Source organism: Pseudophryne corroboree, chromosome 2, assembly GCF_028390025.1.
Source record: "Pseudophryne corroboree isolate aPseCor3 chromosome 2, aPseCor3.hap2, whole genome shotgun sequence".
NCBI classification, from domain to species: Eukaryota; Metazoa; Chordata; class Amphibia; order Anura; family Myobatrachidae; genus Pseudophryne; species Pseudophryne corroboree.
The window spans coordinates 720,942,200-721,014,288 of NC_086445.1; positions in this window are offsets into that span (position 1 = coordinate 720,942,200).

Genomic DNA, 72,089 nt, shown 5'->3' on the forward strand with positions numbered 1-72,089 from the left:
GACTGTGACTGATATGACGGGTTGGTTTGGACCCCCCCCAAAAAAGAAGCAATTAATCTCTCCTTGCACAAACTGGCTCTACAGAGGCAAGATGTCCACCTCATCATCACCCTCCGATATATCACCGTGTACATCCCCCTCCTCACAGATTATCAATTCGTCCCCACTGGAATCCACCATCCCAGCTCCCTGTGTACTTTGTGGAGGCAATTGCTGCTGGTCAATGTCTCCGCGGAGGAATTGATTATAATTCATTTTAATGAACATCATCTTCTCCACATTTTCTGGATGTAACCTCGTACGCCGATTGCTGACAAGGTGAGCGGCGGCACTAAACACTCTTTCGGAGTACACACTTGTGGGAGGGCAACTTAGGTAGAATAAAGCCAGTTTGTGCAATGGCCTCCAAATTGCCTCTTTTTCCTGCCAGTATAAGTATGGACTGTGTGACGTGCCTACTTGGATGCGGTCACTCATATAATCCTCCACCATTCTTTCAATGGTGAGAGAATCATATGCAGTGACAGTAGACGACATGTCCGTAATCGTTGTCAGGTCCTTCAGTCCGGACCAGATGTCAGCATCAGCAGTCGCTCCAGACTGCCCTGCATCACCGCCAGCGGGTGGGCTCGGAATTCTGAGCCTTTTCCTCGCACCCCCAGTTGCGGGAGAATGTGAAGGAGGAGATGTTGACAGGTCGCGTTCCGCTTGACTTGACAATTTTCTCACCAGCAGGTCTTTCAACCCCAGCAGACTTGTGTCTGCCGGAAAGAGAGATCCAAGGTAGGCTTTAAATCTAGGATCGAGCACGGTGGCCAAAATGTAGTGCTCTGATTTCAACAGATTGACCACCCGTGAATCCTTGTTAAGCGAATTAAGGGCTCCATCCACAAGTCCCACATGCCTAGCGGAATCGCTCCGTGTTAGCTCCTCCTTCAATGTCTCCAGCTTCTTCTGCAAAAGCCTGATGAGGGGAATGACCTGACTCAGGCTGGCAGTGTCTGAACTGACTTCACGTGTGGCAAGTTCAAAGGGCATCAGAACCTTGCACAACGTTGAAATCATTCTCCACTGCGCTTGAGACAGGTGCATTCCACCTCCTATATCGTGCTCAATTGTATAGGCTTGAATGGCCTTTTGCTGCTCCTCCAACCTCTGAAGCATATAGAGGGTTGAATTCCACCTCGTTACCACTTCTTGCTTCAGATGATGGCAGGGCAGGTTCAGTAGTTTTTGGTGGTGCTCCAGTCTTCTGTACGTGGTGCCTGTACGCCGAAAGTGTCCCGCAATTTTTCTGGCCACCGACAGCATCTCTTGCACGCCCCTGTCGTTTTTTAAATAATTCTGCACCACCAAATTCAAGGTATGTGCAAAACATGGGACGTGCTGGAATTTGCCCATATTTAATGCACACACAATATTGCTGGCGTTGTCCGATGCCACAAATCCACAGGAGAGTCCAATTGGGGTAAGCCATTCCGCGATGATCTTCCTCAGTTGCCGTAAGAGGTTTTCAGCTGTGTGCGTATTCTGGAAACCGGTGATACAAAGCGTAGCCTGCCTAGGAAAGAGTTGGCGTTTGCGAGATGCTGCTACTGGTGCCGCCGCTGCTGTTCTTGTGGCGGGAGTCCATACATCTACCCAGTGGGCTGTCACAGTCATATAGTCCTGACCCTGCCCTGCTCCACTTGTCCACATGTCCGTGGTTAAGTGGACATTGGGTACAACTGCATTTTTTAGGACACTGGTGAGTCTTTTTCTGAGGTCCGTGTACATTCTCGGTATCGCCTGCCTAGAGAAGTGGAACCTAGATGGTATTTGGTAACGGGGGCACACTGCCTCAATAAATTGTCTAGTTCCCTGTGAACTAACGGCGGATACCGGACGCACGTCTAACACCAACATAGTTGTCAAGGCCTCAGTTATCCGCTTTGCAGCAGGATGACTGCTGTGATATTTCATCTTCCTCGCAAAGGACTGTTGAACAGTCAATTGCTTACTGGAAGTAGTACAAGTGGGCTTACGACTTCCCCTCTGGGATGACCATCGACTCCCAGCAGCAACAACAGCAGCGCCAGCAGCAGTAGGCGTTACACGCAAGGATGCATCGGAGGAATCCCAGGCAGGAGAGGACTCGTCAGAATTGCCAGTGACATTGCCTGCAGGACTATTGGCATTCCTGGGGAAGGAGGAAATTGACACTGAGGGAGTTGGTGAGGTGGTTTGCGTGAGCTTGGTTACAAGAGGAAGGGATTTACTGGTCAGTGGACTGCTTCCGCTGTCACCCAAAGTTTTTGAACTTGTCACTGACTTATTATGAATGCGCTGCAGGTGACGTATAAGGGAGGATGTTCCGAGGTGGTTAACGTCCTTACCCCTACTTATTACAGCTTGACAAAGGGAACACACGGCTTGACACCTGTTGTCCGCATTTCTGTTGAAATAGTTCCACACCGAAGAGCTGATTTTTTTGGTATTTTCACCAGGCATGTCAACGGCCATATTCCTCCCACGGACAACAGGTGTCTCCCCGGGTGCCTGACTTAAACAAACCACCTCACCATCAGAATCCTCCTGGTCAATTTCCTCCCCAGCGCCAGCAACACCCATATCCTCCTCATCCTGGTGTACTTCAACACTGACATCTTCAATCTGACTATCAGGAACTGGACTGCGGGTGCTCCTTCCAGCACTTGCAGGGGGCGTGCAAATGGTGGAAGGCGCATGCTCTTCACGTCCAGTGTTGGGAAGGTCAGGCATCGCAACCGACACAATTGGACTCTCCTTGTGGATTTGGGATTTCGAAGAACGCACAGTTCTTTGCGGTGCTACTGCTTTTGCCAGCTTGAGTCTTTTCATTTTTCTAGCGAGAGGCTGAGTGCCTCCATCCTCATGTGAAGCTGAACCACTAGCCATGAACATAGGCCAGGGCCTCAGCCGTTCCTTGCCACTCCGTGTGGTAAATGGCATATTGGCAAGTTTACGCTTCTCCTCCGACAATTTTATTTTAGGTTTTGGAGTCCTTTTTTTACTGATATTGTGGTGTTTTGGATTTGACATGCTCTGTACTATGACATTGGGCATCGGCCTTGGCAGACGACGTTGCTGGCATTTCATCGTCTCGGCCATGACTAGTGGCAGCAGCTTCAGCACGAGGTGGAAGTGGATCTTGATCTTTCCCTAATTTTGGAACCTCAACATTTTTGTTCTCCATATTTTAATAGGCACAACTAAAAGGCACCTCAGGTAAACAATGGAGATGGATGGATACTAGTATACAATTATGGACGGACTGCCGAGTGCCGACACAGAGGTAGCTACAGCCGTGAACTACCGTACTGTGTCTGCTGCTAATATAGACTGGTTGATAAAGAGATGTCGTAGTATGTATGTATGAAGAAGAAAGAAAAAAAAACCACGGTTAGGTGGTATACAATTATGGACGGACTGCCGAGTGCCGACACAGAGGTAGCCACAGCCGTGAACTACCGTACTGTACTGTGTCTGCTGCTAATATAGACTGGTTGATAAAGAGATGTCGTAGTATGTATGTATGAAGAAGAAAGAAAAAAAAACCACGGGTAGGTGGTATACAATTATGGACGGACTGCCGAGTGCCGACACAGAGGTAGCAACAGCCGTGAACTACCGTACTGTACTGTGTCTGCTTCTAATATAGACTGGTTGATAAAGAGATGTCGTAGTATGTATGTATAAAGAAGAGAGAAAAAAAAACCACGGTTAGGTGGTATACAATTATGGACGGACTGCCGAGTGCCGACACAGAGGTAGCCACAGCCGTGAACTACCGTACTGTACTGTGTCTGCTGCTAATATAGACTGGTTGATAAAGAGATGTCGTAGTATGTATGTATGAAGAAGAAAGAAAAAAAAACCACGGTTAGGTGGTATACAATTATGGACGGACTGCCGAGTGCCGACACAGAGGTAGCCACAGCCGTGAACTACCGTACTGTACTGTGTCTGCTGCTAATATAGACTGGTTGATAAAGAGATGTCGTAGTATGTATGTATAAAGAAGAAAGAAAAAAAAACCACGGTTAGGTGGTATACAATTATGGACGGACTGCCGAGTGCCGACACAGAGGTAGCCACAGCCGTGAACTACCGTACTGTACTGTGTCTGCTGCTAATATAGACTGGTTGATAAAGAGATGTAGTAGTATGTATGTATAAAGAAGAAAGAAAAAAAAAACACGGGTAGGTGGTATACAATTATGGATGGACTGCCGAGTGCCGACACAGAGGTAGCTACAGCCGTGAACTACCGTACTGTGTCTGCTGCGACTGGATGATAAATAATGATATAAAAAATATATATATATCACTACTGCAGCCGGACAGGTATATATATTATATAATGACGGACCTGCTGGACACTGTCTGTCAGCAGAATGAGTTTTTTATAGAATAAAAAAAAAAACACCACACAAGTGAAGTCACACGATGAGTGTTTAACTTTTTCAGGCAATCACAATATAGTATACTACTAACTATACTGGTGGTCAGTGTGGTCAGGTCACTGGTCAGTCACACTGGCAGTGGCACTCCTGCAGCAAAAGTGTGCACTGTTTAATTTTAATATAATATGTACTCCTGGCTCCTGCTATAACCTATAACTGGCACTGCAGTGCTCCCCAGTCTCCCCCACAATTATAAGCTGTGTGAGCTGAGCACAGTCAGATATATAATATATACATAGATGATGCAGCACACTGGGCTGAGCAGTGCACACAGATATGGTATGTGACTGTCTTGTACTCCTGGCTCCTGCTATAACCTATAACTGGCACTGCAGTGCTCCCCAGTCTCCCCCACAATTATAAGCTGTGTGAGCTGAGCACAGTCAGATATATAATATATACATAGATGATGCAGGCATGCAGCACACTGGGCTGAGCAGTGCACACAGATATGGTATGTGACTGAGTCACTGTGTGTACCGTTTTTTTCAGGCAGAGAACGGATATATTAAATAAAACAACTGCACTGCTGGTGGTCACTGTGGTCAGTCACTAAACTCTGCACTCTCTTCTACAGTATCAGCCTCAGGTCAATCTCTCTCTCTCTCTCCTAATCTAAATGGAGAGGACGCCAGCCACGTCCTCTCCCTATCAATCTCAATGCACGTGTGAAAATGGCGGCGACGCGCGGCTCCTTATATAGAATCCGAGTCTCGCGAGAATCCGACAGCGTCATGATGACGTTCGGGCGCGCTCGGGTTAACCGAGCAAGGCGGGAAGAACCGAGTCGCTCGGACCCGTGAAAAAAAACATGAAGTTCGTGCGGGTTCGGATTCAGAGAAACCGAACCCGCTCATCTCTAATATATAATGGTAGATGCTCAATTAGCTTAGTGATATCATTCAGGTGCTCGAAAGGGAGAGGTATTTCTGAGCAAGAAAAAAAGGCATTTGGTTTCCCCCAGCACCCTGAATGATAACAGTAACCAGATATAAATCCCACATAATAATAAAATTCAGAGATCTTCGTTGCACATATTTGCGCAAATGTGTGGTTAAGCCCCAAAGCCGCATTAAGTCATCTCTGTATATTTGGGGTCCCTAGCGCTATATCTAGGTGCAGGGTGTGGCACCCCAAAACACCAGCATAAGCCAGAAAGCCCAGTGTAGCATACCAGTGAAAAAACTATAGTGTTAATAAATTAGTATTTAGGAAGCCGAAGCTATAGAGAGGGTGATTTAAAAAAGAAATGTAATTAAAATAGAGAAATAGTGTTAGAAAATTAATAAGTGAAAAGTGTTAATAGAATGTAAAGGTATGCCACACTAAAGCCATTCAGCTCAGCCAGTCCAGAGGCACCACACCTCACACCTCCATTACCCCAATCTGGGTCTAAGATTAACCAGCAAGGAGCCACATGATAATGGCTCCTTACTACAATATGTCTAAGCTAAGAGCTACCTACCTTGGAGCAACCCCATAATGCTCCATGTGGCATGTCAGGGCCTGCACCTCCTCCTAATGCAGGAACCTTTCTGCCTCTCACAACAGACATATATAATGGTAGATGCTCAATTAGCTTAGTGTATATCATTCAGGTGCTCGAAAGGGAGGGGTATTTCTGAGCACTGTTATCATTCAGGGTGCTGGGAGAAACCAAATGCCTTTTTTAAAGTTGCAAATATGTCAGTTGCATGAAAATATAATTTTAGATAGTGAATTGACCATAAAGAGAGGACAGTAGTGAAATATTTAAATTATCTTTAGTGAGACTAGTGGTTTCTAATTCCTTTACTGGTGATAGTATAATTATTTTATTATATTTTTAACAGAAACTGGTTAAAGGTAATAAACTGCGCAAGCTGAAGCTGCTGCCTCTTTCATACATATAGGACTGCACAAACCTAACACATGCTCAAATAAAAATGCAATCAGGAAAATATATGAAAGTTCATTTCAATTGAAAGTCTGTACAATTTATACAGTTACTTTTGTAAAAAGTGATAGAAGATTCCACAATTTTACATTAATACTTTTCCTTATAATGTGCAGTAACATAATACTGTAGAGAAAAGAAATTAAAAGTGGAGTCTGCTTGGAAAAGCTTATAGTTGACATTTTTCATGGTATTGAAAGGATTGGAGTCTTAAAAACCATAATTTACTATAGTTTTGAATGTCATTTAAAATCCTACTGTTCAACACAATCATTGTGTTTAAACTAGTGATGAGCACCGGAAATTTTTCGGGTTTTGTGTTTTGGTTTTGGGTTCGGTTCCGCCGCCGTGTTTTGGGTTCGAACGCGTTTTGGCAAAACCTCACCGAATTTTTTTTGTCGGATTCGGGTGTGTTTTGGATTCGGGTGTTTTTTTCAAAAACCCTAAAAAACAGCTTAAATCATAGAATTTGGGGGTCATTTTGATCCCAAAGTATTATTAACCTCAATAACCATAATTTCCACTCATTTTCAGTCTATTCTGAACACCTCACACCTCACAATATTATTTTTAGTCCTAAAATTTGCACCGAGGTCGCTGGATGGCTAAGCTAAGCGACCCAAGTGGCCGACACAAACACCTGGCCCATCTAGGAGTGGCACTGCAGTGTCACGCAGGATGGCCCTTCCAAAAAACACTCCCCAAACAGCACATGACGCAAAGAAAAAAAGAGGCGCAATGAGGTAGCTGTGTGAGTAAGCTAAGCAACCCTAGTGGCCGACACAAACACCTGGCCCATCTAGGAGTGGCACTGCAGTGTCATGCAGGATGGCCCTTCCAAAAAACACTCCCCAAACAGCACATGACGCAAAGAAAAAAAGAGGCGCAATGAGGTAGCTGTGTGAGTAAGCTAAGCGACCCTAGTGGCCGACACAAACACCTGGCCCATCTAGGAGTGGCACCGCAGTGTCACGCAGGATAGCCCTTCCAAAAAACACTCCCCAAACAGCAGCACATGACGCAAAGAAGAAAAAAAAGAGGCGCAATGAGGTAGCTGTATGACTAAGATAAGCGACCCTAGTGGCCGACACAAACACCTGGCCCATCTAGGAGTGGCACTGCAGTGTCACGCAGGATGGCCCTTCCAAAAAACACCCCCCAAACAGCACATGACGCAAAGAAAAAAAGAGGCGCAATGAGGTAGCTGTGTGAGTAAGCTAAGCGAACCTAGTGGCCGACACAAACACCTGGCCCATCTAGGAGTGGCACTGCAGTGTCACGCAGGATGGCCCTTCCAAAAAACACTCCCCAAACAGCACATGACGCAAAGAAAAAAAGAGGCGCAATGAGGTAGCTGTGTGAGTAAGCTAAGCGACCCTAGTGGCCGACACAAACACCTGGCCCATCTAGGAGTGGCACTGCAGTGTCACGCAGGATGGCCCTTCCAAAAAACACTCCCCAAACAGCAGCACATGACGCAAAGAAGAAAAAAAAGAGGCGCAATGAGGTAGCTGTGTGACTAAGATAAGCGACCCTAGTGGCCGACAAAAACACCTGGCCCATCTAGGAGTGGCACTGCAGTGTCACGCAGGATGGCCCTTCCAAAAAACACCCCCCAAACAGCACATGACGCAAAGAAAAAAAGAGGCGCAATGAGGTAGCTGTGTGAGTAAGCTAAGCGACCCTAGTGGCCGACACAAACACCTGGCCCATCTAGGAGTGGCACTGCAGTGTCACGCAGGATGGCCCTTCCAAAAAACACTCCCCAAACAGCACATGACGCAAAGAAAAAAAGAGGCGCAATGAGGTAGCTGTGTGAGTAAGCTAAGCGACCCTAGTGGCCGACACAAACACCTGGCCCATCTAGGAGTGGCACGGCAGTGTCACGCAGGATGGCCCTTCCAAAAAACACTCCCCAAACAGCACATGACGCAAAGAAAAAAAGAGGCGCAATGAGGTAGCTGTGTGAGTAAGCTAAGCGACCCTAGTGGCCGACACAAACACCTGGCCCATCTAGGAGTGGCACTGCAGTGTCACGCAGGATGGCCCTTCCAAAAAACACTCCCCAAACAGCACATGACGCAAAGAAAAAAAGAGGCGCAATGAGGTAGCTGTGTGAGTAAGCTAAGCGACCCTAGTGGCCGACACAAACACCTGGCCCATCTAGGAGTGGCACGGCAGTGTCACGCAGGATGGCCCTTCCAAAAAACACTCCCCAAACAGCACATGACGCAAAGAAAAAAAGAGGCGCAATGAGGTAGCTGTGTGAGTAAGCTAAGCGACCCTAGTGGCCGACACAAACACCTGGCCCATCTAGGAGTGGCACTGCAGTGTCACGCAGGATGGCCCTACCAAAAAACACTCCCCAAACAGCAGCACATGACGCAAAGAAGAAAAAAAAGAGGTGCAATGAGGTAGCTGTGTGACTAAGATAAGCGACCCTAGTGGCCGACACAAACACCTGGCCCATCTAGGAGTGGCACTGCAGTGTCACGCAGGATGTCCCTTCCAAAAAACACCCCCCAAACAGCACATGACGCAAAGAAAAAAAGAGGCGCAATGAGGTAGCTGTGTGAGTAAGCTAAGCGACCCTAGTGGCCGACACAAACACCTGGCCCATCTAGGAGTGGCACTGCAGTGTCACGCAGGATGGCCCTTCCAAAAAATACTCCCCAAACAGCACATGACGCAAAGAAAAAAAGAGGCGCAATGAGGTAGCTGTGTGAGTAAGCTAAGCGACCCTAGTGGCCGACACAAACACCTGGCCCATCTAGGAGTGGCACTACAGTGTCACGCAGGATGGCCCTTCCAAAAAACACCCCCCAAACAGCACATGACCAAAAGAAAAAAAGAGGCGCAATGAGGTAGCTGTGTGAGTAAGCTAAGCGACCCTAGTGGCCGACACAAACACCTGGCCTATCTAGGAGTGGCACTGCAGTGTCACGCAGGATGGCCCTTCCAAAAAACACTCCCCACACAGCACATGACGCAAAGAAAAAAAGAGGCGCAATGAGGTAGCTGTGTGAGTAAGCTAAGCGACCCTAGTGGCCGACACAAACACCTGGCCCATCTAGGAGTGGCACTGCAGTGTCACGCAGGATGGCCCTTCCAAAAAACACTCCCCAAACAGCAGCACATGACGCAAAGAAGAAAAAAAAGAGGCGCAATGAGGTAGCTGTGTGACTAAGATAAGCGACCCTAGTGGCCGACACAAACACCTGGCCCATCTAGGAGTGGCACTGCAGTGTCACGCAGGATGGCCCTTCCAAAAAACACCCCCCAAACAGCACATGACCCAAAGAAAAAAAGAGGCGCAATGAGGTAGCTGTGTGAGTAAGCTAAGCGACCCTAGTGGCCGACACAAACACCTGGCCCATCTAGGAGTGGCACTGCAGTGTCACGCAGGATGGCCCTTCCAAAAAACACTCCCCAAACAGCACATGACGCAAAGTAAAATGAAAGAAAAAAGAGGTGCAAGATGGAATTGTCCTTGGGCCCTCCCACCCACCCTTATGTTGTAAAAACAGGACATGCACACTTTAACCAACCCATCATTTCAGTGACAGGGTCTGCCACACGACTGTGACTGAAATGACGGGTTGGTTTGGACCCCCACCAAAAAAGAAGCAATTAATCTCTCCTTGCACAAACTGGCTCTACAGAGTCAAGATGTCCACCTCATCATCATCCTCCGATATATCACCGTGTTCATCCCCCTCCTCACAGATTATCAATTCGTCCCCACTGGAATCCACCATCTCAGCTCCCTGTGTACTTTGTGGAGGCAATTGCTGCTGGTCAATGTCTCCACGGAGGAATTGATTATAATTCATTTTAATGAACATCATCTTCTCCACATTTTCTGGATGTAACCTCGTACGCCGATTGCTGACAAGGTGAGCGGCGGCACTAAACACTCTTTCGGAGTACACACTTGTGGGAGGGCAACTTAGGTAGAATAAAGCCAGTTTGTGCAAGGGCCTCCAAATTGCCTCTTTTTCCTGCCAGTATAAGTACGGACTGTCTGACGTGCCTAATTGGATGCGGTCACTCATATAATCCTCCACCATTCTTTCAATGGGGAGAGAATCATATGCAGTGACAGTAGACGACATGTCCGTAATCATTGTCAGGTCCTTCAGTCCGGACCAGATGTCAGCATCAGCAGTCGCTCCAGACTGCCCTGCATCACCGCCAGCAGGTGGGCTCGGAATTCTGAGCCTTTTCCTCGCACCCCCAGTTGCGGGAGAATGTGAAGGAGGAGATGTTGACAGGTCGCGTTCCGCTTGACTTGACAATTTTCTCACCAGCAGTTCTTTGAACCTCTGCAGACTTGTGTCTGCCGGAAAGAGAGATCCAAGGTAGGTTTTAAATCTAGGATCGAGCACGTGGCCAAAATGTAGTGCTCTGATTTCAACAGATTGACCACCCGTGAATCCTTGTTAAGCGAATTAAGGGCTCCATCCACAAGTCCCACATGCCTAGCGAAATCGCTCTGTGTTAGCTCCTCCTTCAATGTCTCCAGCTTCTTCTGCAAAAGCTTGATGAGGGGAATGACCTGACTCAGGCTGGCAGTGTCTGAACTGACTTCACGTGTGGCGAGTTCAAAAGGTTGCAGAACCTTGCACAACGTTGAAATCATTCTCCACTGCGCTTGAGACAGGTGCATTCCACCTCCTATATTGTGGTCAGTCGTATAGGCTTGAATGGCCTTTTGCTGCTCCTCCAACCTCTGAAGCATATAGAGGGTTGAATTCCACCTCGTTACCACTTCTTGCTTCAGATGATGGCAGGGCAGGTTCAGGCGTTTTTGGCGGTGCTCCAGTCTTCTGTACGTGGTGCCTGTACGCCGAAAGTGTCCCGCAATTCTTCTGGCCACCGACAGCATCTCTTGCACGCCCCTCTCGTTTTTTAAATAATTCTGCACCACCAAATTCAAGGTATGTGCAAAACATGGGACGTGCTGGAATTTGCCCATATTTAATGCACACACAATATTGCTGGCGTTGTCCGATGCCACAAATCCACAGGAGAGTCCAATTGGGGTAAGCCATTCTGCGATGATCTTCCTCAGTTGCCGTAAGAGGTTTTTAGCTGTGTGCGTATTCTGGAAAGCGGTGACACAAAGCGTAGCCTGCCTAGGAAAGAGTTGGCATTTGCGAGATGCTGCTACTGGTGCCGCCGCTGCTGTTCTTGCGGCGGGAGTCCATACATCTACCCAGTGGGCTGTCACAGTCATATAGTCTTGAGCCTGCCCTGCTCCACTTGTCCACATGTCCGTGGTTAAGTGGACATTGGGTACAACTGCATTTTTTAGGACACTGGTGAGTCTTTTTCTGAGGTCTGTGTACATTTTCGGTATCGCCTGCCTAGAGAAATGGAACCTAGATGGTATTTGGTACCGGGGACACAGTACCTCCAACAAGTCTCTAGTTGCCTCTGCAGTAATGATGGATACCGGAACCACGTTTCTCACCGCCCAGGATGCCAAGGCCTCAGTTATCCGCTTTGCAGCAGCATGACTGCTGTGATATTTCATCTTCCTCGCAAAGGACTGTTGGACAGTCAATTGCTTGGTGGAAGTAGTAAAAGTGGTCTTACGAGTACGACTTCCCCTCTGGGATGACCATCGACTCCCAGCAGCAACAACAGCAGCGCCAGCAGCAGTAGGCGTTACACGCAAGGATGCATCGGAGGAATCCCAGGCAGGAGAGGACTCGTCAGAATTGCCAGTGACATGGCCTGCAGGACTATTGGCATTCCTGGGGAAGGAGGAAATTGACACTGAGGGAGTTGGTGGGGTGGTTTGCGTGAGCTTGGTTACAAGAGGAAGGGATTTACTGGTCAGTGGACTGCTTCCGCTGTCGCCCAAAGTTTTTGAACTTGTCACTGACTTATGATGAATGCGCTGCAGGTGACGTATAAGGGAGGATGTTCCGAGGTGGTTAACGTCCTTACCCCTACTTATTACAGCTTGACAAAGGCAACACACGGCTTGACAAATGTTGTCCGTATTTCTGTGGAAATACTTCCACACCGAAGAGCTGATTTTTTTGGTATTTTCACCAGGCATGTCAATGGCCCTATTCCTCCCACGGACAACAGGTGTCTCCCCGGGTGCCTGACTTAAACAAACCACCTCACCATCAGAATCCTCCTGGTCAATTTCCTCCCCAGCGCCAGCAACACCCATATCCTCCTCATCCTGGTGTACTTCAACACTGACATCTTCAATCTGACTATCAGGAACTGGACTGCGGGTGCTCCTTCCAGCACTTGCAGGGGGCGTGCAAATGGTGGAAGGCGCATGCTCTTCACGTCCAGTGTTGGGAAGGTCAGGCATCGCAACCGACACAATTGGACTCTCCTTGTGGATTTGTGATTTCGAAGAACGCACAGTTCTTTGCTGTGCTTTTGCCAGCTTGAGTCTTTTCATTTTTCTAGCGAGAGGCTGAGTGCTTCCATCCTCATGTGAAGCTGAACCACTAGCCATGAACATAGGCCAGGGCCTCAGCCGTTCCTTGCCACTCCGTGTGGTAAATGGCATATTGGCAAGTTTACGCTTCTCCTCCGACAATTTTATTTTAGATTTTTGAGTCCTTTTTTTACTGATATTTGGTGTTTTGGATTTTACATGCTCTGTACTATGACATTGGGCATCGGCCTTGGCAGACAACGTTGCTGGCATTTCATCGTCTCGGCCATGACTAGTGGCAGCAGCTTCAGCACGAGGTGGAAGTCGATCTTGATCTTTCCCTATTTTTGGAACCTCAACATTTTTGTTCTCCATATTTTAATAGGCACAACTAAAAGGCACCTCAGGTAAACAATGGAGATGGATGGATACTAGTATACTTATGGATGGACGAGCGACTGCCGACACAGAGGTAGCTACAGCCGTGGACTACCGTACTGCGTCTGCTGCTAATATAGACTGGATGATAATGAGATATAAAATATATATATATCACTACTGCAGCCGGACAGGTATATATTATATAATGACGGACCTGCTGGACACTGTCAGCTCAGCACTGCAGACTCCTAAAGTAAGCTACTAGTATCAAGAAGATAGAAAAAAAAAAAACACCACGGGTAGGTGGTATACAATTATGGATGGACGAGCGACTGCCGACACAGAGGTAGCTACAGCCGTGGACTACCGTACTGCGTCTGCTGCTAATATAGACTGGATGATAATGAGATATAAAATATATATATATATCACTACTGCAGCCGGACAGGTATATATTATATAATGACGGACCTGCTGGACACTGTCAGCTCAGCACTGCAGACTCCTAAAGTAAGCTACTAGTATCAAGAAGATAGAAAAAAAAAACACCACGGGTAGGTGGTATACAATTATGGATGGACGAGCGACTGCCGACACAGAGGTAGCTACAGCCGTGGACTACCGTACTGCATCTGCTGCAGTGCTAATATAGACTGGATGATAATGATATAAAAAATATATATATATCACTACTGCAGCCGGACAGGTATATATTATATAATGACGGACCTGCTGGACACTGTCAGCAGAATGCGTTTATAGAATAAAAACACCACACGACGAGTGTTTAACTTTTTCAGGCAGACAATCACAATATACTGGTGGTCAGTGGTCACTGGTCAGTCACACTGGCAGTGGCACTCTGGCAGCAAAAGTGTGCACTGTTAAAATATGTACTCCTGATATAACTGCTCCCCAGTCTCCCCCACAATTAAGCTGTGTGAGCAGTGAGCACTCAGCACAGTCAGATATACAGTATTACATAGATGATGCAGCACACTGAGGGCACACTGAGGCTGAGCACAGATATGGTATGTGACCGTGTCACACTGTGTATCGTTTTTTTTCAGGCAGAGAACGGATTAATTAAACTGGTGGTCACTGGTCACACTATCAGCAGCAAGTAGTACTCCTCCTAATAATATGCTCCCCAAAATTTGTGTCTCTCTCTAGTACTCTAGTCTAAACGGAGAGGACGCCAGCCACGTCCTCTCCCTATCAATCTCAATGCACGTGTGAAAATGGCGGCGACGCGCGGCTCATTATATAGAATCCGAGTCTCGCGATAGAATCCGAGCCTTGCGAGAATCTGACAGCGGGATGATGACGTTCGGGCGTGCTCGGGTTAACCGAGCAAGGCGGGAAGATCCGAGTCTGCCTCGGACCCGTGTAAAAAGCGTGAAGTTCGGGGGGTTTCGGTTTCCGAGAAACCGAACCCGCTCATCACTAGTTTAAACCACTATAATGCATCAGAACCAAAAAAAAAACAAACAAGTTTCCATTATGTGATCTTCAGTATGCAGGATTCCTTAGCTTAAAATGTGTGAGGAAGAAATACGTAACCAGGCCCAGACCATTCAAACTGCAGGCTGCATGGCCATCCAGGCAATATCGCATATTCATTAGATTATACTGATGTGTACCCAGGATCTGATATGTTGGCTACATTGCGTATTGTGTACCCCAAATTAAGGCTGTGTCATGATTATGTATGGAATCAATCACATTTCGTATCAATTTATGTGTTTATCATATGGGTGCCCTGTAATTAACTGGCCTGTGACCTTTATGTGAGTTAGTATGTGTTGATTCATTTGCAGAGGTAATTGTTTGGCTCAAGAAGATGTATGGTTGCAGTCCTGTAAACTATGAGCAAGCCAGCATGTACAAAGGAAAGATATCCCTTTTGAAGATCTAATGCCAAAATTGTGTGTTTGAGACATCTGCCAGGAAAATCCCAATATCTCTATCCTGATATAGGGCCTAATTCAGACCTGATCGCAGCAGCAAAATCTTTCTCTAATGGGCAAAACCATGTGCACTGCAGGTGGGATAGATATACAGTAACATGTGCAGAGAGAGTTAGACTTGTTGACCGACACTGAGAGCAAACATACTGTCGCTGTCCTAGCACTGGCCACCAAAGTGCTGTTATGACATACCATTTCATACCACAACACTTCAAGCACTGATTTTTGTGATGCCTGTTACGGGTATAGAGGGTCATTCCAAGTTGATTGCTATCTGCCGTTGTACGCAGCGCAGTGATCAGGCTAAAAATCGGTATTTCTGCGCATGCGTATGCCCCGCAATACGCCGGCGCCTCATACAGGTACAATGAGCATCGTGGGTTTGCACAAAGTCTAACGAACATTCCTGTTGAACGGCCGAACGCAGGAAGATTGACATGAAGTGGGCGTTTCTGGGTTGCAACTGACCGATTTCAGGGAGTGCTTGGAAAAACGCAGGCATGGCAGAAAAATGCAGGCGTGGCTGGGCTTTCGCTGGCCGGGTGTGTGACGTCAAAAGCCGTCCCTCCGTCATTAGAATCAACACACATAGAGTAACTACAGGGCTGGTATTGTTTTGCACAAAAAGATTTTGCAAGCGCTCTGCTGCACAAGCGTTCGCACTTCTACAAAGAGAAAATACACTCCCCAGTCGGTAGTGACAATGCGTTTGCACGGCTGCTAAAAACTGCTAGCGAGCGATCAACTCGGAATAACCCCCATTGTTCTCATAAATGCTGTAAAATGAAGATAAATATTAATGCATTTGTAATTCATTGTATTTAAATATGGTAGTTTGAACATCTCTATGCAATCATATGAGAAAGTGAGAAAAAGACAGATTATGATTACTAATCTAGAGTCATTAAAAAACAGTTACGCAAAAAAATAATAATCTGTTTTAAGTTTAATCATGCTCAGTCATGTATAAAATAGATAGATGCATGTGAATATAATTAATTATTACATGTTCTATAATTGTCTCATAATGTTCTATTTTTATTATTAAATGTAATAAATTCATACTTACAGGTACTGACAGATAAGGAATAATAAGGGAAACAACCTAGTCTATGAGAGATGATATATATATATATATATTTAAAGCAACACTACACAAAGGTCAACTTATTTATTACTGAATTAATGATGTTGTACTGCATACTTACTGTAATTTTATATTTTATATTAGAAACTTAAGCTGCAAAGGTGTTGACAGTTGGTAATAACTAAGATTGCAAAATGGAATCTAAGGGACTTTGGAAGATAGGGTAAGACAATTATTTAATTTGTTGAGGAGTAAAGAACATCCTCTTATAACTGTTTTACCATAACAAAAATTAATGAGATTCTATACACACAGAAACTTTTACATGTCTGATTAAAGATTATGCTTACATGAGCTTAAACCATGCAAGATAATTACTTAGCAAAATATTGTCTAACTGAAAATATTCAGGTTTGTTCTAACTACAAAATACTGGAATTTATAACTATTAAAATCAAATCCTCACTGTATTCAGTTTTTGCCCAATGCAAAATGGTTGTCACTACCTGATGTTTTTAGGTGTATTAAAAGTTTATATATTGTGTCTCAAATATTGGTGGAACAGTCATAACAATTGAGGAACAACAATTCTATGTACAAAATGCATTAGTGCACACCAAATATAAAAAGTAACTAGTATACTATAATAGCAAATATAAAGGCTATACATATAAGACTTGTAAAACATTGAAAGGTGACAAAAATCACAAGTGAATATATTTTGTCAATTGAAATGTCATATTCATATCATATAAGGTGGTAGTTAATGAAGACAGCAATTCATCCATGTGCACTGCGGGGGTGGTGGTGGTGTTGGGGGGGGGGTGGGGGGGGCAGATATAACATGTGCAGAGAGAGTTCAATTTGGGTGGGTTATATTGTTTCTGTGCAGGGTAAATACTGGCTGCTTTATTTTTACACTGCAATTTAGATTTCAGTTTGAACACACCCCACCCAAATCTAACTCTGTCAGCACGTTATGTCTACCCCCACTGCAGTGCACATGGTTTTTCCCATTTGAGAACAAATTTGCTGCTGCTATCAGGTCTGAATTAGGCCCAGTGTCTGTTAGCAAAGTATCATTGCAGTTATTGATGGTCTCGTAATCCTGAGATTGTTTTTAGATGGCAAGCATAGAGTGTGGCGGTCTCATAGGACCTCTATTACTATTGCATCAATCAAAGACACAATAGATCCATTATCTATAAGTCACCTGATTTCATTTTTTTTTACATTTTAAACCTGTCATGTATCTAATATAAAAAAGATTTTTGTCACTTATTTTTAATGCCATATACTGTATGTATAGTTTTTTTTTTGTTTCTTTGTTAAAAGTATACCAATTTCATTGTGTCTGCATTAATGCATATTTTATAAAACAAAAAATGTTTTTATTGCTTAGTATTGTTATTCCATTGTTATATTTGTTCACTCAGCTTTCAGTTAGTGTGTGACACCCTTCGTAGAACAGCTGCTGTCTCAGCCCTTATGGTAGCGCCACCCAAATGGTAATTTCTCTTTTTTTATTGGCAGTGCAATGTTTCCCAAAGTACAAACATGCAGTCTATCATGTTGAAAGTCTGAGCTGCTACGTAGCATACAAGATAGTTTTGTCAACATATCACTCAATTTTAAAGCTATACACTTTCAGATGATGTGTTTAAATATGTGTGGGCATTGAGAGTACAAGATATAAACAGGAGTATCTGGTTTTGTTCAGAGGTCTACAGAGGATCTACTGTTGCCTACTTAGATTTTAAGACTGCAGCCTCATTTGACCTACCACCCCATTAACCAGGGGCATAACATGAACTTTGGGGGGCCCAAAGCAACATATTAAAGGGGGCCCTAATTATTCTTGAGAGACACCTCTCTGTAGTAGTTATTATATTTAGTCCCCATAATACAGTACGGATGGTGTAATGGTTAACATTACTGCCTTACAGCACTGAGGTCATGGGTTCGATTCCCACCATGGTCCTAACTGTGCAGAGTTTGTATATTCTCCCCTTACTTGCGGTGGGTTTCCTTCGGGTACTCCGGTTTCCTCCCACAATCCAAAAATATACTGGTAGGTTAATTGGCTCCCAACAATATTAACCTTAGTGTGAATGTGTATGTGAGTACATGTGGTAGGGAATATAGATTGTAAGCTCCACTGGGGTAGGGACTGATGTGAATGGGCAAAATATTATCTGTAAAGCGCTGCGGAATATATGTGCGCTATATAAATAACTGGTAATAATGATAATAATAATAATAATAATAATAATAATAATAATAATTATAGGAACCTAGTTCATTTTCTGAATCATAGTTGTGCTCTAGTTAATATTATGACCCATAGTAATGTCCAAGTTGACATTATGTTACATCGTAGGGCTGCCAGTACACATTATGCCACACAATGGACCTAATTCTGAGTTGATCGCAGCAGCAAATTTGTTAGCAGTTGGGCAAAACCATGTGCACTGCAAGAGGTGCAAATATAACATGTGCAGAGAGAGAGTTAGATTTGGGTGGGGTGTATTCAAACTGAAATCTAAATTGCAGTGTAAAAATAAAGCAGCCAGTATTTACCCTGCACAGAAACAAAATAACCCACCCAAATCTAACTCACTCTGCAAATGTTATATCTGCCCCCCTTACGGTGCACATGGTTTTGCCCAATTGCTAACAAACTTGCTGCTGCGATCAACTCAGAATTACCTATCCTCAATTCACATTATGGCATACAGCAGTGGTTCCCAAACTTTTTTGAATTGTGGCGCCCTAGAGTATTAGAATTGCTTTCATGGCACCCCTATGCCAAAAGTTTGTTATTGAGAAATTTAGAAATAAATATTAAATTAAGTATATTGTGTTTATATGTCATCCTTAGGTTCAATTGTGTGGCGAGGGAAACGATTTGCTTCGGTTTGATCACATATTTTATGGTTTTTCAAATTTCATTGACCATAAATAATTGAATTTGTCCTCAACCTCCAACCAAGGGCGCCCCTGCAAGTGTCTCAAGACACCCCAGGGTGCCACGGCAAACAGTTTTTTTGAACCACTGGCATACAGTGTTCTCAGTTCATATTATGACACATTGCAGTGCCCCAGTCCAAATTATGCCACATTACAGTGCCTCCTTTTTATATTGTGCCATATTACAGTGCCCCTGTTCTCATTATTTAACATTACAGTGCCCTTCACATTAAGCTGGGTCCACACTACATGATGTGTGTACCCAGTGACATCACGGGCAATGGTACCCCAGTAAAGGGGTCGGCATATGCATACATACTTGCCGATGCCGGCAGTGACAGAGCAATGGCAGGGGCCATGCTGCATTCAGCACGATGGCCCTCACTAGCAATGTCTTCCATCGGCCCTGCATCGTTAGCAACATATCATGTATCATCAGCAACATAGCTGGTACCCACTAGACGCTGTACCGCAGGATCGGACAACATATCGTCTAGTGTGTGTACCCAGCTTTACAATAAGCAGATCAGATTACAACATTTTACGGTGCCCTTCAGTACATATTGTGTGCCCCCTTACCATTATAGCATTCACTACACACTCCTCTCAATTAAAATGTAAGGTAAGACAATTCAAGGCTAGGCAATGGATCATAACCAATTGCTTAGCAGGCAGATCTAGGAAATTGGTATGCAACTTTATAATCTTGGTCCAGGTGCCCCTGAGCCTCTGGGCACCATAGCAGTGGCATCCCTTATACCCACTATAGTTATGCCCATGTCATTAACTTTAAAAAAAGGGGGCTCCCAAATTATGTTCTGCACATCTGAATGTAACAACTCCAAATGTACTGTACTCTCTGTGAATAGGTGATTACTTAGCTGAGTTACTTACTCCCTTTTATACAGTGGAGCATTGTCTCTAACAGCAGCTAAGAGCATTTGCTACATTTTACTGTACATGTAGACACCATCCAGCTGAACTATTTATGTTTCTAATATACAGTATGTTGTTTCTACTCATTGTGGAAATGAAAAGTTTCTTACTGTATAAGATTATGGAGTATATGCAATTGCGGTCGGATTGCCGCGAAAGTCGAAAAATGGGGCATTTTCGACAAAAAACATGTCGAATTGGATTCGACAATGCAATACAGTACTTTTCGTCAAAATACCTGCCGTTTCAGATTCGACTTTTTGCAAATCGACATTTTCAAAATTTGACATGTCTGCAATGGTCAAAATGCGGCTTTTCGACAAAAGTATATTCAATTGAAGATGTTTGATTCGACAACAGTGCTTTTCGACAGTAATTTCGTCAACTTCATTCCGCCTCACTTTGCTGGCGGAATCTAATAAAAAAATGTAAAAACATGTTTTTTTTATTGCTAATAGCATATCTATTTTTATTAGAAGGGATTATGTACTTGGATTGTCTATCGTTGACTCACAAGTATTTTTAATAGATTTTTAAAAAGAATATTTTTTTCTTCACTCTGCTGAGGGGAATGTACCCATGCTTCGACACTTTTACCCAGGATACACTTCTGCAAAACCACTCCAGTATTGGACTAGTTTACCCCACTCCACCATGGATGTCCTACTTGTGATGTGGACCTGAACCACCGCCATGTTAGAGTCACTCTTTCAGGTGAGATGTATTGGCCAAAACTCCATCTTGTCTGAGTAACCTGTGTATATGCGCAGTGTTGCTGGGACCTTTTGTTCTTTCCCAGGGTGGAGGAAACACTCTCAAATTACCTCCTTATTCTCTTCCGCAGGTCTTGTGGAGTATCCTTCCCGATTTGCAGGAACCAGCCTGGATTTTAAGGGACCGGACAGTTCCCCTGCTGTACCATGGGCGACCTACTTGGGATGTGGACCTGAACCTCCGCCATGTTGCAGACCCCCCCCCCCCTCAGGTGAGATGTATTGCCCAAAACTCCCTCTTGTCTAAAAGTAACCCAGGCATGTCCCAAATGCGGCCCTCCGGCATTTGCAAAACTGCATATCCAATCATGCCCTGACACAGCAATGCTTACGCTGTGTCAGGGCATGCTTGGATGTGTAGTTTCTCAAGTGCCGGAGGGTTGCATTTGGGACAAAGGCCAATGTAACCTGCTTGTGTTCAAGTGTTGCTTGTACCTTCTTTGGATGACACCATACTATTCTCTTCCACAGGTCTTGCGGAGTATCCTTCAAGGTGCAGGAACCAGCGTGGATGAAGGGACCGGACAGTTCCCCTGCTGTACCATGGGTGACCTACTTGGGATGTGGACCTGAACCTCCGCCATGTTGCAGACACCCCCCCTCAGGTGAGATGTATTGCCCAAAACTCCCTCTTGTCTTAAAGTAACCCAGGCATGTCCCAACTGCGGCCCTCCGGCATTTGCAAAACTGCATATCCAATCATGCCCTGACACAGCAATGCTTACGCTGTGTCAGGGCATGCTTGGAAGTGTAGTTTCTCAAGTGCCGGAGGGTTGCATTTGGGACAAAGGCCAATGTAACCTGCTTGTGTTCAAGTGTTGCTTGTACCTTGTCTTTGGATGACACCATACTATTCTCTTCCACAGGTCTTGCGGAGTATCCTTCCCAAGGTGCAGGAACCAGCGTGGATGTCAAGGGACAAGACAGTTCCCCTGCTGTACCATGTGCAACCTACCACAATACCACTGCATCTCTGAAATGCCCTATTTTACATTTTATTAACTAATAATTTAAAGAAAAACCACACAAAACTTCTCAATTTAAAAATGTATTGAAGAATTAAAAATATTTTTTTTAATTAAAAAAATAAAATGTAATAAAAACAAAAAAGTAGTGTATGTTCTTCTTTACATTCTTTTCTTGTTTAGAGATCTGTGAAATAAAAAAAAATCCATATTAAGTAAAGACACTATTGATGTCATGTTCATTTCTTTCCCAAGAACATTTGTGGAGCCATACAGCCCAGCATGACCCATTGCTGGACTGTGTTGTTCCCCAAGTGCAGGCAGTCCAAAGTGGCAGAGAGGTGTCAGTGGTCAGCACTTTGACACGCCTGCACTTGGGGAACCACACAGCCCAGCTTGACCCATTGCTGGACTGTGTTGTTCCCCAAGTGCAGGCGGTCCAAAGTGGCAGAGTGGTGTCAGCGGTCAGCACTTTGACACGCCTGCACTTGGGGAACCACACAGCCCAGCATGACCCATTGCTGGACTGTGTTGTTCCCCAAGTGCAGGCGGTCCAAAGTGGCAGAGTGGTGTCAGCGGTCAGTACTTTGACACGCCTGCACTTGGGGAACCACACAGCCCAGCATGACCCATTGCTGGACTGTGTTGTTCCCCAAGTGCTGGTGGTCCAAAAGTGGCAGAGTGGTGTCAGCGGTCAGCACTTTGACACGCCTGCACTTGGGGAACCACATAGCCCAGCATGACCCATTGCTGGACTGTGTTGTTCCCCAAGTGCAGGCGGTCCAAAGTGGCAGAGTGGTGTCAGCGGTCAGCACTTTGACACGCCTGCACTTGGGGAACCACACAGCCCAGCATGACCAATTGCTGGACTGTGTTGTTCCCCAAGTGCAGGCGGTCCAAAGTGGCAGAGTGGTTTCAGCGGTCAGCAGTTTGACACGCCTGCGCTTGGGGAACCACACAGCCCAGCATGACCCATTGCTGGACTGTGTTGTTCCCCAAGTGCAGGCGGTCCAAAGTGGCAGAGTGTTGTCAGCGGTCAGCACTTTGACACGCCTGCACTTGCGGAACTACACAGCCCAACATGACCCATTGCTGGACTGTGTTGTTCCCCAAGTGCAGGCGGTCCAAAGTGGCAGAGTGGTGTCAGCGGTCAGCACTTTGACACGCCTGCACTTGGGGAACCACACAGCCCAGCATGACCCATTGCTGGACTGTGTTGTTCCCCAAGTGCAGGCGGTCCAAAGTGGCAGAGTGGTGTCAGCGGTCAGCACTTTGACACGCCTGCACTTGGGGAACCACACAGCCCAGCATGACCCATTGCTGGACTGTGTTGTTCCCCAAGTGCACGCGGTCCAAAGTGGCAGAGTGGTGTCAGCGGTCAGCACTTTGACACGCCTGCACTTGGGGAACCACATAGCCCAGCATGACCCATTGCTGGACTGTGTTGTTCCCCAAGTGCAGGCGATCCAAAGTTTCTTGAATATATACATTGAAACATGGCTTTACACACCTTGGTACGCACAACACGAACTACGCCGTCCACTTCAATTTTCCACCCAATCCTATGAAGAAGCCAAAAATAAACACTAGTGAATAGTAAATTCACACAACAGTGAAAGCCTATTTTACACCAATACAAAAAGGAGTTGTTTAAAAAAAAAAAAAAAAAGTGGTATCAGAATAGCTCTTTGGCCCATCATACATGTAACCACAAGGAGCTTTCATCAGTTACCACACCGTGCCCGCGCATGTATGCCTAGACATTAAGCTCCTTGGTAGTATCCGGTCGGGGGTGGGGGAGCCCAACACACATATAAGACAATATTTAAAAAAAATAAACTAATGGGAGGGGGAGAAAGGGAAACATGAAAAACATGAGTAAATAATAAAACAATACGACCGGGCTTATGGTGGTTGTTGGCCATCCGGATCCTCTTCTTCCTCTTGATGTGGCATCGATGCCCTGGGCGGCTGTGGGGTGTGTTGAATTGGCCTCGGTGGCCGTGCTGGTGTAGACGTGGCAGCCGGTGGTGGAGGCATCTGGTGACCGTCCATACCAGGATCGTGGTGGTGCAAGTGCAGGAGGCGTCAGTGTGGCTTGTGGTGGCAGATGTGGTGGTTCACCAGCGTGTTGTTGAGCTGGCTCTGGGAGCTTATCATAGATCATCTATAGCGTTGTTGCGATGATCTGTTGGCTGGATGCGGAATGTCGATGGCTCTCCGACATGTCAATGCTGTCTGCCAGGCATGATGTGTTATCCACCAGCCGGTTGATGGATGTGGCCTGAACGTGAAGGATGTCCATAGTCTCCCTGTGATCTTCTCATCTGGTCTTTTGCGTTTCTGCCGTGCTGTCGGCAAGAGCCTTTTGCATGTCAACCAAACCGTTTGCCATCTTATCCATTGTCTTCTCAATGGCGTCCAGTCTGGTTCCAATGACATCCCGAAAACTATCCTGGCTGACATTCATCTCTGCTGCCGGGTGTTTACCCTCTGAATATTTGAGGGATCCTGCCCTTGCTGCACGTCTGCCACCAATTGCATTTGTGAAGCTGAAAAGAAAATTAGAAATGAGTATACACATTCATACATTTGTTTAAAGGTTCACAATTTGATAAATACTCACACAGGGATGTAGAAACAGCGGACTGCTGCACTTCCACCTCGTCGTCTGACGAATCCTGTAGGAGATCCGGCCTGCAGAAGGGACCAATCCCCGACGCAAGTCCGCTGCTGGTCCGTGGCACCTCTGTTTGCAAAAGAAAAAAAAAAAGTTAATAAACTATACAAAAATGGCGACCCCCCCCACCCCACCCAAAAAAAAATAAAAACCTTCTCCATCTGGTGGTGCCGCTGCTCCAGGAGCTTCACTTGTCCTCAATTCTGGAGACTTTTCAAGGGTATGGCTGGATACGTCTGCACGGCTGTCTTCAAACCCAAGAAAAGTCTCGTCCGTTAACCCTGTAGACTCAAGCAGTTCGGGTGATGGGTCCACAAGGGTAGTGTCTTGTTGAGGCTCTTCGGTCACAGTCCCAGAGCTCCTGGAGAGATGACGAGCTGGTGATGGCCTGCGCGCAGGAGATTTAGTTTGGCGCCCAGCTGGTGGTGTGGTCACCCACGGTGTCTGGCGTGCAGGTGACGTTCTGCGTGCTGATGTCTGGCGCGCAGGCGATGGTCTGCATGCTGATGATGTCTGGCGCGCAGGTGACTTTCTGCGCGCTGACGATGTGTGGCACGCAGGTGATGATCTGCGCGCTGCTGATGCTTGCTGCGCAGGTGATGGTTCGCACGCTGCTGCCGATGCCTGCTGCGCAGGTGATGGTCCGTGCGCTGGCGATGTCCTGCGCGCAGGTGATGTCCTCTGGGCAGGCGTGTCTGGGGAAAAAGAACAAACACATTAGCAAATAAAAAAAATAAAAAAAAAGATTAGTGCAGCTCATCTGAATGTATTCTTACCATCAGGACTCCTTTTGGACTGCTTGTCTCCCGCCGTCTTCCGTCTTCTGGGCGGTTCTTCCTCCTCGGGAAAGCCAGCAGGACGGCTAGAGTCCACACCTCCGCGAACTCCTTGGACCATGACAGGGTTCATGCGCCTTTTAATAACGTTCTCCCTGGGTAGCCACTTCAGATTGAGAGCCGGACCACCTCCCGTAGCTGTCTCATGTCGGCGCTGAATTCCCATCTTCTTCTTGGTCTGTCTGCGGCAATCACTGTACCGCTTTATGCAGTTTCTGGTGCTCCGGGAGTTTCCAGATACTGCAGTGACTTGTCTCGCAATGGCATCCCAGATGTTTCGCTTGGTCTTAGCTGCTGTGGTCTCTGCAGGTGTTGTCAGTATTTACCTGTCTAGGCCTTTTCTTTTTCTTTTGCTTCTGTCTTTGGTCCCTTGACGACCGCGGCTGGTCACTGCATGCCTGGTCGGTCGTATCCTCCTCCTGGGTCGGCTCCCACTCCTCATTGCTGTGCAGGGAAAATGCTTCTGAGGGGTGGGGGGAAGGGGTGGATCGGGGCCTCTTGTCCCTGGACATCTCTGTTGTAAAAAGAAAAAATATATATATTTTTACAAATTTCACACATGCAACCACACGTCATGCTGCTGGGACCCCAGTGCTCAAGCAGGACCAAACACAACCCAAAAAAAAATTGAAAAATTGAAAAAAACCTCAGCCAAACAAGCCAAAACTCCCGTAGAAGCATCCCTGCATATGCTGGAGGTCAACCAGTGCTAAAAAAGGAGCGAAAAAACATGTTTTGGAAACAAACTACAGCACGTCGGCCACATGGCAGATACCGACACAGTCAAAGTCAGCCCAAACAAGGCCAAAATTACCTCCAGCATGTGCAGGGATGCACCAGTACTAAAATAGGAGCAAAAAAACATGTTTTGGGAACAAACTACGACACATGTCGGCCACATGGCAGAAACCGACACACTCTAAAATCACCCCAAAACAAGCCAAAAAGCATCCCTGCACATGCTGGAGGTCAACCAGTGCTAAAGTAGGAGCAAAAAAACATGTTTTGGAAACAATCTACACCACATGTCGGCCACATGGCAGATACCGACACAGTCAAAGTCAGCCCAAACAAGCCCAAAATTACCTCCAGCATGTGCAGGGATGCACCAGTGCTGAAATAGGAGCAAAAAAATATGTTTTGGGAACAAACAACGACACATGTCGGCCACATGGCAGATACCGACACACTCTAAAATCACCCCAAAACAAGCCAAAAAGCATCCCTGCACATGCTGGAGGTCAACCAATGCTAAAGTAGGAGCAAAAAACATGTTTTGGAAACAAACAACATCACATGTCGACCACATGGCTGATACAAACACGATGAAAATCACCCCAAACAAGCCAAAAAGTACCTCCAGCATGTTCAGGGATGCACCAGTGCTAAAATAGGATCCAGAAAACATGTTTTGAAAACAAACGACATCACCTGTCGACCACATGGTGGATACCGACACGGTGAAAAATCACCCCAAACAAGACAAAAATCATTCCTGCACATGCTGGAGGTACACCAGTGCTAAAATAGGAGCAAAAAAACATGTTTTGGAAACAAACAACATTACATGTCGACCACATGGCTTATACAAACACGATGAAAATCACCCCAAACAAGCCAAAAAGTACCTCCAGCATGTTCAGGGATGCACCAGTGCTAAAATAGGATCCAAAAAAAAATGTTTTGGAAACAAACAACATCACTTGTCGACCACATGGTGGATACCGGCACGGTCTAAAATCACCCCAAAACAAGCCAAAAATCATTCCTGCACATGCTGGAGGTACACCAATGCAAAAGCATGACCCAAAAAACATTTTATGAAAAAAAAAACGTGAAAAACTACCCCCAAACACAAAACAAAAAAAACAAAAAAACATGCAGCAATACAAGCAGGAGCTATATACACATACCTGCACACATATACATACTAGGGATGTGCACTTTAAATTTTTCGGGTTTTGTGTTTTGGTTTTGGGTTCGGTTCCGCGGCCGTGTTTTGGGTTCGACCGCGTTTTGGCAAAACCTCACCAAATTTTTTTTGTCGGATTCGGGTGTGTTTTGGATTCGGGTGTTTTTTTCAAAAAACCCTAAAAAACAGCTTAAATCATAGAATTTGGGGGTCATTTTGATCCCAAAGTATTATTAACCTCAAAAACCATAATTTACACTCATTTTCAGTCTATTCTGAATACCTCACACCTCACAATATTATTTTTAGTCCTAAAATTTGCACCAAGGTCGCTGGATGACTAAGCTAAGCGACCCTAGTGGCCGACACAAACACCTGGCCCATCTACGAGTGGCACTGCAGTGTCACACAGGATGGCCCTTCCAAAAAACACTCCCCAAACAGCACATGACGCAAAGAAGAAAAAAAGAGGCGCAATGAGGTAGCTGTGTGAGTAAGATAAGCGACCCTAGTGGCCGACACAAACACCTGGCCCATCTAGGAGTGGCACTGCAGTGTCACGCAGGATGGCCCTTCCAAAAAACACTCCCCAAACAGCACATGACGCAAAGAAGAAAAAAAGAGGCGCAATGAGGTAGCTGTGTGAGTAAGCTAAGCGACCCTAGTGGCCGACACAAACACCTGGCCCATCTAGGAGTGGCACTGCAGTGTCACGCAGGATGGCCCTTCCAAAAAACACTCCCCAAACAGCACATGACGCAAATAAAAATGAAAGAAAAAAGAGGTGCAAGATGGAATTGTCCTTGGGCCCTCCCACCCACCCTTATGTTGTATAAACAGGACATGCACACTTTAACCAACCCATCATTTCAGTGACAGGGTCTGCCACACGACTGTGACTGAAATGACGGGTTGGTTTGGACCCCCACCGAAAAAGAAGCAATTAATCTCTCCTTGCACAAACTGGCTCTACAGAGGCAAGATGTCCACCTCATCATCATCCTCCGATATATCACCGTGTACATCCCGCTCCTCACAGATTATCAATTCGTCCCCACTGGAATCCACCATCTCAGCTCCCTGTGTACTTTGTGGAGGCAATTGCTGCTGGTCAATGTCTCCACGGAGGAATTGATTATAATTCATTTTAATGAACATCATCTTCTCCACATTTTCTGGAAGTAACCTCGTACGCAGATTGCTGACAAGGTGAGCGGCGGCACTAAACACTCTTTCGGAGTACACACTTGTGGGAGGGCAACTTAGGTAGAATAAAGCCAGTTTGTGCAAGGGCCTCCAAATTGCCTCTTTTTCCTGCCAGTATAAGTACGGACTGTCTGACGTGCCTACTTGGATGCGGTCACTCATATAATCCTCCACCATTCTTTCAATGGTGAGAGAATCATATGCAGTGACAGTAGACGACATGTCCGTAATCGTTGGCAGGTCCTTCAGTCCGGACCAGATGTCAGCATCAGCAGTCGCTCCAGACTGCCCTGCATCACCGCCAGCGGGTGGGCTCGGAATTCTGAGCCTTTTCCTCGCACCCCCAGTTGCGGGAGAATGTGAAGGAGGAGATGTAGACAGGTCGCGTTCCGCTTGACTTGACAATTTTGTCACCAGCAGGTCTTTGAACCCCAGCAGACTTGTGTCTGCCGGAAAGAGAGATCCAAGGTAGGTTTTAAATCTAGGATCGAGCACGGTGGCCAAAATGTAGTGCTCTGATTTCAACAGATTGACCACCCGTGAATCCTTGTTAAGCGAATTAAGGGCTCCATCCACAAGTCCCACATGCCTAGCGGAATCGCTCCCTTTTAGCTCCTCCTTCAATGCCTCCAGCTTCTTCTGCAAAAGCCTGATGAGGGGAATGACCTGACTCAGGCTGGCAGTGTCTGAACTGACTTCACGTGTGGCAAGTTCAAAAGGTTGCAGAACCTTGCACAACGTTGAAATCATTCTCCACTGCGCTTGAGACAGGTACATTCCACCTCCTATATCGTGCTCAATTGTATAGGCTTGAATGGCCTTTTGCTGCTCCTCCAACCTCTGAAGCATATAGAGGGTTGAATTCCACCTCGTTACCACTTCTTGCTTCAGATGATGGCAGGGCAGGTTCAGGCGTTTTTGGTGGTGCTCCAGTCTTCTGTACGTGGTGCCTGTACGCCGAAAGTGTCCTGCAAGTCTTCTGGCCACCGACAGCATCTCTTGCACGCCCCTGTCGTTTTTTAAAAAATTCTGCACCACCAAATTCAAGGTATGTGCAAAACATGGGACGTGCTGGAATTTGCCCATATTTAATGCACACACAATATTGCTGGCGTTGTCCGATGCCACAAATCCACAGGAGAGTCCAATTGGGGTAAGCCATTCCGCGATGATCTTCCTCAGTTGCCGTAAGAGGTTTTCAGCTGTGTGCGTATTCTGGAAACCGGTGATAAAAAGCGTAGCCTGCCTAGGAAAGAGTTGGCGTTTGCGAGATGCTGCTACTGGTGCCGCCGCTGCTGTTCTTGCGGCGGGAGTCCATACATCTACCCAGTGGGCTGTCACAGTCATATAGTCCTGACCCTGCCCTGCTCCACTTGTCCACATGTCCGTGGTTAAGTGGACATTGGGTACAACTGCATTTTTTAGGACACTGGTGAGTCTTTTTCTGACGTCCGTGTACATTCTCGGTATCGCCTGCCTAGAGAAGTGGAACCTAGATGGTATTTGGTAACGGGGGCACACTGCCTCAAGAAATTGTCTAGTTCCCTGTGAACCAACGGCGGATACCGGACGCACGTCTAACACCAACATAGTTGTCAAGGCCTCAGTTATCCGCTTTGCAACAGGATGACTGCTGTGATATTTCATCTTCCTCGCAAAGGACTGTTGGACAGTCACTTGCTTGGTGGAAGTAGTAAAAGTGGGCTTACGACTTCCCCTCTGGGATGACCATCGACTCCCAGCAGCAACAACAGCAGCGCCAGCAGCAGTAGGCGTTACACGCAAGGATGCATCGGAGGAATCCCAGGCAGGAGAGGACTCGTCAGAATTGCCAGTGACATGGCATGCAGGGCTATTGGCATTCCTGGGGAAGGAGGAAATTGACACTGAGGGAGTTGGTGGGGTGGTTTGCGTGAGCTTGGTTACAAGAGGAAGGGATTTACTGGTCAGTGGACTGCTTCCGCTGTCGCCCAAAGTTTTTGAACTTGTCACTGACTTATTATGAATGCGCTGCAGGTGACGTATAAGGTAGGATGTTCCGAGGTGGTTAACGTCCTTACCCCTACTTATTACAGCTTGACAAAGGCAACACACGGCTTGACAAATGTTGTCCGCATTTCTGGTGAAATACTTCCACACCGAAGAGCTGATTTTTTTGGTATTTTCACCAGGCATGTCAACGGCCCTATTCCTCCCACGGACAACAGGTGTCTCCCCGGGTGCCTGACTTAAACAAACCACCTCACCATCAGAATCCTCCTTGTCAATTTCCTCCCCAGCGCCAGCAACACCCATATCCTCCTCATCCTGGTGTACTTCAACACTGACATCTTCAATCTGACTATCAGGAACTGGACTGCGGGTGCTCCTTCCAGCACTTGCAGGGGGCGTGCAAATGATGGAAGGCGCATGCTCTTCACGTCCAGTGTTGGGAAGGTCAGGCATCGCAACCGACACAATTGGACTCTCCTTGTGGATTTGGGATTTCGAAGAACGCACAGTTCTTTGCGGTACTTTTGCCAGCTTGAGTCTTTTCAGTTTTCTAGCGAGAGGCTGAGTGCTTCCATCCTCATGTGAAGCTGAACCACTAGCCATGAACATAGGCCAGGGCCTCAGCCGTTCCTTGCCACTCCGTGTGGTAAATGGCATATTGGCAAGTTTACGCTTCTCCTCCGACAATTTTATTTTAGATTTTGGAGTCCTTTTTTTACTGATATTTGGTGTTTTGGATTTTACATGCTCTGTACTATGACATTGGGCATCGGCCTTGGCAGACGACGTTGCTGGCATTTCATCGTCTCGGCCATGACTAGTGGCAGCAGCTTCAGCACGAGGTGGAAGTGGATCTTGATCTTTCCCTAATTTTGGAACCTCAACATTTTTGTTCTCCATATTTTAATAGGCACAACTAAAAGGCACCTCAGGTAAACAATGGAGATGGATGGATACTAGTATACTTATGGATGGACGAGCGACTGCCGACACAGAGGTAGCTACAGCCGTGGACTACCGTACTGTGTCTGCTGCTAATATAGACTGGATGATAATGAGATTAAATCAATATATATTATATCACACTAGTACTGCAGCCGGACAGGTAGATATATTTATTATGTAATGACTGATGACGGACCTGCTGGACACTGTCAGCTCAGCAGCACCGCAGACTGCTACTGTAAGCTACTATAGTAGTATGTATAAAGAAGAAAGAAAAAAAAAAAAAAACCACGGGTAGGTGGTATACAATTATGGATGGACGAGCGACTGCCGACACAGAGGTAGCTACAGCCGTGGACTACCGTACTGTGTCTGCTGCTAATATAGACTGGATGATAATGAGATGAAATCAATATATATATATAATATCACTAGTACTGCAGCCGGACAGGTATATATATTTATTATGTAATGACTGATGACGGACCTGCTGGACACTGTAAGCTCAGCAGCACCGCAGACTGCTACAGTAAGCTACTATAGTAGTATGTATAAAGAAGAAAGAAGAAAAAAAAAACACGGGTAGGTGGTATACAATTATGGATGGACGAGCGACTGCCGACACAGAGGTAGCTACAGCCGTGGACTACCGTACTGTGTCTGCTGCTAATATAGACTGGATGATAATGAGATTAAATCAATATATATATATATATATAATATCACTAGTACTGCAGCTGGACAGGTATATATATTTATTATGTAATGACTGATGACGGACCTGCTGGACACTGTCAGCTCAGCATCACCGCAGACTGCTACAGTAAGCTACTATAGTAGTATGTATAAAGAAGAAAGAAAAAAAAAAACCACGGTAGGTGGTATACAATTATGGATGGACGAGCGACTGCCGACACAGAGGTAGCTACAGCCGTGGACTACCGTACTGTGTCTGCTGCTAATATAGACTGGATAATAATGAGATGAAATCAATAAATATATATATAATATCACTAGTACTGCAGCCGGACAGGTATATATATTTATTATGTAATGACTGATGACGGACCTGCAGGACACTGTCAGCTCAGCAGCACCGCAGACTGCTACAGTAAGCTACTATAGTAGTATGTATAAAGAAGAAAGAAAAAAAAAAAAACCACGGGTAGGTGGTATACAATTATGGATGGACGAGCGACTGCCGACACAGAGGTAGCTACAGCCGTGGACTACCGTACTGTGTCTGCTGCTAATATAGACTGGATGATAATGAGATGAAATCAATATATATATATATAATATCACTAGTACTGCAGCCGGACAGGTATATATATTTATTATGTAATGACTGATGACGGACCTGCTGGACACTGTCAGCTCAGCAGCACCGCAGACTGCTACAGTAAGCTACTATAGTAGTATGTATAAAGAAGAAAGAAAAAAAAAAAACCACGGGTAGGTGGTATACAATTATGGATGGACGAGCGACTGCCGACACAGAGGTAGCTACAGCCGTGGACTACCGTACTGTGTCTGCTGCTAATATAGACTGGATGATAATGAGATGAAATCAATATATATATATATATAATATCACTAGTACTGCAGCCGGACAGGTATATATATTTATTATGTAATGACTGATGACGGACCTGCTGGACACAGTCAGCTCAGCAGCACCGCAGACTGCTACAGTAAGCTACTATAGTAGTATGTATAAAGAAGAAAGAAAGAAAAAAAACACGGGTAGGTGGTATACAATATTATATATATATTACATACAATTATATATATATATATATATATATATATATATTAAACTGGTGGTGATTATTAAACTGGTGGTCAGGTCACTGGTCACACTATCAGCAACTTGCAAGTAGTACTCCTAAGCAGACAATCACAATATATATTATACTGGTGGTCAGTGTGGTCACAATGGCAGTGTGGCACTCTGGCAGCAAAAGTGTGCACTGTACGTTATATGTACTCCTGAGTCCTGCTCTCAGACTCTAACTGCTCCCCACTGTCAGTGTCTCCCCCACAAGTCAGATAATATACAGTCACACTATCTATCACTTCAGCAAGTAACTAGTACTCCTCCTAATGCTCCCCAAAATTACTACTGTGTCTCTCTCTACTGTCTCACTCTCTTCTCTATAAACGGAGAGGACGCCAGCCACGTCCTCTCCCTATGAATCTCAATGCATGTGTGAAAATGGCGGCGACGCGCGGCTCCTTATATAGAATCCGAGTCTCGCGATAGAATCCGAGCCTCGCGAGAATCCGACAGCGGGATGATGACGTTCGGGCGCGCTCGGGTTAACCGAGCAAGGCGTGAAGATCCGAGTCGCTCGGCCCCGTGTAAAAAAACATGAAGTTCGGGCGGGTTCGGATTCCGAGGAACCGAACCCGCTCATCCCTAATACATACCCCAAACACCCCAAAACAACGCCACATGTACACCTCATGGCACCCCCCCACTACACAAACACATACATGCAACTCCAGACCACATGTGGCACTTACCTACAAATGTAGAAATCGCTCCAAAAACGACTCTCCTCCGGGGTAACAGGTCTCCTGTCCGTCCTGGATTAAAGCCTGCTGGGTGTCCAAACGATACCACAGCAAACAACCAATTTGCTAGCTCTGCAGCACCTCCACCTCACTCTGCAGGTTCACAAAATGGCTGCTGAGCACGCAGCAAACAAGCCCTATAAAGGGCTCCAAACGGCGGGAAGTCGAATCCAGGACGCCCACTACTCGACGATTGGTCCGTTATTCGACAAGGGGAGTGTCGAATGCGTTTTGTATTGAATATGTCGAATTCATGGTCCCGGGTGGAGGGTTTCGGCTGTCGAGTACAGTCGAATCCTAAAACGGACGAAAAAAGACGCAATTCGGCAAGAATTGCATATACCCCTATATAGCAAGCTGCATGTAATAAAATAGGCAGATTCTGGTCTCACTTCCATAGGATGCATACATAATCTGTTTTATGCACTTGATTTAGGTAAAATGCATTTAACTGAATTAGCCACTATATGTTATTCATTCAGATTTTACAACATCTACTTGTGAGCAATTTTTTTGTAAACTGTTCCACATAATATTCATTTCTCTAACGTCCTAGTGGATGCTGGGGACTCCGTAAGGACCATGGGGAATAGACGGGCTCCGCAGGAGACATGGGCACTTTAAGAAATAATTTAGATTCTGGTGTGCTCTGGCTCCTCCCTCTATGTCCTTCCTCCAGACCTCAGTTTGAATCTGTGCCCAGACGAGCTAGGTGCTGTTTAGTGAGCTCTCCTGAGCTTGCTATAAGAAAGTATTTTGTTAGGTTTTTTATTTTCAGGGAGCTCTGCTGGCAACAGACTCCCTGCATCGTGGGACTGAGGGGAGAGAAGCAGCCCTACTCTCTGCAGAAAGGTCCTGCTTCTTAGGCTACTGGACACCATTAGCTCAAGAGGGATCGTACACAGGATCTCACCCTCGTCGTCCGATCCCGGAGCCGCGCCGCTGTCCCCCTCGCAGAGCCGGAAGACAGAAGCCGGGTGAAAGAAGCAAGAAGACTTCGAAATCAGCGGCAGAAGACTCCAGTCTTCACTGAGGTAGCGCACAGCACTGCAGATGTGCGCCATTGCTCCCACACTACACCCACATACTCCGGTCACTGTAAGGGTGCAGGGCGCAGGGGGGGGGGGCGCCCTGGGCAGCAATTAGAGACCTCTTTGGCAAAAGTTTGCATATATACAGTTGGGCACTGTATATATGTATGAGCCCCCGCCAAAAATTGTACATGAAAGCGGGACAGAAGCCCGCCGTCGAGGGGGCAGGGCTTCTTCCTCAGCACTCACCAGCGCCATGTTTTTTCTCCACAGCACCGCTGAGAGGAAGCTTCCCAGCCTCTCCCCTGCAGTTACACGGTAGTAGAGGGTAAAAAGAGAGGGGGGGCACATAATTAGGCACAAAATCAATATAAACAGCAGCTACTGGGTTAACATTAAGTTACTGTGTTATTCCTGGGTTAATAGCGCTGGGGTGTGTGCTGGCAAACTCTCTCTCTGGGGTAAATTTACTAACATTCGTAATTTTCGGGAAAAGGTCAAAGTTCAATCACGAATGACATCGAAAGTGTAAAACTGCAACTTTTTGAATTGATTACGACTAATTTACTAAGCTGTCGTATTCGGGTTTTTCTTTTGTTCCGATGTCGATGTCATTCGTGGTTTTTTTTCTATTTTTGCGGCAGTGATTAGCAAAACACTGCCGACTTTTTTACAATGAATCTCGGCCGGATCTGTGTGATCCGTGCTGGGGTTCATTTATTTTGTTTTTTTTAAATTAAACACTGTAAAATATTTAAAAAAAAATTGCGTGGGGTCCCCCCTCCTAAGCATAACCAGCCTCGGGCTCTTTGAGCCGATCCTGGTTGCAGAAATATGGGGAAAAAATTGACAGGGGTTCCCCCATATTTAAGCAACCAGCATCGTGCTCTGCGCCTGGTCCTGGTTCCAAAAATACGGGGGACAAAAAGAGTAGGGGTCCCCCGTATTTTTAAAACCAGCACCGGGCTCCACTAGCTGGACAGATAATGCAACAGCCGGGGGTCACTTTTATCTAGTGCCCTGCGGCCGTGGCATCAAAAATCCAACTAGTCACCCCTGGCCGGGGTACCCTGGGGGAGTGGGGACCCCTTCAATCAAGGGGTCCCCCCCCCAGCCACCCAAGGGCCAGGGGTGAAGCCCGAGGCTGCCCCCCCCCATCCAATGGGCTGCGGATGGGGGGGCTGATAGCCTTTGTTGTAAAAGAAAATATATTGTTTTTAGTAGCAGTACTACAAGTCCCAGCAAGCCTCCCCCGCATGCTGGTACTTGGAGAACCACAAGTACCAGCATGCGGCGGAAAAACGGGCCCGCTGGTACCTGTAGTACTACTACTAAAAAAATACCCAAAAAAACACAAGACACACACACCGTGAAAGTATAATTTTATTACATACATACACACATACATACATACATACTTACCTTATGTTCCCACGCAGGTCGGTCCTCTTCTCCAGTAGAATCCAAGGGGTACCTGTTGAAGAAATTATACTCACGAGATCCAGGGGTCCAGGCTCCTCGGGGAATCCAGGTGTAATCCACGTACTTGAAAAAAATAACAAAACGCTGACCCGAGCCACGCACTAAAAGGGGACCCATGTTTGCACATGGATCCCCTTTTCCCGACTGCCAGAAAACCCACTCTGACTTCTGTCTAAGTGGGTTTCCTCAGCCAATCAGGGAGTGCCACATTGTAGCACTCTCCTGATCGGCTGTGTGCTCCTGTACTGAATGACAGGCAGCACACGGCAGTGTTACAATGTAGCGCCTATGCGCTCCATTGTAACCAATGCTGGGAACTTTCTGCCCTGCGGTTGACCTAAAGTGACGTCACCGCTGAGCAGAAAGTTCCCAGCATTGGTTACAATGGAGCGCATAGGCGCTACATTGTAACACTGCCGTGTGCCGCCTGTCACTCAGTACAGGAGCACACAGCCGATCAGGAGAGTGCTACAACGTGGCACTCCCTGATTGGCTGAAGAAACCCACTTAGACATCAGTCAGAGTGGGTTTCTGGCAGTCGGGAAAAGGGGATCCACGTGCAAACATGGGTCCCCTTTTAGTGCGTGGCTCGGGTGTCCGTTTTGTTATTTTTTTCAAGTACGTGGATTACACCTGGATTCCCCGAGGACCCTGGACCCCTGGATCTCGTGAGTATAATTTCTTCAACAGGTACCCCTTGGATTCTACTGGAGAAGAGGACCGACCTGCGTGGGAACATAAGGTAAGTATGTATGTATGTATGTATGTGTGTATGTATGTAATAAAATTATACTTTCACGGTGTGTGTGTCTTTTGTTTTTTTGGGTATTTTTTTAGTAGTAGTACTACAGGTACCAGCGGGCCCGTTTTTCCGCCGCATGCTGGTACTTGTGGTTCTCCAAGTACCAGCATGCGGGGGAGGCTTGCTGGGACTTGTAGTACTGCTACTAAAAACAATATCTTTTCTTTTACAACAAAGGCTATCAGCCCCCCCATCCGCAGCCCATTGGATGGGGGGGGACAGCCTCGGGCTTCACCCCTGGCCCTTGGGTGGCTGGGGGGGGGGACCCCTTGATTGAAGGGGTCCCCACTCCCCCAGGGTACCCCGGCCAGGGGTGACTAGTTGGATTTTTGATGCCACGGCCGCAGGGCACTATATAAAAGTGACCCCCGGCTGTGGCATTATCTGTCCAGCTAGTGGAGCCCGGTGCTGGTTTAAAAATACGGGGGACCCCTACTCTTTTTGTCCCCCGTATTTTTGGAACCAGGACCAGGCGCAGAGCCCGATGCTGGTTGCTTAAATATGGGGGAACCCCTGTCAATTTTTTCACCATATTTCTGCAACCAGGATCGGCTCAAAGAGCCCGAGGCTGGTTATGCTTAGGAGGGGGGACCCCACGCAATTTTTTTTGAAAAAATAAGCACTTTCCCACCCCTTCCCACTGATATACATGCACGGATCTCATGGATCCGTGCATGCCTATCCAATCACGAATAAAAAAAAAAGGTCTGTTTTTTTTTAGCACTTTTTTACGAGTTGTGATTTTTCACGGCAGTGTTTGTTTTTTTTTTGCTTTGCACTTCTTAGTAAATGACCGAGATTCATACTTAAACAGCCGCGTTTTGACCGATGGTGTATTCATTCGTGATTTTTTTCCTAGGACTTCAAAATATTACGAATGCCCTCATCACTGCCGTGATTATTGCTTAGTAAATTACCGAGATGACACTTTGATGAAAAAACGGCATCTCGGTCAAAATCGGGAGCTTAGTAAATTTACCCCTCTGTCTCTCCAAAGGGCCTTATGGGGGAATTGTCTTCAGATGAGTATTCCCTGAGTGTGTGGTGTGTCGGTACGTGTCTGTCGACATGTCTGAGGTAAAAGGCTCTCCTAAGGAGGAGATGGAGCAAATATGTGTGTGAGAGGGTGTCTCCGTCGACAACGCCGACACCTGTTTGGATATGTGTAATTAAGTGCTAAGGTGAATTTATTGCACAAAAGATTAGAGAACAGACAGGAAATCTACCCATGCCTGCCCCTATGTCGCAGAGACCTTCAGAGTCTCTCAATGATCACTATCCAAAATAATAGACACTGATATCGACACGGAGTCTGACTCCAGTGTCGACTTCGATAATGCAAAGTTACAGCCAAAATGGCAGAAAAGTATTCAATATATGATTATTGTAATAAAAGATGATTTGCATATCACTGATGACTCATCTGTCCCTGACACAAGGGTACACATGTTTAAGGGGAAGAAAGCTGAGGTAAATTTCCCTCCTCTCATGATGAAAAAGAGCGGGAATCTCCAGACAAGAGACTGCAGTTTCCCACAAAGAATTCTCAGGGAGTATCCTTTCCCCACTACGGCCAGGATACGATGGGAATCTTACCCTAGGGTGTCACGTTTGCCCAAAAGGTAGCCCTGACGTAACAGCTATCTCAGGGATCCTGCAGATAGCGTGCACATTCTGGTACACTACTCAGACCGGCGATTGTGTCGGCATGGGTTTATAGCGCTGTGGCAGCGTGGACAGGTACCTTATCAGCAGAGATTGAGACCCTAGTATGTATATATATATATATATATATATATATGTATATATAGAGATATATATATTAAAGATGCTGTCTTAAGAGATATATATATATATATAAAACATGCCCAAAGAGACATGAGTCTACTGGGTCCTAGAGTCAAAGCTATGTCGATTTCTGCTTGACGTGTCCTGTAGAATATGCAATGGACAGATGATGCTGACTTAAGAGGCATATGGAAGGCTGAGGATTGTGTGGAGAAGGGTTCTCGGACCTGGTCTCCACAGCTATAGCTGGTAATTCTGATATTTTGCCTTATATTCCTGCACAGCTTAGGAAAGCACGACATTATCAAATGCAGCCTTTCGAACAAAGAAACAAGAAAGTCCGAGGTGCGTCCTTTCTTGCCAGAGGCGGGGGCAGAGGAAAGAAGCTGCACAACACAGCTAGTTCCCAGGAACAGAAGTCCTCCCCGGCCTCTACAAAATCCACTGCATGTCGCTGGGGCTCCACAGGCGGAGCTAGGCCCGGTGGGGGCACGCCTTCGTAAGTTCAGCCACAAGTGGGTTCACACCCTGTTAGATCCCTGGGCAATAGATATTGTGTCTCAGGGATACAAGCTGGACTTTGAGGAGATGCCCCCTCACCGACGGCCCTGCCGACTTCCCCCCACGAGAGGGAAACAGTGTTAACTGCAATTCACAAATTGTATCTTCAACAGGTGGTGGTCAAGGTTCCCCTCCTTCAACAAGGAGGGGGTTATTATTCGACCATTTTGTAGTCCCGAAACCAGACGGTTCGGTCAGACCCATATTGAATTTAAAATCCCTGAACATATACCTGAAAAGGTTCAAGTTCAAGATGGATTCGCTAAGAGCGGTCATTGCAAGCCTGAAAGGGGGAGATTTTATGGTGACTCTGGACATAAAGGATGCATACCTTCATGTCCCCATTTACCCACCTCATCAGGCGTACCTCAGAATTGTGGTACGGGATTGTCATTACCAATTTCAGACGTTGCCGTTTGGTCTCTCCACGGCCCCGAGAATATTCAACAAGGTAATAGCGGAAATGATGGTGCTCCTGCAGAAGCAAGGTGTCACTATTATCACGTACTTGGACGATCTCCTCATAAAAGTGAGATCAAGAGAGCAGTTGCTGAACAGCGTATCACTTTCTCTGGAAGTGTAACGGCAACACGGCTGGATTCTATATATTCCAAAGTCGCAGTTGGTTCCTACAGCTCATCTGCCTCTCCTAGGCATGATCCTAGACACAGACCAGAAAAGGGTTTATCTCCCGATAGAGAGAGCTCAGGAGCTCATGACACTGGTCAGGAATCTATTAAAACCAAAACAGGTGTCAGTGAATCACTGCACTCGAGTCCTGGGAAGGATGGTAGCATCATACGAGGCCATTCCCTTCGGCAGGTTCCATACGAGGACCTTCCAATGGGACTTACTGGACAAGTGGTCCAGATCACATCTGCAGATGCATCGGTTAATCACCCTATCCCCCAGGGCCAGGGTGTCTCTCCTGTGGTGGCTGCAGAGTGCTCACCTTCTCGAAGGTCGCAGATTTGGCATTCAGGACTGGGTCCTGGTGACCATGGATGCAAGCCTCCGAGGGTGGGGGGCAGTCACACAGGGAAGAAATTTCCAAGGGCTGTGGTCAAGTCAGGAGACTTGCCTTCACATCAACATCCTGGAACTAAGGGCCATATACAACGCCCTACGTCAAGCGGAGTCCCTGCTTCGTGACCAACCGGTACTGATTCAGTCAGACAACATCACCGCAGTGGCTCATGTAAACCGCCAAGGCGGCACAAGGAGCAGGGTGGCGATGGTAGAAGCCACCAGAATTCTTCACTGGGCAGAGAATCACGTAAGCGCACTGTCAGCAGTGTTCATTCCGGGAGTGGACAACTGGGAAGCAGACTTTCTCAGCAGGCATGACCTCAACCCAGGAGAGTGGGGACTTCATCAAGAAGTCTTCACGCAGATTGCAAGTCGGTGGGAACTGCCACAGGTGGACATGATGGCATCCCACCTCAACAAAAAGCTGCAGAGATATTGCGCCAGGTCAAGAGACCCTCAGGCGATAGCTGTGGACGCACTGGTGACACCGTGGGTGTTCCAGTCGGTCTATGTATTTCCTCCTCTTCCTCTCATACCCAAGGTGCTGAGAATCATAAGAAAAAGAGGAGTGAGAACAATACTCATTGTTCCGGATTGGCCAAGAAGGACTTGGTATCCAGATCTGCAAGAAATGCTCACAGAGGACCCGTGGCCTCTGCCTCTAAGACAGGACTTGTGCAACAGGGGCCCTGTCTGTTCCAAGACTTACCGCGGCTGCGTTTGACGGCATGGCGGTTGAACGCCGAATCCTAGTAGAAAAAGGCATTCCGGATGAGGTCATTCCTACGCTGATAGAGGCTAGGAAGGATGTGACGGCTCAACATTATCACCGTATATGGCAGAAATATGTGGCTTGGTGTGAGGCCAGGAATGCCCCTACGGAGGAATTCCAGCTGGGCCATTTCCTTCACTTCCTACAGTCGGGAGTGACTTTGGGCCTTAAATTGGGTTCCATTAAGGTTCAGATTTCGGCCTTATCCATTTTCTTTCAAAAAGAACTGGATTCTCTGCCTGAAGTTCAGACGTTTGTAAAGGGAGTGCTGCATATTTTTGTGCCTCCAGTGGCACCTTGGGATCTTAACGTGGTGTTGAGATTCCTGAAATCAAAATGGTTTGAACTACTCAAAACGGTGGAAGTAAAATATCTCACGTGGAAGGTGGTCATGCTATTAGCCTTGGCTTCGGCTAGGCGTGTGTCAGAATTGGCGGCTTTGTCACATAAAAGCCCTTATCTGGTTTTCCATGCGGATAGAGCAGAATTGCGGACCCGCCCAAAATTTCTGCCGAAAGTGATTTCATCCTCTCATATAAACCAACCTATTGGGGTGCCTGTGGCTACTACTGACTTGGAGGATTTTGAGTCACTGGATGTGGTTGGGGCTTTGAAGGTTTATGTAGCCAGAACGGCTAAGGTCAGGAAAACAGAATCTTTGTTTATCTTGTATGCTTCCAACAAGCTTGGGGCGCCTGCTTCAAAGCAAACTGTTGCTCGCTGGATCTGTAACACGATTCAGCAGGCTCATTCTGCGGCTGGGTTGCCGCTGCCTAAATCAGTTAAGGCCCATTCCACAAGGAAGGTGGGCTCTTCTTGGGTGGCTACCCGAGGGGTCTCGGCATTACAGCTTTGCCGAGCGGCTACTTGGTCAGGTTCAAACACCTTTGCAAAGTTCTACAAGTTTGATACCCTGGCTGAGGAGGACCTTGTGTTTGCTCCTTTGGTGCTGCAGTGTCATCCGCACTCTCCCGCCCGTTTGGGAGCTTTGGTATAATCCCCATGGTCCTTACGGAGTCCCCAGCATCCACTAGGATGTTAGAGAAAATAAGATTTTACTTACTGGTAAATCTATTTCTCGTAGTCCGTAGTGGATGCTGGGCGCCCGTCCCAAGTGCGGACTTCTTCTGCAATGCTTGTATATAGTTATTGCTTAAATAAGAGTTATGTTATAGTTGCATCAGAGTATATCTGATGCTCTGTGATTGTTCATACTGTTAACTGGGTAAAGTTATCACAAGTGATACGGTGTGATTGGTGTGGCTGGTATGAGTCTTACCCTGGATTCCCAAAATCCTTTCCTTGTACTGTCAGCTCTTCCGGGCACAGTTTCTCTAACTGAGGTCTGGAGGAGGGACATAGAGGGAGGAGCCAGAGTACACCAGAATCTAAATTCTTTCTTAAAGTGCCCATGTCTCCTGCGGAGCCCGTCTATTCCCCATGGTCCTTACGGAGTTCCCAGCATCCACTAAGGACTACGAGAAATAGATTTACCGGTAAGTAAAATCTTATTTTTATTCCACAAAAACTGTACATGTTTATCCAGTGGAATTTGACCTTAAGTTTTCTACATGGAATCACAAATTTCAATATTACTTTTGTCTAACAATTGCAGTCCTCCTAGCCACACAACAGAGCAAACTTAATTTACCATTATCATCACATCTACATATGTTTATATACCATATATGGTTTATTATTGATGCCAGCTTCATGTATACCATAAATATTAATTATACAGATTAAATCAAGATGCCACTCTCATGGGTAGCTCTACTAAAGATTCTAAAAATGAAAAGTGGAGCTATAGCTCATAGCAACCAATAAAATTTTAGCTATCATTCCTCAATTGCTGTTTAGAAAATGACAGAATTTGATTGGATGTTATGTACAACTGTCTATTTTAGAAGCTTTAGTAAATCTATCCCTTAATCTGTAACACATACTTTAGGGCTACTAAAGTTCCTTTAATGCTTTTCAAAATTGAGGAATTGATATCAATAATTAATATCCACTCCTGCAATATCTGGTAGACTCTCTCCAAGACTAAATTTTTGGGGAGTTCTTATCAAATCACACCCAGTTCCACAGTAAAGAGAGCAGTCTAAGAGCTTCATTACACATTTCATGGCAATCAGATTATTGGGGCCCAGTCCCTCAAAAACTTTAACATTCAGCAGGAGGGGTCTGATTTGCAATTATTGTTGCCACCATGCTACCACAACTCCCTACATGCAGCAACGATTGTTGCCACCATGCTCCCATGACTTCCTACTTGCCGCAATGATTGTTGCTACCATGCTCCCACAACTCCCTACTTGCCACAATGACTGTTGCCATCATGCTCCAACAACTTCCTATATGTCGCAATGATTGTTGTCACCATGCTCCCACAACTACCTACATGCCGCAACGATTGTTGCCACTATGCTCCCACAACTCCCTACTTGCCACAATGATTGCTGTCACCATGCTCCCACAACTCACTACTTGACCTTCCACCACACTCTTCCAGAGGAGAGGATAAAAAATTAGATACTGAAAATAAGAAACATTCACTTTATATTCTGGTGATAGGTCTACTAAAATGCACACGATCTCAGATCATGAGAAAATATAAAGTTATATTATTTAAATGGATAGACTGTACTGTATGAGGTTTAAATAAATAGTTTTCTTCCATCCCAGTAGATAGAGCCTAATGGCAAGACACTGTAATACTCTCTAGATCAATCACCATGAAAATGAATATTTAAATGGATGCAAGAGGAATGGTGTAGAAATCTCCAGGACTCTGGAAGGATATTGTAGGTTGATTTTCTTAGAATAGCCTGCACTCATTTATTTATAAACTGCTTTAAATTCACTTAGCGTCCACGCGAACCTCATGAATCCTATAGTTTTGCAGTAAAAACATATACATATTATTGGTAGGTACTTTACTATGGTAATAATTATGACACATACCGTACGGTAAAGTGTACAACGCTGAGTTGTTTTGTGAATAATCTGTTGAGATCTTATTTAAGGGTCAGGTGTGTTCTGGGAAAATAGAAATGCAGTAGGCTAAAGATAGAAATGTTTCCAATGGCATACAATAGGGTCATCAATTTCTCATAACTGACATTTTTCGTTGCAAAACAAAAATAATTCCATCAGACCCTGTCGTTTTCAATGCAAAGACAAGGCTGAAAATATAGCTTGTCAGACAAGAAAATTGCAATGTTTTTCATAAGCAAGTAGAAATAAAAAAAATAATGATAAATACAGTATATATTGATGAATGGGTTACAAAGTGCAGACTGGACTTTTGAAAAAAAACTAGAGATGAGCAGTTTGGATTTTAGGAAATCCGAACCTGCCTGAACTTCCGAATATATCTGCACTGTGTGCAGACTCCATACAAGTGGCTGTGCTGTGTCCATACAAGTGATTGTGCTATTTCCAGACTCCAGACCAGTGGCTGTGTTATGTCCATAGAAATGGTGGTGCTGTGTCCATCTAGAGGGGCTGTGCTGTGCTGTGTCGATCCAGAAGTGACTGTGCTGTATCATTTAAGTGGCTGTGCTGTGTCGATCCACAAGCTGTGTCCTGTCCCCAGTCTAATTCTGTCACACAGTGGTGCTGCACTGACTCTGCAGTCCATACCCCACCCACTGCATTCACATACTTAGTGCCAGTTGTGAAAAAGGTAAAAAAAAAGTAAAAAATAGTAAAAAACTAAAAAAATAATATTTTTTTTGACTATTTTAATAAGCTGTACAGCAGTGTGTTTAATCACTTAAATATAAAAGTGGTTTGTCTCCATGCAGTGTGAGCCAAACTGCGAGTAAAACAAATTATAAAAAATATATTGTTAACGTCTATTGTTTGTATTGTTCTGTACCCCTGTGTGTATATTACATATAAAGCACTTTGAATTACTGCAGTGTAAGATGAGCTGTGAAGTAAAAATCAAATATATTGTTCTATTGTTTGTACTAGTTACAAGCCGCCGTTGCCCATGACTTCCCCGCACCGTCTGGTCATTGCTAAGCGAACAGACAATAGCGAGGCTTCCGCTCTCCTGGGCACCACTCCCTTGGTAACCAGAGACTCCACTATCTTTCTGCCCGCTGGCTCCCTAGCAACCAGGGATGCTGGCGGAAGGGGCATCGCTGGTGATTTGTGATCGTACAGCAGGACATCTGCACAGAGTTATTCATTAAGGGAGGCTTGGCTGTGCTCAGGTGGTGATTGGCTCATGCTTCCTTGATTGCCTGTGTCTGCCTCTCATTCATTGCTGGTCATAATTCTGGTTGCATTGGTAGCTTTTGTAACTCAGTTCAGTCTCAGCTCTGACAGGGCTTTCCTTGTCCAGCCGTGGGTCATCCCCGTTAATCATTGTGCTTGTGCATGCTGTTAAGTTTTTATTCCTAGTTGCCCTAAAACAAAATGTTCGTTACGGACGTAAAGTGAAACAATGGCCGATTCGGCCGCACGCTACGTATTAGCCGGCACAATGGATGCACATAGGATGCCACGTGTGGTTCAGTATGCTAAAACCCAATAGAAAGTGAATGCAACACCAATTGTAGTTGTTAATGTTGTGGTCCAATGCATTAAAAGTTTGTTTACTAATTCAAGCAAAGGTAAAACAATACAATGAAAGCTAAAGCCAATACATACATACGCAAGCACTCCTGGATCCAAACCTCAGTCGTCTAGCAAGATGACCTCTGAGAAAGGTGACTGAAACCTGGGCCAGGTGCGTGTCCTTTTATACAATGTTCCAAAAACAGTACAATGGGGAATGTAAGATCTTCTTCCATTGGTCCAGGGTCAGGGCATATTCAGTACACCGTGGTTCGTTGGTCAGTTTGAACAATGGGCGATGCCTAATCTTGGGATGTGATTCCAGTTGTTTACCTCTGGGCTCCCGCCTAAAGACCAGTTCCATCCAACCACAGTATCATACAGGAAAATATATGAATCTGGTATCGCTAATAACTTGTTGTCACAATATGTGACAATATCCTCACAGCCACTGGATTTCTACTTATGTGACCTGAACAATTTGATCCCACACACGGTGTCCTTATGCAGTCCCATCCCTGTACTACACATATGGCATGATAGCTAATGAAACAATACCTTTATATTTATATATATATACAGTTGACCAGCTGTGTAGAGACTATGTGTAACTCATTGTGTAGGAGACAGGTCAGTACTGTGCAAGCCAAAAAAGCCAGAATACATAATATATGTGACATATCACTATTCATTCAAATATCAATGTCTGGTCTGTATTATATTGAATACAACTTTTGGTTGCCTGGCTTAGATCACTTAAGATGCACAAAAGATTCTGGTATGTGCAGGAGCGTGTTAAAAATGCAGAGTTAGAACACACATTAAGGTATCTGCATATCCTTAGCAATTGTATTGTATCTGGCTTCTTGTTTGTTATACTGCAGTTCAGAGACAGCACAGGATCACCTAAGTCACCACCAAGTCCCAATTGTTCATGCTAACAATGGAGGCACACAATGGTATTTACACATCCAATCAGTCAAAGGTCTATCTTCCATGAGTAAAGGAAGACCACATTTTATGACACAATGCCTGTTTGGACAGAACAATCTGATATGTTTTAGGACACTATTCAATTTGTATTTCTGGTCGTTGTCTTTCGCCAGGTCATAATTTGAACACATTTGAGAGTATATTATCTGTAAGTAAGAAATATTTGCTATGTGTTACAGTATGATATTTATTAACAAATGCGTCTTCTACCGTAATGTGCACAGTAACTCGCTGTTACGGTCATTCGCGCCCTACTGTATTTACCTATAACATGCGTATTTTATGGATGCGACGTAGACGCGTCCATTAGTAGATGCCATAGTGTATTCTAAATATCGAAATATGCAATTTGACTTTGACAGACCACCCTTTGATAGTAACCAAAACTATCACATAAATTTCATAATTCATATTTCAGAACATTTTAGTAAGTACTTTAGAAGAAGAAGAAGAAATTGTAGATAGGAATATATCTATTATTGTATGACCTAGTGGGTTAGGTAAAGCGTATATGTATGGATGTGTGTTTGAGTGGAATGTATCATCATGCCATAATAAGTCCTAGTTCTAAAAAAAGCTTCAAGGTCTGCAAAGTATTCATTTAGTCCTTCTCATCCTGTATTAAGGGTCTGTAGATGTTCAAGCAAACATACCTAGCTTTTTACAAAAGGGCATTTATAGCTGCCCTCATCTTGTTTAGATTAATAATAAATGGGGAAGCACATTTACCTGATGATACATTTGGGGAGATGTATGTGTATGCCATTATGTATGGATGATGTCCCTGCATCGGCTATGTGTATTATTAACTGGAGATTACAGAAAAGAGGGTAAGACAACCTGTATATACACTCAGCGGGTATGTAAGGCCCATGGGTAAGATGTGGTTGTGCATCCAACCTATAAAGTATGTTTAGGAAGTCCAAATCCAGACGTTGTTGATACGACAATCAATGGCGCAGAGAGGGGGAAGAAAACAGTGCATGCAAATATTGGTATTTACATGGTATCCCATTTCTGATCACCGTTTCCACTTCAGGGTTATAGACTAGGTCTTCTTCCTCAGTACTGCTTCTCCTTAAGCTCATTACACTCTCATGCCTACTTTTTCTCTGTTTTATAACCCGAACACCTTTAATCACTGAACCGATAATAATGATGACACCACAGAGACACAGGAGCAGCTTCCCTATGCTGGATATAATTTCCTGAGCCCATTTCTTTCATTTATGTATAACAAGTCTCTGGCTTTATAATTTTCATACAATAGTCTTCTACCACTTTGCCGACCATTATCTTTCTATACCCTGTTGTATACCTATACCTGTAGTGTTTTCCACTACTGATGATCCCTCTTACTGTTTCTGTATGGAGAGGCTCCCTATTAGCTCAATGTGAGTAGGTCATTGTTTGATTGTTCCATATTATCTCCCAATTTCCTGGTTTCTGGGATTTGGTGAAATCTAAACATATCAGGGATTTATCTACATGGTATTGGTGGAGTCTTAGGCTAGGGGACTTAGTTAAATTATATTTTTTATCCACCATTCTCCCTCTCATCAATTCAAGTACCTCAGATAACTTTAGTGGGTATGGGACTAAGCCTACATTATTTTGTCCTTGAGGTACCTGTGAGCACACCAAACATTCTGTTTGGTTTAAGACCTTACCCACTAGTGAGTGGTAATCACTCAAGGGATGTCTGTCAAATTCTGCCTTATTGCTAGACTGACATCTTTGGATGCACTCATCTTCAATTATAGGGTCAGAATACTTACAAATGCAGTATTCCTCAGAAAATAACCCCTCACATTGTCTCCAAACTCCGTACTCTCCGTACCCCTTACTCACTTCTGCTTTGAGCAAAGTATCAGACTGTGCCTGGGATTCTATCAAGTCATCACCATTTCCTGAAAAGCCTGTCCCAGGCCCCCACTCAATTCTTTCCGAACCGTCACAGAAATAAACAGTCCTGAGAAAAATAAAGGCAAAAAGGAAGAAAATGGGAAAAGAAAAACATTGATTTCTAATGATCTTCCATCTCTCAACCAAAAATCCTGTGTGACCACTTAATACGCTTGGGGGGGGGGGATGTCCGTTGTTATCGCTTCTCAGTTCTCCCGGAATAGGTTCTCTAGTGATATCTCCTCCGTTTCACTTCTTTCCAAAGCTTCTTCCGGGTTATTGGCTTTCTTGCAATGCAAAAAATGGACCCAAGTCTCTCTCTCTCTGCTACCTTCAATGAAGTGGTGCTGGTCAACAAAACTTGGTACGGTCCCTCCCAACAGTCTATCAAACAACCTGAACGTAAAAAATTTTGCATCATCACATAGTCCCCTGGTTCAATATCATGGCATTTTAAATTTGGCCTATCTGGAATCGACAGTTTTAAGGTTTTTCCTGTTCTCTCAAGTGCTTATTCATTTCTATGAGGTATTGAACTGTCACCTCATTGTTGCATTTCAAATCATCCTGAGGGTCTATCATCACATGAGGTTGCCTTTCAAAAAGAATTTCAAAGGGTAATACATTGAGAGGAGCCCTGGGAGTGGTCCTGATGCTATACAACACTAGTGGCAGCACCTCTCGTCACAGTAATCCAGTTTCAGTCATCACTTTGCTCAATTTGTTCTTGATAGTACTATTCAGTCTCTCCACCTTTGCACTGGCTATCAATCCCCAGGAGTTTGCACTTGACCTGAAAGACCTCCCCGTGAAGTGGGTACCCATATAATGTTTAATAATCCTAGGGATACCATGTCTACATACATATTCTTGCACTATCTTCTTGGCAGTGAAGACAGCGGTGTTAGAGGCAGCTGGGAATGCCTCTACCCAATTGGAAAACATATCAATACAAACTAGCATATTTCAAATTTCTACAGGGTGGTAGCTGTATAAAGTCAATTTGTATTACCTGAAAAGGACCGTCTGTAGGAGGGATATGGGATGGCTCGGTTGGTGCTGCCTTACCAATGTTCTTCCTCAGGCAAGTAAGACATGAAATGGCATTCCTGCTCACCTGAAAAGAAATTCCTGGTGCACTCCAGTAGGCTCTCACTAGTCTGCACATTCCTTCCTTGCCCAGGTGAGTCAGACCGTGTGCTGCTTCAGCTAGGCTAGGGAGATATGCTTTGGGAGCCACTGACTTACCTTGTCCATCTCTATGGATGACTCTTGACCATATACCTTCACCTTCCAGACCGCCTTTTCCCGTGTGGAACACAAATTTTGCATTTCAATTAATTTCTGGGTGTTTGAAGGCGGTTCCAGGTATACTGTACATCTCTAAAGGAGAAGGCAAACAGATACTGGCTGTCAGGGTGATGTGGGACAGAAAAGAAAGCAGAACAGATGTCAATTTACAGTAAAGTGGGTTGAATGAGGAGGAATTTGCATTAGGATGACAGCTGGATTAGGCTCTATGGGGAATTGGCTCTCTACTACTTTGTTTACCCCTCTTAAATCCTGCACTAGCCTGAAGCCCCTCCCCCCACACTTTTCTTTACTGGAAATATGGTACTATTGGCTGTGCTGAAAGTTCTGATTAGAATTCCCTGTTGGAGTAGCCTTCAATTACAGGATACACCCCTAATTCCACTTCTGGCTTCAGGGGGTACTGTGGTATTCTTGGAGCTGTCCTACCGTCTTTTAATTGGATTACTACTGGTGCTACATTCACCATTAATCCAGTGTCCTGTCCATCTTTGGTCCAAAGGGTACCCGGTATGTGTGAGATAATTTCCTCTACCTGAGATGGATGTGAATCTAGAACGGGAGAAAGCAGCATTAACCTTTGAGGAGTATCTAACAAGTCTTGTCCTTCTTGAGCGTGGTTTTCAGGGATGTCTAAAAACACGCCATCAGGGGTACAATATATTAAACATTCCATTTTAAACAATAAATCTCTGCCAAACAAGTTAGTCAGGGCCGCTGCAGCCAAAAGGAAAGAGTGTTTGGTATGCAGAGGCCCAATCATAACTTCTGCAGGTCTTGTCAAAGGGTACTGTTGCACTTTTCCCGTTACTCCCATTGCCGAAATTGTTTTGCCTGTGTTCGTTAATCCTAAAGGGGAGTTCACTACAGATCTGGCCACCCCTGTAACTACAAGAAAGGTCTGTTTTACACCAGCTACCTTGACTATCACCTTGGCTTTTTCCCTAAAATCCTTAGTCAGCCTAACTGGTTGTAGGATACAGGTGTGACCCTCCCTCTATTGTTGGTCTTGGTTTCCCCGCAAAGCATTGGCAGCTACAATATGTGGGGGTACTAGCTGAGAAGGTTTGGAGGTCTGCCAGTCCCTCCTTGGTGTGTGCCTATGTGTCTCCCCTCTATGCGGCTTGAAGTCCCTCTTATATGTCCCATGGTCCCGTCTATGGGGTTGATAATTTTGTCTATGTGGCTCGTACTCTTGTCTAGGTGTTCGATAGTTCCTATGTGTCCCTGTATCCATGCAATCTCTGGAGAAATGTTCCTCCCTACAACAGTTGAAGCACCTCATTGGTTTTCTCCTCGGTGCCCCATATGAATGAGGTCTGGGTTGTGTCGTCATGTCTTCAAGTGCTTGGATGCTCATCACCATCAGTCTTTTGCCCTGTGTCTCCTTATGTTTGATTATGCTTTTGTCATGCTCAATAGCAGATTCCCTAAGGGCATCCACCGTAACCCCCCTCCAGTTAGGCAAAGAGGTCTGTACTCTGACCTTCAATACCTCTCTGAGTCTGTCCATTAATACAGAGACAGCTACCTCCCTATGATTAACATCATCTTTTATGTTGCTTACCCTAGTGTGCTTAGCCATTTCCTGTGGGCCTCGGTAGAAATAGTTGGCTGCTATTTCACCTTCCTTTTGTTTGACGGAAAAAAATTTACTCCAATTCATCACAATTGGGAAGTACAACCCTAGTTATATGTTAATTTGCTTTACATTATCTTGATTGTAATAACCGTTAATAGGCTTATCTTCCTCTAGTTTACAATAATTTCTAAAAAAAAATTGGGTTGTCAATATTGGGGTGGGGGGGGGGCACGCTCTCAACACTGTTCGCCAATCTTTGTTAGTGGGCTTGTGGGCATTACCCAAATCTTTGATACATTTCTGGCAACAGGTCAAATCTTTCCTGGGATCTGGGAAATCCATAATGATTAACCTAGTCCATGGGCTATACATTGCGATGTTTCTAATAGGGATCACTCCATCCCTGTCCGGCTTCCCATTGGAAACTGCTATTACGCAGACAGGATGCAATCCTGCCACTGTACTACTTTCCAAATCAATATTGGGAATCACTGTCTCTGTACAATGGATGGTCCCATACTTACCAGTCCACTGGTCTCACCCATCTCTTCTAAGGAAGAAACCGCAGCCCCTCTTATCGGCTGGGTCTGTCCTACCTGCGCCTCCTGAAGGCTGATTGCCTGAGAGATAGCTGATACCAGGCTAGGCTCATCATCCTCCTCTGAGTTATTACCTTTGTAAGTATTTAGAACAGGATATAATTTACAGGGGTTAATGTTACATATGGACACATCATTGGCTGTAGCTTTCTCACCGTCGTTGTATGGCGGTGGTGGTGCGCTCGCATTCACATTCCTTCCTATGTTCGCATTCACTGCGCAAGCCAGTTCTCGCTGTAATTCCCCCTCTCGTTGCCACAAATTAAAACAGTCATTGTGCTTGATTCTCAGTTTTCTTGATTTAATCAAGCACACTCTATCTCTTACTATGTGCAATATCTCTGGATCAAAGCTACCAATCATAGGAAATGATGCTTTACTCTCCGCAGTCATACAAACCCAATCATCACAAAAAGCCTCTGCATAAGGACCATACTACCTACGGATAATATACCCAGCAGACCCTTTCGGCCCCTGCTCATCAACCTGAACCACAGCTACTGCGCGCATCCCGCGTGCACATTTAGCTCCCATTGCGGACTTTTTTTTAATACAAATGCTAAATAGCCAACACGAAATGCGAGGGAAGATATTTAAATAAAAAACAAGAATAATTCAAATAATTGCACTGCCTAGAACCACTGCTGACTACCAATAACAGGGAATTTTCACAACAATTCCAATAATTCAAACTAAACATAAGAAATTGTTATTGACATTGTGCAAAGTTCATGTGTTCAACAGTAAGGTAATTTAGATGTCCTTACAGAGATAGGTGTATCTGTGTGATGTTAAATTGTGATAAAGCTAAATATTTATCTTATTTAAAACCCTTTAAGAGGCCTAAGAACACTGTACGCTATTGACGTATGGAGTACCGTAAGGGTACGCACGTTGCGTAACAATCTCTTAGTCGTGGTCGAGACGCTCAAGCGTCACGTTCGCTCACGGCCAAGAGATCACAGGCAGGCACGCTATTGGCTGCTGACTAACGTAATGGTTCGCTATAGCGTAGCGGACGCTCGGGACCACGAGGAGATCACCAGCGGCGCAGACGCTCACAATGTTAAACCTTTATATCTAAACCATAAACAATATAATATGCAGTAAAACCTTAGTGTAGAGATAGGGTGTAGATGCAACACAGTGTAACCTTATTAACTTAAAAGCTGTTCGAGCGTCACCGACGCTCTGAGAATACTTAACACTATAAGAAATACACAGATACCGTGCTTAGGGTCTAACGCCTTATATGAATGTTATTACTAGCAAAAAGAATAATACAATACAAGTCACACACTACAATATAACATAGACTAACTAACCAGATAACTACACAGGAAATACAATATAATACAATTACGTTTGCAGGAAAATTAAGAGAGAAAGGGGAGAAGAGAGAGAGAGAGAAATGGCCCACAATAACAAGAAATACAATATGATTGCGGAGAAAAACTTACGCACAAAGGGGAACGATCGCATGCGCCTCTGGACATCCAGCTCCCGATTATCAGCAATGAGAACCGTTGAAGAGTGAGAGCTGGATGTGATCGGCTTGTCTATTTATGCCCCACACACAATACGATTCAATGGTCCCTACAATCTCATTGTTCATTGGACACAGGAATTCCTCCTCGCATTATAACAAAAGGTCATAGGTTGATTCATACAGGTGGGCTGTGACAATTTCCAACTGCTCAGGTGGGTGGGGAACTAGGTTTCCCGCCGCATGGATAAGTAAGTGCAAATAATAGTAAATGGACATAAACTTCTTATGTCCATAACTATTCGCACGAGCGATTAATTCGCTTCAAACCAACACCGGAATATTGCTAATTAAATACTCTTCCGATGGATACTAAACACCACTGTATTACTCCTGTCTGACCCTTCGTATCAAACAAAGAGGGATTTCTCTGTCCATGAACATTCTACATTAACCAAACTTTCAGATTCTATCAAAGGGACCATAATCTACAAAATACATTATATGGTGAAAATATGTAACGAAAGAGTCGCCCGCTAGACGCATACAATCTCTACCGTAAATGCGCATACCGTGCGCCTGCGGGTGCACGCGACTGCGTGTATGCGCACGCACGGGAGAGTGTACGCACGCGCAGAGCGGACATGTATGAGGTGCAAATATGGCAGTGTGCATAGTGATATTTTTCTGACTTTGACAGTCCACCCTTTGGCAGTCAACAATAACTGCCACTTCCTAAAACATTTCAAAACGAGAAAAATATATGTCAGGGGTTAATACATTTCCATGGTTGGGTAAGGGAGGAGAGAGGAGAAGGTGTGAAGAGGGTATGACCTAGTGAGATAGCAGAAGCATGTGTGTATGAATCCGTGTTTGGGGGTCATGTATCATCGTGCCGTACGTGTTTTAAATCAAGCTTCGAGGTATTGCGAAGTATACATTTGAATTCCTTCTTATCCCGTGGTACGGGTCTGTGGATGGGCTGTCAAACTTTACCGAGCTCTTTTCGGATTTTGGTTGCAACAAAATGGGGGAGCACATTTTAGTTGATGATACATGAATGGGGAAATATGTGATTGCTGATATCTGTGCCTGTATTCCCTATCGACTATGTGTGTAATTACCTGAAGGTTGTAGAGATGAAGAAAAGACATAATTACGGTAAATGCAGTGGTATTCTATGTCAGGTTAATGAACATTTGTCGGTTGAAGTCTTGTTCGGTGTCTGTTGAATGCAGTCTTCTTTGTGCTTTTGCCAAAAGGCGTGTGGGCAAAAAGCTTTGTCAATGTCCATAGGCTTACAAAAGTGTTGGGCTAGCGTAATTTTAAAATTTCTAGGGAAACTGGGGGTCTATGGCATAGTTCATCAAATATCTGTGTATAAGGTTGTCAAAACTTCTTCTTTAATCCATCAGTTGTCTGTATACAGGATCATCAAATTCCTCGTCAAAAGTGGGTCTTTTTACCTTGGAAAAACCAGAAAAACAGGTGAAAGAAACGGACCGTAGAAATCGCATTTTCATCACATCATTGTTTCTACATTTGGGTCATAAATCAAATCCATTGGAATTACAATTTCCTCACTCCTTAAACTCATCACCCTGGTACGACGTTTGCACTTCATTAAAGCCTGACCGCATCTAAATATCAAGCCAATGGATATGACAACACCTAAGATACATAGAAGAAACTTCCCAACATCCATTATGACTCCTTGAGCCCATTCTCCTAAACCAGAGAACCAATTTTGCGGGTTCAACCATGACACCCAACCAGTCAGCTTATTACCTACAGCAGCAAGAGTGAGATTGTGTCTCCTGCGAAATTCCCACTTCAATTGGAGAATATCGTCCATCTTTTGGTCTATGACCTCGACCGGGTCCTCGGTACTATTCGTTATATATGTGCAGCATTTCACGCCGTACTGCGTTGCCAGTGTGACGCAATATCCGCCTGTCACTGCTGTGAGATAATTGAGAACCATTCTATGCTGGACCAGTTCTGTTTTATAAGCTTGAAGTTCTTTTCCAGTATCCCTGAACGTGTCATCATACATTTCTGTGATATTGTCTAACAAATTTGCGAGCGCAGATATGTATTTATAATTCAACACTCCTCTGGTGGTGCGAGTGATGTCTAACGCGATTAGAAACTGAATCCCGGTGGATTCATGGATCATGTCAGAGGCCGGATGCTCTGTTCTTTCTATCAGGTGCCGTTTAACTACGTGCTCGTAGTGGGTGTGAGTATAAGGAGCTTGGGCAACACGGTGAATATTTTTCATTTTGGCATGTGATACAGTCATTACTTCAGGCAGTACTTTTCCAATATAACACAATCCTTCAGAGTTTGGGGCAAGCCACTTATACGCCTTCCTCCCGCATATGAAATATGCATCATCGGGGAGAACATATGGGACGGAGTAGGACATAACCATGTTACACATCTTCCATGTGAAATCTCCTAACCCTAATGCTCCCATCTGTTTAGTACACGTATCAGTTTGTACGATATGTGCGCAGTATCCTGGTGATACCTCTCCAACTCTCGTAATCCTACTTCCTAGGGTATACCTATATCGGAAAGATTTTTCTCTACTGGCTATGTGGCATATAAGCTCTGTATCTGTCGGCATTCTATCTGCTCTATATGAAAAGGTCATGGTTTGGTTACTCCATGACACTTCCCAATTTCCCGGCTTTCGGGGATTGGAGATGTTAAAACATATTAGGGACCTATCCACATGATATTGGTGGAGCTTCAAACTAGGAGGACTGGAGATATTAAACCTCCTGTCCACCGGTCTCCCACCCTTTAGCTCAAGTACCTCCCCTATCGTTAAAGGAAATGGTACTAGTCCTGATTTGCTATGACCTTGAGGTACTTGAGAGCATACCCAACAATCTGATTTAACACACTACCCACTAAGGAGTGATAGTCACTCAAGGGGTGCCGGTCCATGTGGATATTAAAACTGGATTGGCATTTCTTGATGCACCCATCCTCAACCACATTGTCACAGAGCCTACAGATACAGTTTTCTTCAGCTAACAATCCTTCACAATTCCTTCTATGGTCTATGTTATCGGATCGTTTTCTGATACTCGCCTTTGCTTGTTGATTATGTTGTTCTCGGAAAACTACGCCTCCATCTCTGTCATCAGAACCCATTCCAGAACCTCTCTCGACCTCCATGGTACTCTCGCCGGAACAGACTGCTCTGGTCAACATCATGGTCAACAGGAAAATCCGGATCACAGTCTCTTGGGGCAAGTCCATCTTATAGGAGGAAACGAAGAAGAATGAGAAGGGGGAAAAAATAATTGAGGGAGAGGGGATGGGAAGTGGAGAAAAACAATAAAAGGGAACAGGGAATCGACAACTGCTTTTGATCTTGTGATTTTCAATGCTCAGGTGCCGCCTCAGTCCTCCTGGAACAGACACTCCAGTGATACAACTTCCTCTACCGTCTGTTCCTTATCACGGGACCTCTCTGGATCAGCAACCTTCTTACAATGGGACGAATGAACCCAAGTCTCTCTCTCGGCAACTTTCAATGCTGTAGTGCTAGTCAATAAGACTTGGTATGGTCCTTCCCATCTGTCAATAAGGCAACCTGAGCGTAGAAAATTCCGTATCATTACATAATCCCCAGGTTCAATGTCATGACAATTACTATCTGGTAAATCAGGAATCACCAACTTCAAATTATCATTTTGATTCCTTAGCTGTTTACTCATGTTAATCAAGTATTTTACAGTCACTTCATTGTTACACTTCAAATCATCCTGAGGGTTAATCATAACATGCGGTTGTCGACCAAACAAGATTTCAAAGGCAGACAGATTAAGAGGGGACCTGGGAGTGGTTCTGATGCTGTACAGTACAATGGGTAAAGCTTCTGGCCATGTCAATCCTGTCTCTGCCATAACTTTGCTCAGTTTATTTTTAATAGTGCTGTTCACTCTTTCCACCTTCGCACTCGCCTGTGGACGGTATGGAGTGTGCAGCTTGCTATCAATTCCCATCAACTTACACATTCCTTGAAAGACATCACCTGTAAAATGGGTACCCCTATCACTTTCGATAATTCTAGGGATACCATATCTACATACAAATTCCTGCACAATTTTCTTAGCAGTAAACATAGCGGTATTTGTGGCCGCAGGAAATGCTTCGACCCAATTTGAAAAAACATCTATACAAACAAGTACATATTTCAAATTTCGACAAGGGGGTAATTGAATGAAGTCAATCTGTATTACCTGGAAAGGGCCGCCTGCAGGTGGGATATGAGATGGTTCTGTTGGTATTGCCTTTCCGATATTCTTTCTCAAGCATGTAAGGCATGACATTGCTCTCTTACTTGCATGAGATGAGAATCCTGGGGCGCACCAATATGCTCTTACCAACTTGCACATTCCTTCCTTGCCCAGATGAGTCAGCCCGTGAGCTGCCTCAGCTAAACATGGGAGATATGCTCTGGGGGCCACCGGTTTACCATGTCCATCCGTCCAGAGTCCTGAGGACTCCTGGCCATATCCCTTTGCCTTCCAGACTGCCTTTTCCTGTGTGGAACACAAATTTTGCATTTCACACAACTTCTGTGTGTTGATGGTATTAAATACCATCAGTTGTGTGGTGTCTGTCTGTCTGGGGGTACCGGCTGCTAACTTAGCAGCTTCGTCTGCTCGGCTGTTACCAAGTGATACTGGATCTTGACTATATGTGTGTGCTTTACACTTGATAACAGCCACTCTGTCGGGTTCCTGTATCGCTGTTAGAAGCCTTTTGATGTGAGCTGCATGCGCTACCGGTGTACCAGCTGCCGTCATGAAATTTCTGAGGCGCCATAGGGCTCCGAAATCATGGACTACCCCGAATGCGTATCTAGAGTCGGTGTAGATATTGGCTGATTTTCCCTTAGCCAATTCACATGCTCTGGTTAGGGCGACCAGTTCAGCAACCTGGGCTGAGTGAGGTGGGCCTAGCGGTTCTGCTTCTATGGTGCCTTGGTCATCTACGACTGCATATCCAGTACACAAGTCTCCCGAGTCTGACTGTCTGTGACAACTACCGTCCGTGTAGAAAGTTAGATCTACATCTTCCAGTGGGTTGTCACTGATGTCAGGCCTTGCGGTAAAATTTTTGGGTCAAATATTCCATACAATCATGTGTGTCCTCCTTTGTATTAAATCCTCCTTCCCCACCACTCTCATCCTCCACCCTTTGTGCCTGTCCAGGCACACCTGGGAGATATGTTGCAGGATTTAATGCACTGCATCTCCTTATGGTGATGTTTACGGGGGCCATTAGTGCCAATTCCCATCTTGTAAACCGCGCTGATGAGACGTGCCTGGTTTGGGCAGAATTTAGCAAGGCTGACACTGCATGTGGTGTATGAATTGTGAGGTTGTGACCTAGCACTACATCTTCGCTTTTTGTTACTAGCAATGCTATCGCAGCAACGCTTCGCAAGCATGTGGGGAGGGATCGCGCTACCGTATCTAGCTGAGCGCTATAGTATGCTACTGGCCTGCTGACATCACCGTGCTTTTGGGTTAAGACGCCTGCCGCGCAACCAGCACTTTCTGTTCCGTACAGCTCAAAGGGTTTCCCATAGTCTGGCATACCTAATGCTGGTGCCTGCGTTAGGCACTGTTTAAGTCTCTCAAATGCCATCTCGGACTCGTCTGTATGCGAAATCCGATCAGGTTTGTTTGAGGAGACCATCTCCTGCAAAGGTAACGCTAGAATGGAAAACCCTGGGATCCAGTTACGGCAATACCCACACATTCCTAAAAATGTTCTGATCTGTTGCTGGGTTTGTGGCAGAGTCATGTCTCTAATTGCTTGAATTCTATCAGTGGTCAGGTGTCTCAGTCCTTGTGTTAGACAGTGTCCCAAATATTTTACTTTAGTTTGGCATAATTGCAACTTGTCTTTGGAAACCTTGTGTCCTGTGTCTGAAAGATGAAACAGGAGCTGTTTCGTATCCTTCAGGGATGCTTCCACTGAATCAGAACACAGTAGTAGATCATCCACGTACTGTATTAATACTGATCCACTCTCTGGTTGGAAAGACTGTAAACAATCATGCAAAGCCTGGGAAAATATACTTGGACTGTCTATGAAACCTTGTGGTAATCGAGTCCATGTGTATTGGACTCCTCTGTATGTGAATGCAAACAAGTATTGGCTGTCAGGGTGCAGAGGTACCGAAAAGAAAGCGGAGCAGAGGTCAATAACAGTGAAAAATTTCGCAGTGGGAGGGATTTGCATAAGGATGACAGCTGGATTTGGCACTACGGGGAACTGACTCTCAACTATTTTGTTAATCCCCCTTAGATCCTGCACTAGCCTGTAACCCCTCCCCCCACTCTTTTTCACAGGGAAGATGGGACTATTGGCAGTGCTGGACGTTCTTACCAGAATGCCCTGTTGTAGCAAGCGCTCTATTACGGGATACACTCCTAACTCCACCTCTGGCTTCAGAGGGTATTGTGGGATTTTTAGGGCTATCCTACCATCTTTTACTTGTACAACTACTGGAGCTACGTTTGCCATTAATCCAGTGTCCTGTCCATCTTTAGTCCAAAGTGACTCTGGTATCTGGGATGTCATTTCTTCTACTTGGGATGGAGTCCTATTTGTCATAATGGTATGTGACATTAATTTTGATGGGGAGTCTAACATGTCTCGCACTTCCTGAGCGTGATTCTCAGGTATGTCCAAGAATACACCTTCAGGAGTACAATAAATGACGCACCCCATTTTACACATTAAATCTCTTCCCAGGAGATTAGTCGGTGCCGATGCAGCCAGCAAAAAGGAATGCTTGGTATGTAAAGGCCCTATTGTAATCTCGGCTGGTTTGCTAACAGGGTAGTGCTGGACTACTCCCGTTACTCCTATGGCTGGAATTGTCTTACCAGTGGTTCTCATGCCCACTGTCGAATTTATCACTGATTTGGCCGCCCCCGTATCTACAAGAAAGTTTACTGTTTTACCAGCTACATCAATTGCAATTTCGGGTTCACTTCCAAGACTTGCAATCAATTTTACTGGCTGGAGATTACAGGTATGGCCACACCCCTATTGGGTATGGTGACCTCCCTGAATCCCGCTGGCAGCAACTACTTGTGAGGGAGTTAGCTGGGAACTACCAGAGGCATGCCAGTCTCTGTTCGGGGGGTATCTTTTTGTTTCCCCTGTATGTGGCTCATAACTCCGTCTCTGCGGACCCTGATCCCAATGTCGTGTGTCGTGTCGTTGTCTAGGGGGTTGGTATGATCTTTGCGAATTCTTCGCTCTACAGTCTCGTGCTATGTGTCCCTGTTTATGACAAAAATAACATGTTACCACATTTGACTTACCCACAGGGTTTGGTGATATAAACACAGGCTGTTTTGTGGTCAGGGCCTGTATACTTACTGACATTAACTTATCACCTTGTGACTCCCTGTGTCTGGTGATATTCCGGTCGTGATCAATAGCAGCCTCTCTCAAAGTAGCCACCGACAGACCTCGCCAACATGGTTGTGTGGTCTGTACCCTGGTCTTTAATGCCTCTTTTAAACCATCCATTAGCACAGATACTGCTACTTCTTGATGGTTTGCATTGGTCCTAATGTCCTCTATGCCAGTGTACTTTGCCATTTCTAATAATGCCCGGTGAAAATAATCAGCAGCTGTTTCTGACTCTTTTTGTTTAATGGAAAAAATTCTATTCCATTTGGCCACAGCTGGAAAATACTCTTTTAACTGTAAACTTATTCTTTTTACGTTATCCTTGTTGTACACATCTGTAAGAGGTACATCCTGATCCAGTCCACAGTCAGCTAAAAATTGAGCTGCGTCGACATTGGAGGGTAAACAAGCCCTCAGCAATATCTGCCAATCTTTGTTATTGGGCTCCAAAGTGTTTCCTAGGTCTCTGATGTATTTTTGGCTAGCAACTAAATCTTTTCTGGGGTCAGGGAATTCAGACACTATGGTCCTTAATTCCATTCGGGAAAACGGGCTGTACATGGCAATGTTCCTAACAGGAGTGACTCCTGAAGTGTCCGTTTTCCCATTTGGCACTACTATTACCTTGACAGGATTAATTCTAACAACATCATTCTGTGTAGATTCTACAGCCTGTGGTGAAATAGTTTCAGCATAGTGTATGGTGCCGTACTTACCCGTTGATACGACCTCACCTGTCCCTCCGCTAGGGGGCTTTGTTACTAATGTTATGGGTTGGGCCGTGCCTACTGTCGTTTCTGATATAGTGGCTGCTAGAGAGAGCGCCGATATTGTTGCCGATTCGTCCTCTTGATCACACTCCTGGGGAAAGTTCAAAACAGGGTACAACTTGCACGGGTTAATACTTGCATGGGTTAACTTATTAACATTATCCTTAACATTTATACAGTTGCTAAGTGCCTGTTTGTTACCCCCTGATGCGTCATTCTCCGCAACCAATTTCTCTCCTGATATGTATGGTGGCGGCGGGGCCGTGGCTACCAGTTTCCTGATAGGGCCAGATCTCGCCGCCTGAGCCAATCCTCTCTGTATTTCACCCTCCTGTTGCCATAACTGCAAATAATCATAATGTTTGATTCGTCTCTTTGCTGATTTAATGAGACATATCCTTCTCCTTAAATTTTGCAACACTTCTGGGCTGAAGCTGCCTACTCTTGGGAATTTCTCCCCGTCATGTACAGTCATTTTCTCCCATTCATCACATAAAATTTCTGTGTGTCTTCCGTATTTTTCACACATTACATACCTTGCCGACCCGACTGGTCGGTTTACAGAATCAACCCGAACCGAGGTTGATCGCCCCCTTCCTGAACAACTGGCCCCCATAATTTGCAGGTGTTGCTTGCTCTACCTCTGACCTTTATATCAGGGTCTTCAGCGAACCCTTACAAAAAACCAAAATATTCAAAGATAGGTTGACGGTGAAGTTTACCGAGCACCTCACTCACTCGCCCACGCCGACCAATATGCCCACACACTGATATAGTGCTGGCGTACTCGACCCAGGGCCCCTATTAACCTTCGTTTACTGGAACATGTGAGTGTGATCCGAAGAGCATTAACCCTTTCCAGTAAAGGTGGGGTTGTCGGATAATTCCTGAGTGACCAGCGAACTTCCCTTTTTGAAAAAATAAAAAATTACACAAATCACGTTAGAATGTACAAATAGCGTTTATGACCGGGTTCGTACACAAATGGTACTGGTCAGGTTACTAACTAATGCACACAATTACGTGCGGTACAATCGTTCAGTACATAAGCAACTAATCTTATGTACGGAGCGACCAGTGGAATCGACATTCAGCAGCTGCGAATTCCTTCAGCCTGAGCTTTATGGCCTATATGGGTGTTGCACCAACCCTTCTTGGTGTTGTGCCTTGTCTCTATAGCGGACTTCTTTGTACCTAGACCTCCTGGTCTGTTATATGACCTCCTGGTCTGACCTCCTGGTCTGCTATACTCTAATGCTCAAATTTTATGTTTAACCAGAGATGCCTCCCTAGCCACCACGTATGTCACTTACACGTATGTACCTTCACGAGAACTCGATGATTTCTGTGGTTCAATCCCCAAAATTGTAAAAACAAACACTCACTCACCACATATACACTCTTGTTTCTATTTCTATTTCTGCGCAGAAATTTTCTTTAGACCAGATGTGTTGTAAATTTGGAGAAGGATCTGTTAATTTAAATTTCGAATACTAAAATAAACTTGCGCTATTTATCGCCTGTTGCGCTAATTATCGCCTGTTGCGCTATTTATCGCCTGTTGCGCTATTTATCGCCTTGCCACCTTTTCGCTTGTTAAAAATCAACACTATCGTGTGACTTGAGTTACGTGGGCGTACCCAGACGCTCCGTTGCGTAATTTACGCTGCGTGCGTCGGCCTTTGCGTACGCGAGTCTCAGCCCTTTGTTAGAGACACGTGTACACAAAACCAATGTCCACCGTAACACAATGTACACGTTTATCAATGTAGATGATCCTCGATCCTCTACTGAACCCCACACCAATCTCTCCTTGTACCTTTAGGTAGAGCTGCGTGTGTGCTTTACACTTTATCCCTTAATGCATTACTTTTACACTTTAACTATGAAATAGCGACAAATCTCTCTTAGCACGTTTTATCAATTTAAAATGGCAAACAGGAGAGTGATATATGAAAATACACGAAAAAGAAATGCAGATATGCGTGTGTGCGTACGCAAGATAGAAATAAACAGTTTTAAAAGACACTAGCGTGTTGTTCTTACCTCCGGTTCCGGATTCCCTCAGCACCCTTTACTAAGCGAAGCAGACGCTTATCCCGTCAGCACTGCGAAGAATATGATCTCCCGCCCTTTGCTGATGGATAATGTCTGCTGAAATTACCTAGCAGAGATATGTGAAGGACAGGACGAGCCGCCAATTGATAAAGCTAAATATTTATCTTATTTAAAACCCTTTAAGAGGCCTAAGAACACTGTACGCTATTGACGTATGGAGTACCGTAAGGGTACGCACGTTGCGTAACAATCTCTTAGTCGTGGTCGAGACGCTCAAGCGTCACGTTCGCTCACGGCCAAGAGATCACAGGCAGGCACGCTATTGGCTGCTGACTAACGTAATGGTTCGCTATAGCATAGCGGACGCTCGGGACCACGAGGAGATCACCAGCGGCGCAGACGCTCACAATGTTAAACCTTTATATCTAAACCATAAACAATATAATATGCAGTAAAACCTTAGTGTAGAGATAGGGTGTAGATGCAACACAGTGTAACCTTATTAACTTAAAAGCTGTTCGAGCGTCACCGACGCTCTGAGAATACTTAACACTATAAGAAATACACAGATACCGTGCTTAGGGTCTAACGCCTTATATGAATGTTATTACTAGCAAAAAGAATAATACAATACAAGTCACACACTACAATATAACATAGACTAACTAACCAGATAACTACACAGGAAATACAATATAATACAATTACGTTTGCAGGAAAATTAAGAGAGAAAGGGGAGAAGAGAGAGAGAGAGAAATGGCCCACAATAACAAGAAATACAATATGATTGCGGAGAAAAACTTACGCACAAAGGGGAACGATCGCATGCGCCTCTGGACATCCAGCTCCCGATTATCAGCAATGAGAACCGTTGAAGAGTGAGAGCTGGATGTGATCGGCTTGTCTATTTATGCCCCACACACAATACGATTCAATGGTCTCTACAATCTCATTGTTCATTGGACACAGGAATTCCTCCTCGCATTATAACAAAAGGTCATAGGTTGATTCATACAGGTGGGCTGTGACAATTTCCAACTGCTCAGGTGGGTGGGGAACTAGGTTTCCCGCCGCATGGATAAGTAAGTGCAAATAATAGTAAATGGACATAAACTTCTTATGTCCATAACTATTCGCACGAGCGATTAATTCGCTTCAAACCAACACCGGAATATTGCTAATTAAATACTCTTCCGATGGATACTAAACACCACTGTATTACTCCTGTCTGACCCTTCGTATCAAACAAAGAGGGATTTCTCTGTCCATGAACATTCTACATTAACCAAACTTTCAGATTCTATCAAAGGGACCATAATCTACAAAATACATTATATGGTGAAAATATGTAACGAAAGAGTCGCCCGCTAGACGCATACAATCTCTACCGTAAATGCGCATACCGTGCGCCTGCGGGTGCACGCGACTGCGTGTATGCGCACGCACGGGAGAGTGTACGCACGCGCAGAGCGGACATGTATGAGGTGCAAATATGGCAGTGTGCATAGTGATATTTTTCTGACTTTGACAATTGATATCCTTTTCCACACTCTCTGCATTCCATCCAGAGAGAAACTTTTATCTCAAGGCAAGAGAAATGATCATTGTGCAGCCTTTTTACACAGAGACAAAAGGATTTATTATCACAGAACACTCACAATTAAATAAAATAAAAAGGCATATCACCACACAATTATGGATAGGGATAAGGTGCTTGTATCAGGTGTCACGAATTACTCTCCCAAGATGTTGATCAAGAGAAGCTGAAAGTCCCAGACACCTCCAAACTGGGGTATCCAATGTCACCGGCATGACCACCTGTAGTCCCAATCGTTACCACTTGCTTAACGCGTTTCGGACATCAAGGTCCTTCATCAGAAGCATAGTGGTACTACAAACATTAAGAGTATTTATACCCATGTCCATTAACAAGAAGACGCCTCCTGTGATGCCACCAATTCCCACCATCTGTGACGCGATGCCCGCTACTGGAAGTATTCTCCCTGGAAGCGGAAGTCCCACATGCGTTCCACCGCCGCTCCCGCCGGAACCGGAAATACGCAAATGTGCGTTCCACCGCTGTTTACACTATATGACAGAATTCCTCATAATTCTCATGCTGTGACATCTTGTTCCAAAATCAAGATGTCACAGCAGTAAGTATTTATAATTGGAATCCAATATAAGTCCATCACATATAAAATAAAAAAATAAAACAAGTATCAAAATTTTAAAAAAGTTTGTTTAAAAACAACATATTTCATATAATACAGAAGAGATAACATATCAAAACAGATATCACTGAGCAAAACAGTTATAGCAGAAAAAATGGAGCAAACGTCATAAGAACCACTTTAATTCAAATTTGCCATTTAGGCCTCTCGGTACTAACGTTTTCAATGTATGAATCCATCAGATGAAAACGCTCACACAGTTTTATAATTTTAAACAAATAAAGTTGTCCGATTTGATTCAGACCTAAAATGACTGTTATAACTTATGGCAACAACAAGAAGGAATACTTATACAGTGCGTATTATTTGCACCAACAGACCCAAAGAAATAGCTTTTCTTTGTATTCCCTCGGTTTGCACCAGCACCTCTGAGACTATACAAGACAGAAGTGGTTCAACAACATTAGATAGTTTTAGCACAAAAAAAAACTTGTTTTACCTTATAGTGACACATCTCCACCTTTGTTGTTAAGCCAAAGTCTGTGTAGCCTTGTTAGTCCGCGAGAGTGAGATGAACCGGAGGAGCTCCAAGCTGTTAAGTCCATATTCCTAGTTGCGCTAAAACAAGATGTCCGCTATGGACGTAAAGTGAAACAATGGCCGCTTTAGCCGCACGCTACGTCTTAGCCGGCACAATGGATGCACAAAGGATGCCACATGTGATTCAGTACGCTAAAACTCGATAGAAAGTGAATGCGACACCAATTGTAGTTATTAATGTTGTGGCCAACCCATCAACAGTTTGTTTACTAATTCAAGCAAAGGTAATACAATACAATGAAAGTTACAGCCAATTCATATGTACAGTACGCAAGCGCTCCTGGATCCAGGCCTCAGTTGTCTAGCAAGATAACCTCTGAGAAAGGTGACTGAAACCTGAACCAGGTGCATGTCCTTTTATACAATGTTCCAAAAACAGTACAATGGGGAATGTAAGATCTTCTTCCATTGGTCCTGGGGCGGTACATATTCAGTACACCGTGGGTCATTGGTCAGGTCAAACACTGGGCGATGCCTAATCTTGGGATGTGATTCCAGTTGTTTACCTCTGGGCTCCCACCTAAAGACCAGTTCAAACCGACCACAGTATCATACAGGAATATACATGAATCTGGTATCACTAATAACTTGTTGTCGCAATATGTGAAAATATCCTCACAACCACTGGATTTCTATTTATGTAACCTGAACAATTTGTTCCCACACACGGTGTCCTTATACAGTCCCATCCCTGTACTACACATATGGCATGATAGCTAATGAAACAATAGCATTATATTTACATATATATAAACAGTTGACCAGCTGTGTAAAGACTATGTGTAACTCATTGTGTAGGAGACAGGTCAGTACTGTGTAAGCCAAAAAGCCAGAATACATAATAAATTTAACATATCACTATTAATTCAAATATCAATGTCTGGTCTGTATTATATTGAATACAACTTTTGGTTGCCTGGCTTAGATCACTTAAGATGCACACAAGATTCTGGTATGTGCAGGGGTGTGTTAAAAATGCAGAGTTAGAACACACATTCAGGAATCTGCACATCCTTTGCAATTGTATTGTATCTGGCTTCTTATTTGTTGTACTGCAGTTCAGAGACAATGACAGCACAGGATCAACTAAGTCACCACCAAGTCCCAATTGTTCATGCTAACAATGGAGGCACACAATGGTATTTACACATCCAACCAGTCAAAGGTCTATCTTCCATGAATAAAGGAATACCACATTTTATGACACAATGCCTGTTTGGACAGAACAATCTGATATGTTTTAGGACACTATTCAATTTGTATTTCTGGTTGTTGTCTTTCGCTGGGTCATGATTTGAACACATTTGAATGTATATTATCTGTAAGTAAGAAATATTTGCTATGTGTTACAGTATGATATTTATTAACAAATACATCTTCTACCGTAATGTGCACAGTAACTCGCTGTTACGGTCATTCGCGCCCTACCGTATTACCTATAGCATGTGTATTTGACGGATGCATCGCGGTACGCGTCCATTAGTAAATGCCATAGTGTATTCTAAATATCTAAATATGCAATTTGACTTTGACAATGTTTTACCAGTATTTGTTCTTTTCCTCATTTGTTTTGTCATTCTACTGGTTGCCTGTTATACGTTTGTCTGCATACTTCTTGTACTATCCCTAACTCGTAAGCTTATTCTCAGATTTTAGGGAGTTTTGTGTTTTTGTGTTTCTGTCTATTTCTTTCCCTCTTCAGTATATTCATATTTCACATTCTTCCACATACTGTACATTCTGCCTCAATTATATTCCAGACATACTAGATATTACTTTGAATACTTTGATGGTGCTCATTTTTCCTGTAGTCCAGTCCTCTCCTTGTCTTTTTATTCATCTTGTCTTCATCTTTTGTCCTATCCTGGGCCTCTCTCTTTACTGGCATCAATTCAGATCACTCAGGGTTAAGCTCGTACTACCACCAGTGGCTTAAGTCCTGGTGACATCCCAGTACTGGTACACACATTTTGCCTTGGAAAAAGCAGCTATTAAAGGCTAGAAGACCCACTGGTGAGTTCTACAAGTCTTAACCCAGGAGTGTACAAGGGTCTTTGCCAAGAAGATCCTCTGCAAGTTCCTTCGACTGGGAAGCAGATCCTCTAGTCATAACAATAATGTTCTGGTGCACTGTACCCCTTTTCACGTATACTGTATATAATAGTCATTTGAATCCCTTTGACTACTGGAAAGAAAAATGTAGTTTATATTTCCTTGTACAAAATTGGCTTTGCATTACTTAAGCTACCCACCCTCCGCTGAGTACTCAGAAACAGTTTTCAGCACAGTTGGTAACTATGTCAATGACTGGCATAGGAGGCTATTTCCTCAAAATGTGGAACAGATGGGGGCGTGGCCTGGCTGGCAAGCTGGAAGGCTGTGTCTGTGAGGATCTCCAGGTCCCGGCCTATTAAACAGCCATTAAGACCCCTTTTACAGCCCCTGTTGGACTCTTTTCACCCTCTGTCTCTTTTCCTGATCCCCCCTGCACTTGTTGTGTCAGGTCCCGGAGCCGGGGGGGGGGGGGGCTCCTGCCTCCCTGCGGGTTGGAACCTGCGCGCCTGACTGAAGCCGGGGGCTAAATTCCAGATGGGATACGGATGTGGTGGACCCCGCCGCGGACAACAAACAGCGTCTTGAACAGACTCACCGGCATAGAAGCCTCTCTCTGTGACCAGCTCCGCCCTGCCCATCGCACCCTAACTGCGGCTTCCGGGTGTGCCGGAGGGGCCTCGGATGCTGACCAGTGTGCTCCGTGCCCTGTGTGAGTGCGGCAGCCTGTTCCCGCCCATCGGGCCGGGGTCTGTTGTAGCTGCAACGGCCACCACGGGTCTCTGTGAGCCCGCGATCAGCTTTGCCGCTGTGATAGCTGGACGGGCCGAGCTCTCCCCTCCCGAACACTAGCGCTTCAGGGGCCTCACTGGAGATAAGCCTGAGCTACATTGGCTTCCTCAGGACGCCGGCGGCCATATCTGCTCTGGTACCAGGAAGGCCTCAGCCTCCATTGGCAGAAGGAAGTGGGGGTGGGTTACCCTGGCTACTGGCTGGTCCATGGCTGGGACCCACCACCTGCTAGGCACTATTTCACATCCCCCTGAAGGAACCTACAGTACCCATGTGAGGAGGGGATTTGTATGTGTACATGCAGTAGCACATCTCTGTGCTCTGAAGCAGCCTGTGTTTGTCCCCTAACTCTCTCATACCGGGGGGCCGACTCACACCAGGATACGGTAACAGAGGCCAGGGGGGACCCCCTGGGATCGCTATTCTTCCACAGGGAGAGCCCCTGTTATATCTCTGCCTTGCCTCGGCTGTCTTGTTTCACCTATGTTTACTGAAGCTGGAGCTCCATCTACTGGCAGATTCTATTGTTTGATTTAAGTCGCCTGAGGGAAACTACTTTTCCTGCTGTGTGATCCATTGGAACATGCCCTGAGTCCTGGGACCTTCTCTAACCGGTGTTTCTGTCATAATAACTACGGTGTATACTTCCTACTACCGGGACTTTTCTAGCTCTGTAATGCAGTGATCTTTTCAAGTTTATCTAACCATATTTCCCATCATGCCCAGAGGTAACAAAAATTAGCCTACTCAAATGCTAAGTCTCCGGGCCCGGGGACGCCCTCGATGCCTGATATTTCGGACTCGGAGGACTCAGATCACTCCCCCTTGACTCGGAAAGACCTATAACTGCTTTTCCGCGAGATTCAGGAGACGAGGAAATCTATGCAGGCGATGCAGGCGGAGGTGCACACGGCGATTGCCTCTCTTAAGGCCGACATTACCGACCTTGGAGACAGAACTGACCACTTAGAGTCTAAACTGGATGACGTGGTCACTTTCCAACAGGGTATATGTGACGACATTCATGGCCTAAAACGGGAGCTGCAGGTAATCCTGGAACGCCAAGAAGACCAAGACAATAGGGCGCGACGGAATAATCTCCGCGTTAGATGGATCCCTGGGGACGTCGATATGTCATCCCTGCATGATTACCTTAAGAAATTGTTTGTGCACCTTTCGCCTTCACTTCCAGAAGACCAACTCTTGTTAGACAGGGCCCATAGGGCTCTCCGCCCTCGCTCCCGGGATTCGGCTCAACCCAGTGACGTTATTCTGCATTGCCATTACTATACGGCTATAGAGGACATTCTTAGAGAAGCTAGAAAGCTCTCCAAACTGGAATTCCTGGGGCACTCTCTCCAAATATTTCAGGATATTGCACCTGCCACCCTGCTTAAAAGAAAGGAGCTCAGACCCATTACTTCAGTTCTTCGGGACAATGGCGCTCGTTATAGATGGGGCTTCCCCTTTCACAATCTGTTGTGGCATCATTACCGCCTCCACTCGGCTAGGGACCTGGCCGAAGCTAAAGAACTCTTACATGCCTTGGGCCTCTCTCCTCCACCGGCCCTATCTGAGTCTCCGCAGCGGACGGCCGAAATCTCTCCCACAGAGTCGATTGCCACCCCCAGACGCTCCTTGAATAGGGACTGGACGAGAGTGCCCTCTGCGCGGAAATCTGCCTCTGCTGTCCTCCCACCTGATGCCTTATGTGTTTGCTTATTGTTTAATCTTGTACTTTGTTGTTTCTGCGCATATATATATTGTGGAACTGTAACCTCTCTCTTTTTCCATTACACTTGCCAGACCGGTTCCCCCGTATCTAGTGCATATCTGTGGGTTTTCAGCTTTTCACTCTGTATCCGTACATACTGGGGGGAGGAGGGGCTGGGGCTCCCCTTACGGGCAATGTGCCTCTCTATACTGGAACTGACACTTTTTTTGTTTTATCGTATGTTTGTTAGTTTTATAGCCCACCTAAGGTGATATCTGTTTCGGCCCTGGGTAGTTATTTGTGTATTACCGGTTACCCTTTATGGTAGTAGAAGTTAGGAAGTTATGTCCCATTTTTTCTCCCTTTAACATTGGTCCTTGGGCTCAGGATACATGATAGTTGGTGTCCATTGTCCCAGATGTACCTGGTCCGGCCGGGCCGCGTCCCCATAGTAGGGTCTTATACCCGAGTCCGG